Source organism: Eucyclogobius newberryi, unplaced genomic scaffold, assembly GCF_026437365.1.
Source record: "Eucyclogobius newberryi isolate DKJ021-1_F unplaced genomic scaffold, fEucNew1.0.hap1 SCAF_8, whole genome shotgun sequence".
Lineage (NCBI taxonomy): Eukaryota > Metazoa > Chordata > Actinopteri > Gobiiformes > Gobiidae > Eucyclogobius > Eucyclogobius newberryi.
In genome coordinates, this window is record NW_027316500.1 from 4,348,469 (window position 1) to 4,411,861 (window position 63,393).

General features: G+C 41.3%; 2 protein-coding genes across 3 annotated transcripts; both read left to right on the forward strand.

Annotated features, from left to right (window-relative positions):
- Window positions 1-14,134: 14,134 nt before the first annotated feature.
- Window positions 14,135-21,453, forward strand: LOC140350997 (phosphoglycerate mutase 1). The gene is made up of 4 exons (XM_072436628.1): window positions 14,135-14,368; window positions 16,305-16,579; window positions 17,706-17,886; window positions 20,660-21,453. Exons 1-4 carry the CDS (start codon window positions 14,230-14,232, stop codon window positions 20,827-20,829), a joined length of 765 nt encoding a protein of 254 aa, XP_072292729.1. The 5' UTR covers window positions 14,135-14,229; the 3' UTR covers window positions 20,830-21,453.
- Window positions 21,454-33,210: 11,757 nt separating this feature from the next.
- slf2 (SMC5-SMC6 complex localization factor 2) lies at window positions 33,211-57,448 on the forward strand. 2 transcript variants are annotated; one of them, XM_072436804.1, is made up of 22 exons: window positions 33,211-33,417; window positions 34,395-34,429; window positions 36,316-36,767; window positions 38,773-38,991; window positions 39,055-39,097; window positions 40,591-41,693; window positions 42,155-42,237; window positions 42,310-42,423; window positions 42,501-42,668; window positions 44,912-45,014; window positions 45,098-45,185; window positions 45,801-45,939; window positions 46,555-46,639; window positions 47,287-47,463; window positions 49,908-50,002; window positions 51,214-51,301; window positions 51,382-51,504; window positions 52,657-52,734; window positions 52,820-52,906; window positions 55,551-55,619; window positions 55,691-56,035; window positions 56,874-57,448. In XM_072436804.1, the coding sequence occupies exons 1-22, from the start codon at window positions 33,383-33,385 to the stop codon at window positions 57,309-57,311; spliced, it is 4,167 nt and encodes a 1,388-aa protein (XP_072292905.1). In that variant the 5' UTR covers window positions 33,211-33,382; the 3' UTR covers window positions 57,312-57,448. The 2 variants fall into 2 exon arrangements, with proteins under 2 accessions (XP_072292905.1, XP_072292906.1); XM_072436805.1 differs by having other exon boundaries at window positions 38,773-38,982; window positions 56,874-57,447.
- Window positions 57,449-63,393: the final 5,945 nt, after the last annotated feature.

Genomic DNA, 63,393 nt, shown 5'->3' on the forward strand with positions numbered 1-63,393 from the left:
TCCAGAAGTGGACAGAAATCTACCGGAGACGAGCGATGAGATGCGATCCGTTGCGCTAATAAACAAACGCACGTGTGTGTTGTATCAGTCCGCACGGGGGAGTGGCATTCGCACTTCCGCCTGCGTTCTCAAATCGCCGAAAAATCGTCCATACCGCCTTTAATAGGGTCGAAAGTGACCCTCTGTAAGCTAGTACATAATACTTTTGAATCACACACAGTTGAACTCATTGCCTTTCTTTCCTTAGCTGAGATGTTTCAAAAGAGTTTGTTAAGAGTGGCGAGTTGAAGTGTCCTTTATCTCCCTGTCGTTTGTGCAGAGCTTAGCTAACTTTTTTCCAGTCGGAAACAACATGGACTAACTACAGTCCACTTCCATTTTACCGTAAGTTGATTTGAGCAAACCAGCTCCAAGAACAAAAATGTAAATGCAAAGAATTTTTTTTTTTACCTTTATTTAACCAGGATAAGACACTTATTGAGATTAAAAATCACTTTTGCAACAACTCATGACATTACACATACACTCACAGGCAATCAGCATCAAGTAACTCTCAAATAAAACACTTGCAGATTGAAAGCTTTATTTCTTGTTCATTTAAAAGTATTTTAAATTCAAACTTATCCGTTTTGCTGCCCATAATTCAGTCTCAGTCGAAATGTTGAGGGGCGTTTTGCGAATCAAAATCATGTCATGTTTATGTATCAGAAATTAGAAGATGTTGATCAAAATGTAGGATTCAGTCAATCTTGAACCCGTGGAAGGGCATCCAGAGGAAAACCATGGTCCAGATGTTTAACTAGCTTTCCTAGACACAGCTCAGTCATAGTTAAGTCATGCTGCTGCACTCTGAGTGACTCTCCCGCTCCGGAGCAGCAGTGCTGGGGTTAATGTGAAACAGCTGTGGTGAATCCTGCCCCAGACTTGAAGAGGAACAGACCCACCCAAAGACACTGACCCGAACTGCACACATGGGGTCAGTACGGGTCAGTGTCTTTGGGTGGGTCCTGTCCACGTGTCAGTGCGGTGCAGGGGGCTGAGCTAAACAGTGACACAAACAGCGCTGCTCTAGTTCTGCACAGAGGAAGAGAAAGCTTCAATTTATATGTAAAACACACACACACACACAAAATAAAATATACAACAAAAACAGTGAGGTTTAAAATGCAAATAATTAAAAGCCAGATGTAGACCAAAATAAACAAAAACAATCCCATCGGTTCATCCCACACACGTCACTTCAAACCAGGGGTTCAGTTTTCCTCCGAGGACCATATTCGAATCCAGGCAAGTGTTGGAGAGCGGACCACGATGATTGGTTTAACAAATTATTAATTCAATAATTATAAGAACTTTTCTGTAAAATATAGGCCACTGACTGTATTATTTCATCCATTTCATGCCATCTTTATTAAGGACACAATTGTAGACATTGCTAAGACAGTTAAAAAGTGGAAACTAAAATCTTGCGGGAGGCCGCATTAAAGCAGACCCCAGGCATAGGATCTAGTCACAATTGAAACTGAAAACTCGGCACAAATTTCTCAAATATCAGAACAACCCCAATCTTTACTGTCAGCTGTGATACTGATATTTATAGACGTTACATCTCACAAAAACGCACTCATTTGGCCATGCAAAAGCTGATTGAAAGATCCAGTATGGTAAACAGAAGTTGATGTTAATATAGAAATTGGAATAGAAAAAGCGCCATGGGCTTGTGACAAACATTTTGTCACAGTGCATTTGACTGATCCATAAATTAGTTGGGTTTTATCATTAGCTCCGGGATTTTGCCTATTGTTCATGTTTTTGGATTGATGGGGGAAACCAGAGCCCGGAGGAAACCCAGACACAGGAAGAACATGGGACTTTCTTGTAGTGAAGCAACATAAACATCATGCTGCTGGTCATATGAAAAAAAGAGTTGCTGTATGAATAATGAAATCCACTACATTTACTCCCTAACGCAGTGGTTCCCAACCTGTTTTAACTACGAACCCCATTTTACCCGTGGATATACATGAGAGTCGCCAAACATCCTTCAATTACCTGAAAAGCTATAAATGTATATTATTTATATTATTTATTTTTTTAATCTAGTTTAATAAAGATCTGTTTTCATGAAGAATGTTCAGAAGTGTGGTTTTAACGTTCTATTTCCATGGAATCATATGCTACTTACAGTGGCAGCAATAATTCCTCACTTTCTACAGTCAAATCCAGGAGTGCTCCATCTCAGCTGCAGCTGTTTGTCTGACCCGTGTCCCAGCTCTGCAGAAGTGGCTCCCAGCTCTGCAGAAGTGGCTCCCAGCTCTGCAGAAGTGGCTCCCAGCTCTGCAGATGTGGCTCCCAGCTCTGCAGGTGTGGCTCCCTCTGCTCCAAAGGCTTCACTCAGCACTTCAGACTCTGCTCTCTCTGCTTTAGTCCTACACACGAGTGCTTGGTCTTGGCTCCTCTTCCTGGTCCTATTTAGAGAGAGGATACAAGGGTAGAACATGAGGGACCATGCAGACGGAGCAGAGGCAGCAGATCGTGGCCCGGCGTTAACCACTCTTTAAGAGACTGCTGAGGTGGACATTCCAGAAGAACATGAGAGGAGCAGGTCTCATTATGCAAGAGATTGAAGTTTTAACCATGGCTGGAGTTGGGTTTGTTTTGTTTCAGTTACTCATTTTTGAGGGATCCTGCTTGTGTTCTTCAGAGCTCAAACACAATTCTGGAGTTAAACAAAAAAGTGTTAAAGTGCTATATTTTGGGAATTTATTCTCTACATTCAACTACGGCTTGTGTTCAGGATGACTCTTTGGCGGAGTCATATTTTGGTGTTCATTCATTGAGTGTTGAGGAGCCTGAGTTCATGTGCTCCACTCAGTCGTCTTCACGTGGACTTCACCGAGACTCTTGAGCCTGGTAAAAGTGTGTTTTTACTCCTCAAACTTACGTTATATCAAACTGTCCAGGGCTTTAAGACGACAATAACCCGTATAATAATATTAATTTGTATATTTTGTCTTAGACTTTGATGGCCGAACTTTCTAGCAGCTAACGTTAGCTGCTGAAGTTTGCCCCAAACTTGTCGGGATGCATGAGGCAGGTAAAAGTGCCATTTTACTAACGTTACAGTAGGCCTCCATCAGTATAATAACAGCACATTTGTATGTTTTGTCATGGACTGATTTTGCGAGGCCAGACTCACTTTCTAGCGGGTTAGCGTTTGGAGTTAAATTCAACATCTAACTTGGCTAGCTGCTGAAGCTAACGCCGCACATGTTGGACCATGCTTTGGCTCTGCTTTTTTGTCATTAGGCCCGAGCGCCACAAGCTGGCGAGAGGCCTATTAGTCTCGTAAGGCCGTGCGAAGCACGGCTGCGAAAGTGCGCACGTAGTGCGCACGAAATCGAGCGCGAAGCGCTCGCCCACTTCCAAACACTCACTAACGCACTCCTTCACTCATGCACGCCCCGTGCATACTAATTAGTTGTAGGAAAATGGAACATTACCGTTGTAAACGGGCGAAGCCCGTGCAAAAGTTCGCACTAAACGAGCACTTTACATGGGGATGACGACCGCAAAGCGGTCGTCATCCCCATGTAAAGCACTGATTTGCGCTAAGTAGCTCACGAATACATTCCCCATCTCTTGCATGTTCCGTGCATATAAGCATGTAACGCAAAAATTGAACATTATTACTGTATAGAGGGCCAAAAACACAAAGTGGGCGGAGCCCACTCAAAATTATCGAAAGTACCCGTCAGTGACCAGGGACCCACACCATGAGGTAGGAAAGCGCAAGCGCTTTCCGAAAATGTATAGTTTATGATATTTGAAAAATGGGAAACATTGTTTTCGCATCGGAATATTATTCTTTCTTTCTTCTTCTTCTTCTTCTTCTTCTTCTCGGGACCAACCCCCCTATTTTTCACCCAGTGAACATTGACGAAAAGTCACAAAAATTAGCACAGCTCTAAAAATCGTGCCTCTCTACATTCTGGCTATTTCCCTTTTCTAAAATTAAAAAAATTGGCGCGTCAGCGCCCCCAAATGTACCAAAAATGCATTGAGAGATGGGAAATGACCCCAAAAAAATCTGATCGTAGAATCATGAAATTTGGCGCAGAGGTAGATGGTGACAAGAGAAGTAAAAAATATTATTATGGCAACGCCGTCCGCCCAACCAAATGTCGGCCATATTGCTTCAAAAATGGCTAAACATGACTTCGGAGTTTTTCCAAACGTCGTACTTTTACCAACTCCTCCCAGGGCGGTGGCCCTAAAAAGATGAACTTTGGTGAAAATGCTACTGAGGAGTGGGACATCAAAAGTTCTCTCACGGTCTCTGTGCGGCGAAGCCGCAAACTGTAGCAAGAATTTCAGAAATCTCCCAAATTTAACATTTCTGCCGTTTGCGCAGATAAAAGTCCGAATTGCGTCAAATTAGAATCAGTTGTTAAACTCTTTGCCCTAAACCTACTTGAGGTGAAATAAATTAATTTGGAGCCACAGCGCCCCCTACAGATTTTATATGGAGGTTAAATATTTAGTTTTGCGAAATTATATGAAATTTGACACACAACTCAATTTTAGCATCCCCATCAAAAAAGTCAATGAGAGCCATGTCATAATTGTTATGGCGTTGCCGTAACGATGACCGAAACCTTCCATGTTATTCCAATGGGGAAATCGCCAGAACATGTTTACACTTTAGACTTTCACGAACTCTTCTTAGACATATTAACCTGAAATTTGGTGAGACTCATCTTCAGGGGTGGACCATCAAAAGTTATCCACATTTTTATTCTAAGAGTCACGGTGTCTGTGCGGCAAAGCCGCACATTTTGCCAAGAATTCAAAATAAAATTGCTTTTTGATGGTAAAACAAAGGGGAGAAGATGTGACAGCGTCACAGATTCAGCAGTAGATGTAATAAAAGGACAATTGGGGCGCGTTAGCGCCCCCTCCTCTTGCGGCGTGGCGGCGGCGTGGCGAGGGCCGATCATTGCCGCTTGCGGCTATATTTTTTGTTATTTTTGTTATTTGCTCTCCACAGAGCAAACAAATACACTGACGACCGGTAGATTTCTCTTTCATTTGAACAAAGCGTATCAAACAAAACCACACACGTGCTAGTCAGCGGTGAAGGGGCCGTAGTTTGTCACCTCCGTTGATCTAAATCGAGTGAGTACACATGCAAACACATGTCTAATATTTCCGTGGCTGATTCTTACCACGTGTAGTTGGACGCCACGCCCACGTCTTCATCAGACTGCACTGTCTACGTGCTTCTGATTACGGACTAGAAGAGTTCGGGACCATTGGTGCCTAGTGGTTTTGGGAGAATGGAACCACAGCATCTCAGTCGACTTGCACAGATTTATATGCACTTTGGACAATCGATTTAAATTAGACGAGGTAAACGTAATGACTGTCACTCAAAGGTGTTGTTAGCTGTGGTTGGAGATGGAGATACACGGCAGGTATATAACTTTGACAATTTGACTGCGTTTAGCAAGTTTTCATGGCCAGTCTCTGTTGATGCTTTTTATATACAGTCCTAAATCTATTGGTTTTCATTGCAGTGTAGCAGTGTGCCCATCACACCGGCAGATGGCGCACATCTGCACTATAAAAACTCCCTAGCTCTTGCGTCCCATGTCTGCCACTTCCGCATTCTGGTTGGTCGCGAGGGTTGTCTCCTGAAGGCCAGGTGAACATCTTTCTCAATGTCCCGCAAAATCAGTGTATTTCAGTACTTTTAAGATTAGCGATTGTGGACTTTAGTGCCGTTGGATGCAGGACGCTGCACGCCGCATGTCGCCACCCTCCATTGCGCCCCATTTCAAGTGTGGTCCGGCTGGCGGTACCGGGGTCCTCCGTGTAGCTGGCTGCAAGGTGGTCATGTCCCCAGCTGGAGTCCTCGGTGTAGCTGGTACCGGGCGGGTCGGGCAGGAATGTAATGGCTCGTTGTGGGGGGCCCTAACGTGGTGCGTCTTGGACTGTGAAGATCCAACGGAACTAGCCCTTTAACTCCCCTTTTACTCGCCTTTCACTGGCCCTTTTACTCGCCCTTATACTGTCCCTTTCACTCGTCTTTTAATCACCCCGTTAATCACCGTTTTCTGTGTACTATTCTGTTTTCCTTTTGTTTTACATTTGGAACATATTGTGTACTGTACGTAATGTGACTAGAGATGATCACAGACTGTAAATACCACCAGTTAAACTGCTAACTGAAAATAAATTATGTAACTTAGTCTTTTGTCCTGAGGGTTATTACTCTCCTCCTGCAGAGACAAAAAGGCAACTGGGAAGCTCAGTGAATTTGTTTCTGCAGCTGAACTTGAATTTCAGTCTATTTATTTAACTGTATTCTGAAATACCATGGCAAAGGTGTCCAGACTTCAAACTCGCATGATCAGAATAATTCGTACAAAAATATTTGTAAAAGTGATTGACCAATAAAATCAAAAATTGCTAACCACTAAAACTGCTGTCTGCATAAAATGATGGGGTCTCTGTTCAAGGTAAGAGAAGGTGCAGCAGATGAACCACCAAGCTTCCTGCAGTACTGCTCTGCGGCCTGTAGAGGCCACTAAAAGATACTGTGACTTCAGCCAAGCTTCAGCAGCAGAAATTAGGGGGAAACGGGCTTATTTGGATATATTTCAAAAGAATTTAAATGTAGTTGTGAGACAGTATTTATATCACTCACTTGCCTTGATTGCCCTGACCGCATGCTACATACTAATCGTGACAAGTCGACCATTACAAATACGTTTGTTAATCGTTCTCTGGACTATACAGGCAAAAACAGATACAAAAATATATTTTATAACAAAGTAAAGTAAAGTTTTAAAAATATATTTCAGATTTTTGTCAATAATTTACTTTATTTGTAAATTGTCTCAATCTAAAAGCTTCCAATTAGCATATTCCAACCTATATTTGGTTGATAATGTATTTCAGTCTCAGTGTACAACAGAACTAATAGTTAGTGACAGCCCTAAAAAACAGAAGGAACCCCTCTTTTTTTGGGTTGCCAGAGTGTACACGTAAAATCAGTAACAGCTCTTACAGTCAAGCACATATGGAACTAGTCTTCATATAACTTAAAATCACAAATAAGTGTTCACAAATGAGTTTACGGTACATATTTGTCTCCCTGATGCACACAGGACACATCCATAATCACTGGTGGATATGGTCTTGTTGCTTACAAAGGCTGGCCTTCCACATGTGCACTGGGCAGCCACAATGGTGCAGTGTTTGGTGTGAAAGCAGTGCACTAAAGCCGACGGTGGGAAAGGGGCTATTTCTGGATTTGTGAAAATACCACACAACTTCCTTGTTTCTGGGTGAGAAGAGAGAGGGAAAAAGTTGCAGAAGGAAAGACATGGGCGGGGCAGACAGTAACTGGCATAGAGCATGTTTACACCACCTACATTTATTATTCTTACTTCAAATGTAAAGTTGGTAAAGGAAAACGTAGGTTTTATTATTCAATTGCTAATTAATTCGTGTTTTAATGTTGTTTCTTGATCAAAAACATTCTTTAGGTTGTGCGTGTGTTTATAAAAGTTTCTACAGTTACAACTGAACTTGAGATTTTTAATCTCAAAAACAAGAAAAACAGAACTAGCACAATCATTGCAGCAGTTCAAAGATTGTCGAATGTACATATGTTGAGCTTTCAAATTATTCACTGTGATGAGTTTTTGCTCAAATTTATGGGGGGAAAAAGGGTAGTATTTTACTTGCAGTATATGGAAAGGCCATGGCTCATGTTCAGCTCCTTCTCTTCCTGAATATCAGATCTGCAGAGGCAGCTCTAGTGAGACTGAGCCATAAGATGAGTGTAATAAAGTCTTGTAGTGGACAGGCCAGCTCTCTCCTCCCTGCCACACTTTACTGAAAGTTGAACAGCTGAAGAAGAGAACGCAATAGCAGGAACCACACTATGGGGTGTAACAGTTCAGGGGGTACAGCACCTCTCACCCCTTTTTTTATTACAGTTTTTTACGATTGAATAAACACTCAAATCTAAAGTTTTGCCCAATTATCAAAATCTTACACTCGGCCTCAGATTTGCACCACTGTAAACACAATAAGTCAGTTCACACTTTGTGCAAAACAATACACACAGTGATTTACAACACTCAACACACTTGTATGTATTTAGACACAGAAGTTTATCAAAATGTCACTTTCTTGCAATTCTAAAGCACTGACTTTCAAATGACCACACCTATGTGCCAATTGATTGAACACTGTCATCAGGCACGCAAACACAAGATTGCTTAATTGTAGACACACCGATCAGATTTGCAGCATGTGAGTTCACCAAACTTAACCAAAATGGAAGGAAGAGGAAGAGTGAGGATGAGAGGGGGAATCAGAGGAGGAGAAGGAGGCAGAGGCTGTGCCAGAGGTCGAGGTGGAGGTGGAGGTAGAAGAAGAGGAAGAGGAAGACTTCAAGCAGGAGGAGGGGGAGGAGTTTGGGGGGGTATTTTTTGTACTGAATAAAATGTTATGTTCATGAAAACTGGGATTTTTTATTTTTATTTTGCCATGTTGGCTTGAGTATATAGAAAAAAAACATGACATTGTCAACAGCATTAGTCTTGTGTCCTGTGTGGTGTCTACAGTGATGCATACAAGTGTGTCTAGTGTTCACTGTGTGTGTTGTTTTGCACAAAGTGTGAGCAGACATTGCTCACGTGTTTCCAGTTGTGCAAATCCGAGCGATGTTTTGCAAATTCACTGTGTACTTCACCCATACGACTCTGTGCACTTAGAAGCAGAATTAGCCAAAAGTGTTTAAGGTTTTCAACAGAAGTGTGTAACTGCTGTGTAACTGCTGTGTAACTGCTGTGTAACTGCTGTGTAACTGGTGCAAACATAGTTAAGTCATATGCAACGTGTGTGTTTCATATAGTAAAAAGATATGGTTTTGATAAGTTAGTGTATAGTTTTTACTATGAGTGTTTCATTTTGCAAAGGAGCTAAGGTGTTTTGCTAATTGGGTTTGTGGTTGTGCTAATTGTGTGTAGGGTTTTGCTAATTAAAACAAAACAATCAAAATTGTCTTTATTCAATCGTAAAAAACTGTAAAGTCCTCCCCCTCTCATTTCTCATCAAGTGTCTCAGGAGCACACATCCACCAACAACGCTCAGGTGTTTTCCTTGTGCAGATGACTGACCTTGTAGTTTGGGTAAAAGTGTCTCTCTCTTCAGGTCGCCTCAGGACCAATGATTCAAACCTGTTTTGTCCTGATAAAGTTGTAGAAAGTTTTCTGCCATCCAGGATTTGATTGAATTTAAACATCTATTAAAAAGAGCATCCATTGGCCTGGTGTCATCAAGTGGCATGGAGAACCAAGCCAAAACACCAAATTTGTTTTTACAATTAATAAATATCCACCAGGGCCAGGCTGGTGCCCATGCTGGTCCCTAATGCTATAGATACATAATGATTGTAAGTACTGCTTCAGGGGTGTTGCATAGAATAAATTGTTGTGACTATTTTTGCTGAATGTTTATGTTTAACGTTTATAGAGTGTGTGTGTGTGTGTGTGTGTGTATTTGTGTACTTATGTATGTTTGTCTCCCTCTAGTGGCTATATACAGTAGTGGTTTGTATTTTTTGCTTTACTGACCCAATTATATTATGTATTTTTACATCAATGTAGCCCTCATGTATCTATATTTGTTTCGATATTAGTTTAAATATATTTTTTTCTTTAATGATAACTCTTTATACTATTCATCTTAAAAACATCCGTGGCATTCCTGTTAAAAAATACAGTTACTTACTTTATGAATAAAATGTGTGAAGAGCACAAAAACCTGACAAATACACCTGGAGTTGGGATGGGCGGGCGTTACAAAGGATTGTGGGACATGAAGTTCTATTGTTCTATCAAACACAAGATCGCTTAATTGTAGACACACCAATCAGATTTAAGCACTATAAAAATGCAGCAGGTGAGTTCACCAAACTGAAGCAAAATGGAAGGAAGAGGAAGAGGAAGAGTGAGGATGAGAGGGGGAAGAGGAGGAGGAGGAGGAGGAGGTAGGGGTGGAGGTAGAGATGGAGGTGGAAGAAGAGGAAGACTTCAAGCTGGAGGAGGAGGGGGAGGAGTTTGGGAGGGTTATTTTTTGTACTGGATAAAATGTAATGTTCATGAAAACTAGGAAATGTTTTTTTTTGCCATGTTGGCTTGAGTATATGAAAAATAATTAATGACATTGTCAACAGCATTAGTCTTGTTTCCTGTGTGGTGTCTACAGTAACACACACAAGTGTGTTTAGTGTTCACTGTGTGTGATGTTTTACAAAAAGTGTGAGCAGACATTGTGTTTCCAGTTGTGCAAATCCGAGCGATGTTTTGCAAATTCACTGTGTACTTCACCCACACGACTCTGTGCACTTAGAAGCAGAATTAGCCAAAAGTGTTTAAGGTTTTCAACAGCAGTGTGTAACTGATGTGTAACTGGTGTGTAACTGGTGTGTAACTGGTGCAAACATAGTTAAGTCATATGCAACGTGTGTGTTTCATATGGTAAAAATATATGGTTTTGATAAATTAGTGTAGAGATTTTACAAGAGTGTTTCATTTTGCAAAGGAGCTAAGGTGTTTTGCTAATTGGGTTTGTGGTTGTGCTAATTGTGTGTAGGGTTTTGCTAAATAAAACAAAACCATCAAAATTGTGTTTATTCAATCATAAAAAATTGTAATAAAGGCAATACCACAAGGTATAAGGTCTTTGGTGCAAAATATATATGTAGCTCCCATGGGAGGAACTACAAATATGTAAGAAATAATTCTGTTGACATTTCAAATCCTGAGCTTGTAAAAAACTAAATAAATGTTTATTACCCTATAAATATGTAATAACAAAAAAGACAAAATAATCTTTATTTAAAATAGTACATAGATATAACCCAGCTAATGATAATATTTGTCCTTTTCTCCCAAATGTATGTTAAAAATGTTCTTTTTGTCAGTGTGAAAGTATCGCACATGTCTTTGTGGAATGCTCTCTGGTTTTGGTCTGACGTACAATAATACTTTACAGGAATATTTTTTCAAAAATGTTACCATAACGAAGCTTCAAAAATTACTTACATTTGATAGTTCTACATTTTCTTCAAATTACATTTATACTATAAATGTAATCATAATTTTAGCAATGAGTGAGTGAGTGAAAATAACAGATTAAAAACATATTTAGCCTCTATTGAAAATTTCAAATTAAACAATAAAAAACACAACAATAATTACTCTGCTTGAAAAATTTGAAATTACGGTTACTTAGCAAACCCCTTTTGTATTTTTGTTTTGTTGTGTGTATGTCGGTGTAATCCCTCATTCGTCCAGGCGTGTTCCATTGTAGAAAAGGCTTCAGTTGTAGTCATCTGGACTCAGTTAGAAAAAATAGACGTTTCGACTCTCATCCAAGATTCATTGTCAATAAAAGAATTTAGGTCGAGAACTCCGATATTTATACTATTCTGTGGTAAGTCCAGCCCATTGGGAGGAGCCTTCCTGAAGTGGAAAGAGTTGTTTGTTTCAACAGAAACTTACCCTCTTTGTATCTACCGAGCCTATTCACCCTTTAATGGGCTATTAGTCTCCCCTTTGTCTTTGTGAGACCCTGGCTCACTCACCCTGAGTACCTGGTTAGCATCTAAATGTCCTGGTCCTGGTCCTCTACCTTTTCAGGGGTTCAGTATACCATTGTAGATTACAGGAAGATTAAATCTTAGCCCTCCATTTCTGTTTAAAGAAGGTCTTTCTTTTTTAACAAAAATAGCTTCCTTGACTCCTCTTTCAAACCATCTTTTCTCCCTGCTTAAAACCTTCACCTCACCGTCTTCAAACGAGTGATTAGAGGCTTCAAGATGGAGATGCACGGCACTCTGAGGTCCTGAACTTGTATTTCTTCTGTGCTGATAGAGCCTCTTGTGTAAAGGCTGTTTCGTCTCACCTATGTAACGTTCTTTACAACTTTCCTCACTGCATTGGACAGAATAAACTACATTGCTCTGTTTTTGAGTCGGCAACTTGTCCTTAGGATGAACCAGTTTTTGTCTTAAAGTGTTTCCTGGTTTAAAATAAACAGGGACTTTGTGTTGTCTAAAAATTCTCTGCAGTTTTTCCGACAGGCCAGACACATAAGGGATAGAAACACCCTTCCTTCTCTGTTCAGTTTCCCTTTTGTCCTGCTTCTTGGTTCTCTTCACTCTGTTGAGAGCCCAAGCGGGGTAACCACAGGCTGAGAGGGCATTTCGGACATGTTTTTCCTCTTTCTTCTTGCCCTCTGAGCTGGTGGGCACACCTTGAGCTCTGTGTTGTAAGGTTCTGATCACCCCCAGCTTGTGCTGTAGTGGGTGGTTGGAACCAAAGAGCAGATACTGGTCCGTGTGTGTAGGTTTCCTATATACTTCTATTTGGAGCTTCCCGTCCTCTCCTCTGATCGTGGAACAATCAAGAAAGGCCAAGCGATTCTCATTAGCGTCTTCTCTTGTAAACCTGATATGTGGGTCCACAGCATTGATGTGATCAGAGAAGGTTTCCAGCTCTTGTTTCTTAATTGTTACAAAAGTATCATCGACATAGCGGAGCCACAGTTTTGGGGCTATGCCTGAGAATGAGGACAGTGCCTTCTTCTCAAAGTGCTCCATGTACAGGTTGGCCACTATGGGAGAGACGGGCGAGCCCATGGCACAGCCATGAATCTGTCTGTAAAATTGTCCCCGGAATTGAAAGTAAGTGGTGTTCAGACAGATGTCCAACAGTTTGCATATGTGTTCAGGTGTCAGTTTGGTCCTTTCCTGTAGGGTGGTGTCTTCCTGCAGTCTGATCCTCACTGCTGCTACTGCATCAGTGGTTGGGATGCAGGTGAACAGGGACACAACATCATATGAAACCATGAGGTCATCTGGGTCCAGTTGGAGATGTTTCACTTTATCCACAAAGTTGTGCGTGTTTTCCACATGATGTTCCGAATTCCCCACAAGCGGAGCCAATATAGTTGTTAAATGCTTGGCCACATTGTAAGTGATGGAATCTGTGCTGCACACTATGGGTCTGAGTGGAACCTCCTTTTTGTGTATTTTTGGAAGGCCATAAATGCAGGGTATGGCTTCACCAGGATACAGTCTGTAGTACAGAGGCCGGTCTATCGCTTCCTCTTTTTCCAGCCTTTGTAAACAGTCTATCACTTTCTTCTTGTAGCCACTGGTCGGATCTCTTTTCAAGCGCTCGTATGTGGTCGTGTCCTCGAGGAGGGTGTGGACTTTGGCTTCGTAATCAGCTGCGTTGAGAATCACAGTGCAACGTCCCTTGTCTGCTGGGAGGATGTTGATGCTATGATCTTTTTCCAGTGCTGAAAGTGCTTTTCTCTCTTCAGATGTGATATTTGAAGGCGGTGGTTTGGCACTCTTCAGGGTCGCTGTGACACCTAACCTCAGGTTGTGTGTATGTTTAACATTGTTGAGGACTTGAGCTATGTTGTTATGTTGTACTATATATATATGCAAACCACTCCTTTTTGCACTATCACTATGTATTGTAAAGTGCACATTGAATTAAAAAAGTGCACATTGAATTAAAAAAGACAGGTGACACACCTCTATTTTTAACTTAAAAATAGTAGAAAAAGCTTCAGTTGTAGTCATCTGGACTCATTTTTTCAAACTGAGTCCAGATGACTACAACTGAAGCTTTTTCTACTATGGAACACGCCTGGACGAATGAGGGATTACACCGACCTAAGAGCATAATGTTTTGTTGGTCCTACTGGACATTATATGTGGCGGTGGGTACCGCCATAAAACAACAACAACAACAACAGCAACAGCAACAACAATGTGCGGTATGAACTGTAAGTTACCACGTGACTCTTCGGGTTAAAAAGATGGAACTTGCTCAATACAACAGTTCCACAGTTCCACTGGACAAAGTACAGAATGAAGGTCAAAGCACGGGCCCACTGCGACCGCCCACTGCGACCGCCCACGGCTCTCATTGGCCAGTTCCATCATCAAAGGGAGCAAGGCGGCGTCTGATTGGCCGCCACAACCCGGAAATGGAAGCGGACCCAATGCGCTCGTAGGGCTCAGTGAATCCGTCTGCTGCTCCGTGCTTCACATCCCGGGGCTCCTCTCAGCCGTGCTCTACATCATTCCGCTTTAGAACTACATCAGTCTTAACCCAAACCACAATGGCCGCGTACAAGCTCGTCCTCATCCGCCACGGAGAGAGCAACTGGAACCAGGAGAATCGCTTCTGCGGATGGTTCGATGCGGACCTGAGCGAAACCGGAGAGAAGGAGGCGAGGAGAGGCGGACAGGCCCTGAAAGGTGAAGTCTACTGCCGGCTTTGTGCTCCAGGAGCCGTTGTAACGCGTTTGGCGAGCACTGTAACGTGGCTGATGGTGATGATGAAGAAGATGACGTTACAAAACCCCCGTTAGTACCGGGTTGAGTCACGTCAGGATGTGGGGCGTGTGAACGTGCAGAGAGGATGCTCCACTGTGGCTGCTGCTCTGTGACTGCGCCAGGCTCAGATTATGTAACTTGGATCGCATTTGTTTTAACACATTCAAATCGGGCAAATCAAAAGCATAAAATGGCATGCAATAAGTAAATGACACACGGATTGACTGACGTGTGTACACCATCAGTTGTGTTAAATTGACCTTCAGTTGTTGAACTCATTACATGGCTGTTGTCCTGACTCAACAGGGACTGGAGCTTTAGCATCATCAGGTAAAATAAGTGTAATGTATTTAGTTATTGTCAATTCAATTTAGAAATATTATTTCAGAATTGTGATGTCACTTTCAGGCCACAGTGATTTTAAAAGCAAAGAGGATTAGATTAGTTATATAGTTTGTCAGTTTTATCTTCAACAGCATATACAATACCTCTGCAGATGGTGAAAGAATGTTTTTTTTTAATTGAATCATATTTGTACATGTACCATCATGTCAGATGATTCCACTGCTCAAAAATAGAGACGGGCTTTATACCGATCACCAAAGCAAGTTTCTAGAGTTTTGTTCTCTGGCAATGGCCTTAAACCTTTTCTGAGTCTGATTCCATTTGTGACTGTGCTATACTAACATGTTCAATGCCAAGGAAAAAGAGCCCCTTTACCAGCTCCATATTATGTTCACACACAAGTCAGTTCAAACACAATAATAATAATGGTTTCTTTGATTTTACCATGTGTTGTTCATGCTAGAGTGCATCAGAAAAAGTCAGTCTGCTCACAGTATTAATGGTTAAATCAGTATTTAATTGTGGAATCATTTAGTATCTGGTTTAGCGATCGACCAGTATGAGGTATTTCATGGCCGAAGCCAATACTAATAGCTGAAAAAATCAGATGCCAATCGATATTCAAACTAGTATTGTAACTTGATACTCATTTGAGCATGTATCGATACTAATTCAATGGCAAAAACAGGACAAAATGATCTTGAACTTTACCACTAGTATGACATCAATGTTTGGTAGCGTTACTTTTAAAATTAACTTCTTACGTTACCTTGTTACTGCCCTGGAAAACTAACGCCTTACTTTACTGCACTACTTTGTTATAAATGTAAAGCATTGGAGTTAGAGTACTCTTGTGTTACCAATAATTAACATTATTGTATAACTAATATCGTTTGCCAACAATCCCTTTGCGTCGCTGAACACGGTAACATAATCATTAAAATATCAAATAAACAAGCAAAGTAACTGCGTTTGACTGAGCTTTATTTCTCTTTTATGTGACAGATTACCACTATATAATGCCTCAAGAAATGAATAACGTTGCTAAAACAAAATGCGTAGTTTGGCAAGAGCACCGACGCACACATTTTAGCTCTAGTTTATTTAACTCTAACTCATCTCATCACTGTTACACTATATTTACTCCTCAGCTACAAAAATGTGTTTATAACGAAGGAGAAGGAGTTTTTCAAAACGTGCCTTTAACATGTTTATTTCTCTTTGGTGGCACAATGGGCATCCTCACAAACGTTGAGACAAGTGTTTGGTGCTGGATCTCTCTCACTCTCTACTCTGCGGCTGGGAAACAAACCTTACGTTCCTTGTCACGCAAGTAATTTGCACGCATTAAAAAAACGCATTACCAGCTAACACGCTTCCTCCAACTCTGTATAAGACCACATTATAACAAAGTACCATTATTTTCTGTCTAGTATCAAGCCTATTTCTTCGTATCGAAATCGAGTTTGAAATGTTAGTATTTTCTCTGACTTTTTCCTCCTTTTCCCCTCAGATGCTAACTTCGAGTTCGACCTCTGCTACACCTCGGTGCTGAAGCGTGCCATCCGGACGCTGTGGCACGTCCTGGACGGCATAGACCAGATGTGGGTCCCAGTGCACCGTACGTGGAGGCTGAACGAGCGCCACTACGGCGGGCTCACCGGGCTGAACAAGGCGGAGACGGCCGCCAAGCACGGAGAGGCCCAGGTCAAAATCTGGAGGCGCTCTTTTGACACCCCCCCTCCCCCCATGGGCCCTGATCATGACTACTACAGTGTCATCAGCAAGGTGAGACCACGCTATCGGCAGAACGTGTACGCCCGGCACGGTGGGGAAATGAGCGCAGCGCTGCGTGCTACGCAAATATGCCTATTGAGCAGCAGCAGATAATAGTTTTCACAATCTAGAGTAAAGTCTGCAAAAAGTGGCACACTTCTTGCTTCATTTTAAGTGCGATATATTGCTCCACAAAAAGATGACTGCTACTTTATTTAGTAAAAAGATCGTTTTCAAGCGGTCCAAAAACTAAAACGCATAACACAAAGACATTGTTATACATACAATACAATAGACAGTATGCAGTATTCAAACAGTTTACAATACACAGACAGGACAAACTTGCTCCCATAAATGCCTCTCCTCCTGCCAGAGTACTTTTTATGTCAGAGTTTATGAGTCAGAGTTACATAAGCTGAAGTAGTTGTAGACCTTCAATAGTCCAAGAATGATCAATTGCAGAAAAAAAAGAGCACAGACACACAGGCACGCACACTCACGCAGACAGACAGACAGACAGACAGAGCAAAGAGATATTTACTTCCCAATACTGGCCATAAATCTAGTAAACCCCTAAATGTACAATATTGTTCAAACATGGGGTACAATATATAAATACAGTTGAATGAAATGCTTAAATAGTTGGTTATTGTTTGTAATGACTTGAAGAAGGTACTTATTCGACCTGCAACAGCTCAGATAAGCTCATGATATTACACATTAATCGTGTATGTCCCCATTTTTTGAACAGAAGGTAAACGTGTGACTCTTTCTGTATTGTACATGTTTAGCTTGTTCTGTCTTTTCATGAATCAAACAGCAATTAAACATCAATAAGAGAGCAAAAATGTAGGTTTTGAAAAATCTGCCCACATTTAATGCTCTGATATTTCTACAGCATGTGGACCCTATGTTTCCCCCCATTGTGTTGGAGAGCAGTTAATAAATGACAGGAGAGGACCAGGTTTATGCTATTCAAGTTCAAAAGTTCAACAAACATGTACAAAGACCATACGACACCGTACGATTTTATAAATACAGACCAAAAATTAAGCAAAGCGATAAAAATGGACAAGATCTACTTGTGACTTTGCTTGTTTTGCATTGAATCCTTTACATTTTGGACTTTCCCGTGCAGGACCGTCGCTATGCAGATCTGACAGAGGACCAGCTGCCCTCCTGTGAGAGCCTGAAGGACACAATTGCCCGAGCTCTGCCCTACTGGAACGACGTGATCGCCCCTCAGATCAAGCAGGGCAAGAGAGTGCTCATCGCAGCGCACGGCAACAGTCTGCGAGGCATCGTCAAACATCTGGAGGGTCAGTAGCAACACCTGCATTTATAGTCCTCTCAATGGCTAAAACGCTACACAGTATTAAATAAATTGGAAACTATTAAAACATTATTTTATACCCTTTTACTATAGAATAAATTCGGCCATGTTCCCAACTTCACAATTCATCCTGAATCCCTGCTGAAACCTTTTGAATTGTATGTATACAAATAAATGTATCTTAATATACTCAGGACACATATCATCTCAAAAGCCACGTTTCCACTGGCCCAGTCCGCTTCCCTTTTAGAGCGCTTTGGAAGGTCCTGGCTCACAGACTAACCCTAACCCTGAGCTGCTGACGTGACTCAGACAAAACAAAGTGAGAGTAAACGGGAAACTGCCTCCGGTTTGTAGTCAGCATTTATGCTTTTAAATGTCTCTTTATGTAATACATTGGGTTTAGCTGTTGTTGATGATGCTAGCATATGTTTGTCTGTTTGCTCAACATCACTGAAAATACTGTACCACAGGTTCAAGAGAGTGTTTGGTGAGAAATTATTAATATTTTCTGCTTATATCTGCTTTTTTCCGATCGAGACAAAAGCAAACCAAACTGCTTTAGAAGTTACTGCACCGCAAGCGCCGGTTTGCAACGCTTGAATGGGCCGGCACAGTGTACTTGCGACAGGGAGACACTTTCAGACTGTACCAATCCGCTCCATAGTGGACCAGTTGAACAGTGGCTATAGAGCAGGGCTGGTGCCCGCGGGCCCCCAGGTGCACTTTGGGCCTCCCTCAGGCACCCACATGGTCCTGTTCTACATGTACAACTCTTCATCCAAAGCTTGTTTCGCTGAAATCTCCACATGGCCTTTTTATTTGCACTGGGGCATGTAGAGGCATGTCACTTTTTATTTTTTCAAATTGCACCTTAATTACGGAGTTACAAGCCGCTAAAGAAGCAGCACAAACTGTGTTTTAGAACGTGACAACAATGTTTTAATTTGAAGTCAAATGGAGACAAATAATGTTCATTACTTTAGTAATAGGATGTTTGAGCAGTGCGCTGAGGACACACACAGCACTCTATCAGACCAGGACCAACCCAGAACTAAACCAGGTCTAACTCTGGCAGGACTTGACAAGTTTTAAATCAGGACTCGGCTTAAATGAATACTGAAACATAAAGCTACAGGGAGAGAAAGTGTTGAGTAGAAAAGGTTGGATCCTAAAATTTCAATGAAGATTTTTTAGTTGTTTTTGCTTTGCACTTTTTGCATGTATTTTGAATTACATTGGTTTACTCAAATGATTTGGTGCTAAATGTAATACGATAATATTACTGATTTCCTAATATTGTTTTAACCCTTGTGCTACCCAAGAGGTGTGCGGGTTAAAAATATGTTTTTTTTTTTTGTTTGTTTGTGTTTTTTATGTTTTAAACATTTAAAAAAGTGTAAAGTGTTCATATTGTGTAGGGAGGATGGAGGTGTTCTACTACATACACACAGATGCCCAACACATGCACATCTATCAAATAATATCTTATATAATTTGGTTATGATTAAATAATATAAATAGAGGCCCCTTTTAAGTGGTGAGTTCATTTACCGTATTTTGCGCACGAAAAGGCGCACCGGATTATTAAACGCACCATTCGCTATCTGTGTACCATGTGTACTGGTCCATACATAAAGCGCACCGGACGATAAAGCGCATAAGATAAACAAAACAGACGGATAAGTCAGAGTCAGTTGAGCTTTAAAACGCACTCCGCTACCGCTAACAGACACGTTAGCATATCCAAATCAATTCTCAGTCAAGATCACTTGTAAACATGTAAAATACAACACATTACACTCACTTTTTCAGTTCATTCCTCGTCATCAAATCCTTCAAATGCGCCGAAGTACATCCCACATAGCTATGACCAGATGTCCCGATTTACCTGGGACAGCCCCGATTGTTTACGTCCCGTGTCCCGGTTTAATGTCTGCTGGGGCGCATAATGGTAAAAGCAGCCAAAGCGCCGATAGTGCTCCGTGCATCTCTTTGGTCATGTGATCCCGCATCTCGGACCCACGCGGCAGTTCAGTGATGATTCCGGCCTTTTGATTCCCACAGTCGACTGATAATTTAGCCCGTAAGCGCATTTCTAATAATATAAGAGTTCCAATGGTCTCTTGGCCCAAGATGGCTCCTGCCAAGTTTCTTGGGTCCTTCATTTACCGGTAGGTGTCTGCGGTAGGTGTCTATAAGTGATCTGTTCTTCTGTATCTACCTCTCTATCTACCTGCGTTGCACCAATGAAATTTCCCCATATGGGACAATAAAGGAATATCTTATCTTATCTTTTGCCTGACTGAAAATGTTGTTTACGTTTTGAAGTGTTGCGTATGCCGCGTCCAGGTAGACTACTGTTCCCAGAATGCTTTGCAAACATGTTGGGACTTCCGGTTCCGGAGTACTGTAAATATAGTCGCGCATCGGCTCCTCGTGTCTCGTATTTTGTATTTGGTACACAAAATATCTTCGCGGTCAGTAAGCACAACCAGAAATATTAAGCGCACTGGACTATTAAGCGCACGGACGGCTTTAGAGGACGTTAAAGACTTTAACGTGCGCTTTATAGTGTGGAAAATACGGTAGCTTTCTGATTGGACTAATTGGGTTAAGACTCAAAATACAAAAATGTAAACCTTAACAACCTTTCCATCATAGTACAAATCTTTGAAATGGTCAACTGTAATGTTTATGAAATATCTTTAAAAACCTACACAGCCTTTTTATAATGTATCCATTTCTGTGCCCTACAGGGATGTCCGACGAGGCCATTATGGAGCTGAACCTTCCAACAGGAATCCCCATCCTGTACGAGCTGGACAAAAACCTCAAGCCTGTGAAGCCTATGCAGTTCCTGGGAGACGAGGAGACCGTGCGTAAAGCCATGGAGGCCGTGGCTGCTCAAGGGAAGGCTAAAAAGTAAAGTAGTTCTGTAGGAATGTACTCCGCTAAGACACATCACAACAGAGTAGGCTAGAGAGAGACCAGCTCTTGAGAGAATGTGAAAACTTTAACATTAGAGCACTAAAGTCTTCATGTACATTTTGTTTAGTCAAATCTAGCTAATTTATTTTTATCTAGAGTATATACTAAAGTTATATGGAAGAACGTAAATTGATAAATAATTGTTACCATGCACTGTATTTTTGATTTCTACTGATTGGTTATTTCTATACAATATTTATTTGATGTTCTCGTCATCAATAAGAAAACACAGAATTCTCATCCAAATGTGATGCTTTTTGCAATCTCTTGAGAGCCAGATGGGACCAAAGGGTCAGTTCATGTCTTAAATCATATTTTGAGGTTGAGCAGTCCATCACTTTTCCTTTGTATTGGCACTGTCGATTGTTGAAAGTCTGCGCTGCTGTGTGTTGTGAACTGTAGTTGGGGCTTTGGCATATGGTCTCATGATGTATTCTATTGTACGTGGACCTGGGGAACAACATCTTAAACTTGAAAATATTTAAAATGGTTTATGTCAAAGTTACCTGTTGGCTGTGCTTGCCTTCTTGTCCCATTGTGCAATAAACATTATTACATGGCATGTGTGTTTTTTACTTTGAATTTGTTCATTAGATATAAGATTGTTGTTTTTTTTTTTTTTTTTTTAACTAAGGGGTCCAGTACTGCAAAATTGTACTAAAGTAAAAGTAGTTACATGCTTAAACATACAATTTACCTCATTACAAGTACTGCTGCCTGATTTGAACTTGGTTCTCCTGTTTTTTCTAATTATGACTGAGTTTGGTGGGATAGCACTTGTGGTAAATATTGATAATAGTTTTACTTCTGCAGTTTGTAAAGACATTTAAAAGTTTAAAATGACCGGAAGTAGTGCTGAGTTCTAAAACAGAATTCCTCTTTGATGTCATGCAACGTCATTTAAAACAGACAATTCACACACAACTGACTCAATTTACAATTTAAATTATTCCACAAAATAAAGGTGTTATATGAGATTGTTTGTCAAATCATAACTATTGTGTAATTCATATGGACTTAGGCTCTTGTTTTCACTCTAGTTGCTAGGTAACCTACCTATGCCAAATTCGCTGCTCATATCCAACCAGGAAGTATTATACATTTTTCAAAAATGGTCAAACTGGGGACAAAAAGAGATAATCCAATTGTGTCCAAACGTTTTAAATATGTAGTCAGACCTGTAATATTGACGGGTCATAACCCGTCTAGTGTGGGGCGCGCCTGTTTGGGGGGTGCAGAGCTGTGCCAAGGGGGGCACGAGACATTTATAGAAATGTGCACACATTACACGTGTTTTGAGCAACAGAAAAACACCCAGTGTCAACACAGGGTTAAACTCTATAAGAGAGCACATGTTTGCCTCTGTCCCTCCACTGTCCCCCCCTGTCCCTCCACTGTGCTCTCCTGTCCCTCCACTGTCCCCCCCTGTCCCTCCACTGTGCTCTCCTGTCCCTCCACTGTCCCCCCCTGTCCCTCCACTGTGCTCTCCTGTCCCTCCACTGTCCCCCCCTGTCCCTCCACTGTGCCCCCCTGTCCCTCCACTGTGCTCTCCTGTCCCTCCACTGTCCCCCCCTGTCCCTCCACTGTGCCCCCCTGTCCCTCCACTGTCCCCCCCTGTCCCTCCACTGTGCCCCACTGTCCCTCCACTGTCCCCCCCTGTCCCTCCACTGTGCCCCACTGTCCCTCCACTGTCCCCCCCTGTCCCTCCACTGTGCCCCCCTGTCCCTCCACTGTCCCCCCCTGTCCCTCCACTGTGCCCCCCTGTCCCTCCACTGTCCCCCCGTCCCTCCACTGTGCACCCCTGTCCCTCCACTGTCCCCCCCTGTCCCTCCACTGTCCCCCCCTGTCCCTCCACTGTCCCCCCCTGTCCCTCCACTGTGCCTCACTGTCCCCCCCTGTCCCTCCTCTGTAAATTTAAAGGTTTCGCTTTTATTTTTGGTAACTTCCTGTGTCATTGGAAGTTACAGTGAAATGAAATCTACTTGAGAGTCAAAGAAAAGACGCTCTTGGATGTAAGCTTGGTACGTTCTTTATTTATTCAATTTTGTCCACGATCTTATAAAAGGGCTCTCTCTTCTTTGGTGTTTTATGGCGGTTTCTATCCAAGTGTTACATTACCGCTTCCGACTGTAGTTATACATCTTGGACTTTATTCTTACGGTTTATTCTTTAGACTCTATTCTTTAGACTCTATTCTTTAGACTTTATTTTTAGACTTTCTTCTTCTTTGGTGTTTTATGGCAGCTGGTATCCAAGTGTTACATTACCGCCACTTACTGTAGTTGTACATCTGGATGTTAACCGAAGCGTCCAGTTTCCATTCAAAGTCTATGTAAACGCGCGTCGAGCGCGTAGTGCGTTATCCGCGGCGCGATCTGGTGCGTTTTTTACGCTCTGGACGCTTTGGGCGCGGCTGGCGCGAGGTGTCACATAATAATTATGCTCATGTCTCTGCAGCAGACGCGCAGTAGCCGCCACAGCAGCCAATCACGTCACTCGCATTTCCGGTATTCCCCGTGGAAGCTCTGCTCCGCGCACAATATGTCTGAATGAAAGATAACAAGCTTAACATTGACACCAGCCCGGGAGTGTGAGCTGCAGGTGAGGCCGGTGAGGGGCGTCTATGTCCCGGGTCACTAAGAGGCGGAGATCCGGTCCAGACGAGCGCCGTCTCGTCCAGAACCTCTGATGTGAGACTTTAGAGTGAACAGTAAGGTCCATCAGCCAATCACATCGCAGCATTGTTTCATGCAGGAGTCCAGTGTGTGACGTTCTGATCAGAACATTTATATTGTAATTCACTTTTAATAGAGCAATAAAACATTTCAATTTATTTAAAAAGCATCATTAGACTATTTGTTATAAATTATAATAAATTGATAGTGAAAAATAACCAGACATATTATGATTACGTCTGTTATAGAATAATACTATATATTTTTATATAAAAGTGGCAAAGTTGCAGAAACACAGTCTCTTCACTATAGCTAGGTTTGGATCTTCACTTCTAGTTCTGTTCATTCTCTGGGAATGACATGTTTGCACTGTTTTATCAGTGTTAATTGTTAATCAAGCAATGCTTATGCCATTTGTTTAATTTAATATAACTTGTTTTGTCACTTTGGCAAGAAGGAACAGTTGGGAGCAGTAAAAGATAAATTAGTAAGGATAACTATTAATTTTACATTTTCAGTTAAAATTAATCAATTTGACCATAATATTTTTTCATAGCCAATATTGTATTGAGTAATTAAGTACACTAATGTATTAATAACTAGCTTTAGTAATTTTCTCCTGGCACAGTTTCATCACATCATCATTTTATAGCATTACAACCTGAACATTTTACTCTTACTTTAGCCGGCTGGACCACATTAAAATGCACCAGAATACATGAAAAAGGTCTGAAAATCTCTGGGGGAGGGCCCCCAGACCCCCCCGTTCATTAATTTAAACTGCTAATGTGCTAATGTGGCTGTAGACCCTTAACGCCCACAAATACGCCCAAAAACATATCTGGGATGTGTGTTATTTGTACAGGGAGTAGAGGTGATGTCAGCGGAATACCAAGTTGCATTGTGGGATTTAAGTTATCAATATTTGAGCTTGTGAGGTGCTGAGAATAAGATAAGATAAGATAAGATATTCCTTTATTGTCCCACATGGGGAAATTTCATTGGTGCAACGCAGGTAAATACAGAGGTAGATACAGAAGAACAGATCACTTATAGGAAGTCTGAAAAACACTTTCAGTAGAAGATCTCCTATAAATAAAAACTCCCATAGACAAATAAATAAATAAATACCATTGCATGTGATCCCGACATTAATTGCACATGAATATGTGTCACGACAGCACATAGATTGCACATGAATTTCACAGTAATTGCACATGAATTGCACATGAATTCCAACAGCAATTGCACATAGGACAGAATTGCACATCAGTATTAGGTTAGGTCAGTATTGCGACGGGATAACGTGACGATCTCCGGGTAAGACGACTGTTCTCCGCAGTTTCATGAGTTCCTCCTTTGTGGAAACGCGGTACGGCACCGGGCGGGGGGCCGGAGCCGGGGGGCGGGGCCGGGGGGCGGGGCCGGAGCCGGGGGACTCAGAGCCAAAACACATCGCAACGACACGACGAAAACACTCAATCCAGCCGAATAAAGTCAAAACAAGTTAATTTAAAGCGATTCCAGTGCGTGTCCCGATCGTTCGTGAAGTTCCTCTTTCATATAAACGTGTATATAAACGTGTACCGACGACACGCCGTACTTTAGCGCGGCCGGAGGGCGCGGGGAGGGGGCTGGTGGGCTAGTTCGGAGCTAGCTCACGTCACAACAACACAACGAAAAACGCTCAAATCCAGCCAAAAAAAAGTCAAAAACAGTTGAATTAAAAAACTATTCCAGCGCGTGTCCCTATCGTACAGTAAAATAGAAAAAATATACTAACTATATTTACAAAATATAGGAGATAAAGCACAATAAGTGTGAGAAAGAAGAGAGAGCGTTTACACCGGGCTGCCAGCTGTACCAGCGCCTTATAAACTAACTGGCAAACGGATGCCCTGGAGTTTTGGTGCTCTTTGTTTGCGTTGAAGAAAGTTCCCATATGTGAATTGTTTACTGACAATGGCAATAAAACTGATTCTGATGACGTGGTGAGGGGCCCCCAAAAATGTTTTCGCTTAGGGCCCCCTGAAGGCTTGGGCCGGCCCTGCCTCCAGCCTGAGCGAACTAACGTGACAGAATCGTGTTGTTTCAAACAGCAGCATTAACCGTCTCTTTGTAAGAGAAGTTCAATACCTGGAGAGTGTTCTTGAGTTTGCAGTTTCTTTACATCGTCAAGAAGTTTCTTCTTTCGTTTTTCGGCACCAGGAGATATATTCTTCTGGACATGATGACCACGTTCTGTTGTGTTTATGTTTTGCTCTCGTTCACAATGTTTGCACAATGAAGTTGCCCAATCAGCGCAGGTTTGGTGCCTTGGTTGCCAGATTGTCATTACAAATAAATGCGGTTTGTGCGTTATGTTACCGCTGTGTGCCCTGCCACGCCTGCAGCGCTACTACACTAGTGGCACACACTGCGCTTGCACTTCGCATAAGACGGGTTGCCAGATTGGGGGCCCTATTAACGCCTCGGGGCCCTACGCGGCTGCTTAGTTTGCTTATAGGCTAGGCCAGCCCTGCTGGCGCTGGCATATATGTACAAGACAAAATGAATATTCATGACGGTAGAATCTGGTCATGCCTCTGGCTCCATCCACTTTTAAGACAGGAAACGGCGCCTGTAACACTTATTTATAGAAGTGACATTTACCTTCTGCTAATGCATGATTAATTTCAGCAGAAACGCGTCTTGTGGTTTGACCATTAGACCAATGCAGACTGTTTATTTCCTGTTCAATCAATAAATGCACAAACAGGATTAAATCTTTATTTCCAACACCAGTCCATTTTTCTCAGAATGTGATTGGCTAGAGTTTCCCATTGCTTTTCTATGGGACTCAGGGGTGCTTTTCAAACCGTTGTACGTTGAAAAGAGACGCAAGCAGCAGACCGCGCAGACAAAGTATCCATATATATATATATATATATATATATATATATATATATATATATACATATATATATATATATATATATATATATATATATACACACACGCACATACTGTATATATGTATGGATATATTATTTTTTTTACACATTTTAAGTAATAATGATATAATTCTGAACAAATTATATTGTTTTTAGACAAAACGATTATTGAATACCGTTTGACATAATTAGCTGATTGCCTGTAGGGGCGGCACCCCACCGCCCATAATGGACCTGCTGCCACTGGCTAGACTTAAGACCGCTAGAATTCTGGCACTGTGACTTGTTTGCTTTGCAACACCCTCGTCACTATGGCTTTGTGACACTTTATGGCGAAAGAAGGATCAGCTCTGTGCAAAAAGCAGTCTGGAAGGACAATAGAGTGAATTGATGGTCGGTAGGGATTGAGAGAGCGGGGAGGAGCTACCTTTTGTTGCTGTTGAGGCTTCAAGTGATAGCCGGAAGCGTAGGAAGATCTCAAGAAGAAAGGAGGCGGCGGCCTGGCTGTGTTTGTGAACGAGAAGTGGTGCAAACCTGGACACTGTACAGTGAGGGAGCAGCTGTGTAACAAAGACATTGAACTATTGGCTATTGGCATGAGGCCATATTATCTGCCCCGAGAGTTCTCACATGTGATTGTGATTGCTGTGTATGTGGTAACCCCCTCTGCTAATGCTGAAAATGCTTGTGAAGCACTGCTCTCCTGCACCAGCAGGTTACTGACACAGCACCCACAGGCCCTCTTCCTTGTCTCTGGTGACTTCAACCATGCTTCTCCCTCATCTGTTCTGCCAACATACACCCAGTATGTTACCTGTCCCACCAGAGACAACAAAACACTGGACTTGTTATTTGCCAACACCAAGGAGGCCTATTCTTCCCCCCTCCCTCCCCTGGGCAGCTCGGACCACAATCTTGTACATCTGAGGCCTGTGTATGAACCCATCGTGCGCAGGCAGCCTGTGGTGCCCCGTGTGGTGAAGAGGTGGTCTGCTGAGAGCGAGAAGGCTCTGAGAGACTGCTTCAGCACCACTGTCTGGACTGAGTTTTATGACCCACATGGGGAGGACATCAACACCATCACAGAGTGGATCACAGACTACATAGACTTCTATTTGGAGAACACTGTTCCCTCCCGGACGGTGCAGTGTTTTCCAAACAACAAGCCGTGGATTAACCGTGAACTGAAGGTTCTTGTTGGATTTATTTTAATTGTTATCTTTACTAATGTAATAATGTGTTGTGCTGTTTAACCTTTTTTCCTCTTAAACTTTTGCCCAGAGAAAGACACGCTGTGCTGCTGTCGGTGCAAAAGGAGGGGGTCAAAAGGGGAACCTTGATATGTTGTAAATCATGACTGCTAGAAGTAACAGATTCCCTTGGAAAGCAGAAATAGGCCCTCTGAGCGCCAGAAAGGCGACAGGGGGGCCTCTGAGAAAAGCAGAAATACCTCTCGACGACAGTCTGAACCAGCGACAGCGATGTGCATGTAATTTACTGTGATCCTTCTGGGCTGTCCACATATTTAGGGGCGGTCCAGATTATGTATGCATAGCATTTTACTCAATAAAGGGAGAAGGGTGATCAGAGGAAGTCAGAGAGTTTGGCTCAGTCGGAATGTGACGGTCATAAAGATTGTAACTGGCATTTTTCCCTCTGTCTCTCATTATAATCAACTTGCTGTTTCACTGTTTCTTCTTCTCTCTTGTGTGTTTTAATGATTGGGTTTGTGTAACATTAGATCCATCAGTTCTGCTGAAGGATAAGAAGAGAGGTTTCAGGTCGGGGAACAAGGAGGAGCTGAGGACTGTGCAAAAGGAGCTGAGGAGGAAGATCAGGCAGGCGGAAGCCAGCTACAAGAGGAAGCTGGAGGATCAGCTGCAGCAGCAGAACATGCATGGAGTGTGGAGGAGCCTGAAAACCATCTCGGGCTTCAAAGTCCCCCCTGTCCAGACGGAGGGGAACCTACAGTGGGTGAACAAACTAAATTCTCACTTCCTGAGATTCGCTCACCCACCCCTGTGCTGTGCAGGGGGATGCTCACACCTCTGCGCCGGCCCATCAGCTCACCACTCCACCCGGACTCACCCAGAGCTGAAGAGGATTAAAACAAGGAAGGCAGCAGTTCCTGACGGCATCACCTCCAGGCTCCTTAAGTCTTGCGCAGATGAACTGTGTGAAGACATGGAGCATGTCTTCAACATGAGCCTGAAGCTGAGGGTGGTACCACAGGTCTGGAAGACCTCCTGTGTGGTACCAGTGCCTAGGCTCTCACTTCCCATCTGATGAAGACACTGGAGAGGCTGGTCCTGGACCATCTCCGCTCCACCAAGAGCTCAGCCATGGACCCGCTGCAGTTTGCATACAGGCCTGGCATCTCCCTGCTGTACCGCTCTCTCTCTCACCTGGAAAAGCCTGGCAGCTCTGTGAGGATCCTGTTCTTTGATCTCTCCAGCGCCTTCAACACCATCCAGCCGCTGCTCCTGAGGGACAAGCTGGAGACAGCTGGTGTGGAGTACGACCTGGCAGAGTGGATCCTGGACTACCTCACAGACCGACCCCAGTTTGTGAGAGCCCGGAACTGTGTGTCTGACACTCGGACCTGCAGTGTGGGGGCGCCCCAGGGCACTGTCCTCGCGCCCTTTCTCTTCACCCTTTACACTGCAGACTTCAGACATGACACGGACAGCTGTGTCCTGCAGAAGCACTGTACAGGAAGAGCCAGAGTCGGCTCTACCTCCAAGGAGACTCAGGTCTTTTGGAGTGACAGGGCCACTCCTGAAGACCTTCTACGACTCTGTGGTGGCATCAGCTCCTGTACGGTGTGGCCTGCTGGAGCAGGAGCGTCACAGAGAAGGACAGGAAGAAGCTGGACAAAGTCATTAAGAAGTCCAGCTCCGTCCTGGGCTGTGCTCTAGACTCGGTGCCGGAGGTGGGGGACAGAAGGGTCCTGGCTAAACTCACATCTATGCTGGACCATGAGTCTCACCCCCTGCAGGACACTCTGTCCGCTCTGGAGAGCAGCTTCAGTGACAGAATGATCCACCCTTGCTGTGTGAAGGAAAGGTTTCGCAGATCTTTCCTTCTGCTGCTGTCAGACTTCATAACAAACACTGTTAGCCCTGAACATGTGTCATTCATCTTCATATTCATGTGTAATACTTTGACATAATGTCAATCATCTTGGTGCAACATTCTCTGTCCATATAACAGCTGTAAATAAGAGTGTCACTATTGTTATTATTATATAGTATAAGAGGTATAAGAGTGTTTTTTTTAATACGTTTTTTATAAGTTATCTGTTTTTTTATTATTTACTTCTGTACCTATTTTGTGTTGCAACACTGGAATTTCCCTATTGTTGGGACGAATAAAGGCTTATCTTATCTTATCTTAGGCCCATCTGAGTCGGAAGGTTCTGGCTGTGAGAGGCAGGAGGAAACTTCTAATGTTGGGAATGAGAGCAGAGAGTGTAAGGTGATCATAAAACTTGCGCAGGAAAATGCGTCCTTTGAGGATTGGAGTCCAGTGGCATTGACGTTGAGCCTAAGTGAGGCAATACGAGGGATCAAAGATGCGCGAGCTCTTAAAAATGGCTCGCTGCTGGTTGTGTGCAAACAAGGCAAAGGAAAGCGATCAAGGTTATAAGTCTGTGTGGGATGGAGGTTGACGTTTCAGACGCTGAAAGAAACATGGTTAGAGGAGTTATCAAGGCGTGCGTCCCTACGATGGTGACTGTGGATGAAATAAAGGAGAATTTAACTGGAGCTAAGGTTGAGGATGCCAGGAGATTGAAAACAACCCGTTTTGGAGAAAGATGTGACAGCCTAGTAAGGTGTTCATTGGATACATGAGCTTTGGCGTCAGGCCATATGTTCCACGCCCCTACGCCGCTTCAAGTGCCATAGCTCTGCCTACAAGGGATGTGAAGTTAGCAAAAGGGCTGCTGAAGTGCAAAAAAGTCTCTTAAGGTATATCCTATGCGGATGCAGTCAAGAAAGTGTCAGGTAAAGAGGTGAAAGTAGATACATTTTTATTTTATTCTATTATCATTATTTTATTATCTTATTTTTATCTTTTTATTCTTATTTATCTATTTTATTTTATTTCCCCCCTCCATTCCCTATTAAGATAGGAGAGGAGTTTTTGTTAATAAGAGTTTTTTTGTTTTTGTTCATAAGAGTTCTATTAAGAGTGTGTTTTGAAACTTCTTATAATCTGTCCTTTCCTCCTGTTTCTACTGGGTTGTAACAATGAAATTTCCCCTTGTGTGGATATTAAAGGATTATCTTATCTTATCTTCCAGAATTACTGAGAATACTTTGGCTGTGGACAGAAAGGATCTTGTTCTCTTTATGGTGGATGTTATAAACTGTGCTGCTCAAATTCAAATGAGAACTGAAAGAATCAGGATCATTGTTAAAGCTACAGGAAGATTTCTTGGCACAAAAGAACTTGAATGGGCAGAAATAGAAAACGCGCCAAAGGCACTAAATGGGAGTCAGTGTAAAGAAAGTCTCCATTTGGAGAATCAGAGTAATCAGAGTAAAGAAATGGAGGTAGGGGCGTTGCTGGTCTCAATCCAGTAGATGCACGGCTGCCGGCCACAATTGAAAGCAATGACAACAACGGAAGTAACTCCAGGAATCACAATTACAGTGGGTGACAGTGGTGTGACACTGTGGATGCCGGCCACCGTGGAGCACCGGGGAGGAAGAAGAAGAAAGAAGAAGAGGGGCGAGAGGAAGCGGAGAAGAATAAAGTCTAAAGAATAAAGTCTGAAGTATAAAGTCTCTCCCCATCTCTCTATCTCTCTCTCTTTCTCTCTTTTCTCTTTTCTATCTCCTTTTTTCTTTTTATCCTTTTTTGTGGTGTGGAGTGGAGTGGAACACATACTTTGAAGAGTTACAACTACATAAGACATAAAAATACAGTAGGAGAGGGTAAATGCACCTGTTCAGATGGTTGCCAACCGCCATTAAAGTCTAAAGAATAAAGAATCTTCTTCTTCTTCTTTGGTGTTTTTTGGTGGCTGGTATCCAAGTGTTACATTACCGCCAGACTTCATTCTTTAGGCAAGAGTTTTTTATTAAGTTGTTTCACGGACTTTCTTTGGCATTTTTTAAGAGGGGAATAAAAAATAAAAATATATAAATATTTTCACGTTTATCAAATCACATCGCTACCATCCAGAAGTCGGAGTTGAATTTAAAAATAAAATTGTATTCTAAATAAATGTCTTGGATTCTTAGGATATAGGCCCTACTACCACCTCTCTACATTATCTACATAATTATAGTTATTCTTAAATAATGATTATTCTTTGAGAACTTTTCATTAAACAGGTTTATTTCAACAAAAACTGGTCATATTAGACAGAGCAACATCGGATGTCTAACAAATTGTCAAGCTTATTAGGGATATTAAGCTGCCTTTAATGATCATAAACATTTATGAAAGTTATACCAAAAGAGTTGGGCTCAGGTCATATCTGTCGAAACAAGACGCTTGTCTTGTGTGGAACCATCGTGATGACACACGGAAAACCAACTCATGGCCGCCGCCATGTTTTGACAGTGTAATGTCCTACTCTCTGACCAATAATCTCCACCCAGGATTCATTGCGTTTGGCAAAATGGAGGCCCCTCGATCTAGGAAGCCGTGAGTTGCGAGAATTTTAAAGCTCTCTGACATTCTGAAGCAAGTGATCTAACTCGATGTCGGAGTTGCTGGTGCGGAATACTTTTTTATTGAGGTTGTGGCCAAAATAACTGCAAAATATATGTTGCACCAATGAAATTTCCCCATGTGGGACAATAAAGGAATATCTTATCTTATATATTTTTGAATCTCCGTTTTTTTCACGTCGACGGGCCCACCTTAGACTTCATTTAGACCGCCTATACTTCAGACTTTATTCTTCAGACTTTATTTTTCAGGCTTTATTCTTTAGACTTTATTACCACGTCTCACCCCCCATCCAACCCCCTTCAAAGAATAAAGAATAAAGTCAAAAGAATACAGTCAAAAGAATACAGTCTAAAGAATAAAAGAATAAAACACCAAAGAAGAAGAAGATGTCACAAAGAAATAGGGACGGTGATGTCACAAAACAAACAAGCCACAATGCCAGAATTCTCGCAGTCTAACGTACATAAAACACCAAAGAAGAAGAAGAGGTACAACTACAGAATAAAGTCTGGCGGTAATGTAACACCTGGATAACAACCGCCATAAAACACCAAAAAAGAAGAAGAAGAAGAAGAAGAAGAAGAAGAAGAAGAAGAAGAAGAAGAAGAAGAAGAAGAAGAAGAAGAAGAAGAAGAAGAAGGTAGTTTTCAGATTCTAGAATGTGTTGATGTCCTTTGCACGAGCCAGGTTTCTCTAGCAATTACATTGTACTTTGTCATAAATATCTAAAAGGCACAAATGTTTCATCTGATTATTGAGTGATTGTGTATGTCACTATTAGTTACTGTAGATCTTTATGCTTATATTTTATTTTCATACCAACACGTTTTTTGTAAGTCTACGACTTTAGACTTTATTCTTTAGACATCATTCATAAAGAATAAAGTCTATATAAAGTCAAACCATAGGTTAAGTTGCACACACTACATCAAAATTGTCTCTATATTTATATTAAAATGTATTTTAAATCTGAAAAGACTGTGTGTAGGCGTTGTCAACTCAGCCTTAACTCCAACTCCCACAATGCCTTTCTCTTTAGTACGGGCGTACAATGGGCGGGAGAGATGTTTGTCTTCCTGTGGTGTTTTAGTCATGGCTCTAACCAAAAATCTTATTTTACCACCGTTAGCACTGTATCCTTGCACGTTTACATGCATTAACTGACCTTTGTGTTCATTTCTTTACCACCAAAATGAGTAAATCATCTGAAAACGAAAGCAACAATGGGTAAGAGCGATACATCCTAGGCTGTCACATTTTACCTACTTAAGCTAACCGGCTAACGCTAGCTAACGTGACCACTTCCTGAAAATGCTTTATTATTATTATTATTATTATCATGTGCATGTAACAATAATGATTCTATGTCATGTTTTAGCTCGTGTACAAGCGTTACCACTTGCATAACATAAATGCACAGTAGTAATTGCCATTTATAACATAATTTAGCATTATTTTCAATTGCTTTTTCAATTATTTGTTTACCGGCTAGTTTAATTTTAACACAACACTGGCTTGTTTCTAAAGTGTTTTGAAACATGTTGTGTCTCTAGGATAGTGCGACCTGACGCCCCATTTCGGGACAGTCCCAGTTTTGAGCCGTGTGATCAGTCCCAGTTTTACTCAAGACATGCCCCAGTTTTTAACCATGTTGAGAGACCCACCAACAGTAAAGAGGGGAATATATTGTCGTTTCTTTGGCCAAACTAGAGAAAATCTGACTTTAGAATAACCAAAACACAAAAGATGCAACCACTTCCACTGATAAAAGCTTCTCCGGATATAAACCGACTCGGTGATCTGCGAAAGAGCCGAGTGCATAAAAATGTATTTAATTACCTGCGGTTTTTTAACACTTTTATTCTTCTCCCAGTTTTTAAATGTGTAAAATCTGGTCACTCTAGGAGCACTTGTGATCCATTGCATACTTGTCTTAGACACCTCTATAATTGACAGACGTGTAATAGAAGACCATAACCTGCCGCAGACACAGACAGAAGAGGCGCTGTCAGGCTGTGATTGGTCTGTTTAGGAGCGTTGAACACATGTAAACCATAAGCTCACGCGCCTGCCTCACTTTCACTGCTGTTGCCATGGATCCCAGATATAATTTTATGGATTATCATCATTATTATGGTCATCCGGGATACAGAGATGTATTTGTAACAAACACACGTGTTTTTGACCATGCTTTTTCATTGCAGGATACTGTCTGAATATTTCTCTCCAGGGAGTAAAGGTGAGTAAAGGCTGTTGGAAGAGTTATTCTTAACAATAATGATATGGTTTGAAGGCGTTTTTGTTGTTGCACGTCTCAAAGGGTGTGTTAAGTTTGAAGTTGAGTTTGTTTAAGTCCAAATGAGTTTACACATGCATTGAAATGCAATTTAACACGTTAATCCAATGTGATTAATTTAAGTTCCTGTTTTCAAAAATAAAATCCACTTTATAAGTTTATTTTGAATGTTGAACATGGCTATAACCACAACAGCAATGCCTTTTAAAATTAATACATTTCTTTCGTGATCGGTGTAGATGATCTATTTTGTAATCAGTTTGATTTTAAATCAAAACCTTCCACAAACAAATGCAGTTGGCTTCACCACAAAATGCAATTCATACAATCATTGTTGAGAGTAGCGTGAAATGGAGAGAGTGTGGATTATACCTGAGCCCAATCTCATGTTGCTATAGCGTCTCAAGCCTAAGGAGAAAAATGTATGCTTTAAACTTATCATTGGGACATGTCTGTCATCTGTTCATGTACAAGTATAAAATAAGTTATTTTAAAATTTCTCAGTCAAACAAAATTTTGTCTAAAACACATTTATATACACTCATAAAAACAGAAACTTCTTTTTTTTTCCTCCACCAAAACACACATTTTCTGGCAATATTGAAATTGAATAATGGGAAGATGGATACTGTGAAACTTTACAAGCACGAGAAAAGGAGACGAACCCTCCACTTACTTAAAAATCACTGTACTACAAAATGCCCAGCCAATGATATCACGAACTGCATTTATTTGCTGGATCTGAATTAAATTGATCTCAAAATGAATTTCCCAGCCCTACATTACAGTAACCCTGTAAGCCTATTATGTTTCTGAAAATTAACTTTATATTTTTTCCTATAGGCAAATAGATGAAAACAAAGCATTTTTCTCACTCATTCCTGTGTTTAGTGTGTGTAGTGTAACATTTCATTTTACTGGCTGTTTCACAGAGTGGTCTGACCTGTCGTTCTGGATTTTTCCACGTTTGCACCATCAATCACATTTCAGATATTTGAATACTAACTGCTATTTTGTTTTGTTCTCCTGAGGTTGAGGGGGCAACGGTTGGCAAAAGTATCGGAAAAAAGATACAAATTGATACTAAAAAGAGTATCGAAGCTACAAAAACACAAACGTGCAAAATGTGTGTGAAAGTGTTCCTTTCCATAATAGTTTTAAAATGGTCTTGAGCGTTATCAGAACTAGTATAAAACCAACATAAAGAAAGTACTATTGTTACTGTATTGTATTTGTAAAAAAATAAAATAAAGTCTATTTTATCTGAGCCACAGGGAGCTAGACCTGAGCACAGGACTAATGTGATGGTACTTCCTTTATGTCTTTAACGGTTTTAGGTTTTAGTTGCAATTAACAACCAAAACAGGATATTAAAACCCATGAATAGTTGATCAACTCTTTGCTTGGGCTGGGCAATATTGACAAAAATAAATGCATCTATATTTTATTTGCAGTACTGTATCTTGAATGCGTCAATGCTTCAGAAAAACTCTTAAAGGGCCTTCAAATGTCTTTTTGAAGCTCAGGTCCAGCACAAAATTTTAATAAACCATAAATTGAGCCACAAAAGTGCATATATATAATTTTACACTCTAATTCTGTCTCTTTGAGGTCATTTTCAATATTATGTAGAAAAATATTCAGTTGTCATCTGGACTCTTGTTTTTCTAAAAACATAGTCGAAATGACTACAACTGAATCTTTTTCTACAATGGGACACTGCTGGACAAATGAGGGATTACACCAACATTTCAATATAGTCAACATTTTAATTTGCCAAAACAACAATTGTGAGATTGGCAATTTTTCTCTTCTTTCCTCTTTTCCAGGGAAGGACTTTTACATTCCGTACCACCACCCCACCTTTGCTCTGGAGTCTCCAATGAAGCCTTCACAGATCCCCAACCGCTTCCCCCACAGACCGCAATGTAGGTCTCTGCCTTTCACGAGCCCGGAGCAGCAGCACCGACACATGTCGTTCTACCGGCACCCTCCGCCCCCTCCAGACCGTCTAGAAGGGCACTTTCACCACGGCTTCAGTCCAGCCAGCTGGAGGGACGGTGAAAACTACACTCAGCCCCAGCAGCACTATCCCAGAGTGCAGGCAACACACAAACCTGTTCACCACCGTAGCCCAGTGACCCCACCTCCTCATCCACACCCAGCTGTCACTCACATTAACCACAGGAGCAGGGACGTCATGTTACCTGAGAGAGATCCTCCAGAGAAGTCCATTCACGCTGTATCGAGGCTGGAACTTAAAGACAAACCCCAGGGCAAGGTATATTTTACACTTATCGTGATCACTGTCAGCGCTATCGCTATCACTTGGCAACTGCCTGTGCATAACTTGAGAGGAACTCAAAGCCAGTCCCCGTTAATTTTCCTATAACTGTTAGCATTAGTCAACATAGAACGCAAGATACGAAGAATCAAGACGGTTTGGGCGGGTACCAACCCATCGACCACATTTAGGTGATGTCAAATATAAGAAAATAGACATGTTGAATACTTTATTTAAGGAGATTGACTTCAAAAATGTTTTGTGAAGAAACAGGCGATTTGACTTAACAACTGTGACTAACTGAAAGCAGCTGACTAATGCTAGCTTCTGACTTATTTCAGAAATACTTTTAAGGTATATGCGCATAAATAAGTCTGCTCTTTATGGTCAGAGATTTTTTATTTTTTTATTTTTTTATTTTTTTTAAAGCCCCCTGATATTCAGCCTCCCTGAGTAGAACCGCCTTTCCCTGAAATTACAGCTGAAAGTTTCTACAGCTTCTTCTTCTTTGGTGTTTTATGGCGGTTGGTATCCAAGTGTTACATACTTTAGGACTTTATTCTCCAGACTTTACTCTTGGTAATTCGTCTCCCCATCCGACTTTATACTCCGAGGGTCCGACTTTTAGGCTTTATTCTTTAAAGCTTTATTCTTTAGACTTTATTCCCCCCTTGCAATCCTGCAGACTGAAACTATTTGCCCATTCTTCTTTGCAAAACAGCTCAAGCTCAGTCGGATATGACGGAGAGCGTTAGTAAACAGCAGTTTCCAGATCTTGCCACAGATTATGTCCCAGCCGATATTATCACCTGATACACACTTGAAGAAATATCAACTATCGGCTGGGCGATATTCCATCTGTGCATGTTAAACGTCGACTCTAGAATGCAACCGTTTTATCCAATTTACAGACAAATTATTTCCCCAAGATGTTGCACAGCTCCATGTTTCTGTGCAGTAGTTGTGTGTCTGAGATGCAGTAGTGTAGCTGAATGCAGCTCCAGAATGACGCTCCTGTTTGTGTGTTCTGACCATTCATGGCTCTGACTGATGTTTGTGTGTTCTGACCATTCATGGCTCTGACTGATGTTTGTGTGTTCTGACCATTCATGGCTCTGACCTTGAGGCAGCACTGGATTTCTGTAGTAGTACTATTAGTGAAAGTACTCCCACCGATGAAAGAGGTTAACGTTCAAAGTTGATCTTGATTCAAGAATTTGCTCAAAATTTCAAGTGTGACACTGCATTAGTGCAAGTATGGTGTTTATAATAATATTTAAAGAGTTATGTGGGGCATCAGCCATTTTAAGCATTAACAACTCTAAATGAATGAAACATTTATAATCTGAAGGTTATGAGAATGTAGCCCCTTTTCTGGAACAGAATGAACACTACCAAATGTGTTTTATGAAGATTTATTGACCAAATAATTAACTAAATGTGCTTTATTTCTTTCGTTCACTTTAGTGGGCGCTTAGCACAAGTGAAGTGCTTCACACAACAGCTGCATTTACACTGGGATTAGATCACACACACGGACGCTATTGAATTCAATCTTTAATCAGGCAACGTCTGACAGCCACTGCACTCAAGGAAAAGAGTTGAATACTTTTTCACGCTGCACTTTTTAGTTTTTAATTAAAAGAAAATCAACAAATCATGTAACATTTCCTTTGACTTCACACTTGTCTGCCACTTTGTGTTGCTCTCTCACACAAAATGCCAATTCAATTTATTTAAGTTTGTGATTTTGACGTGATAAAATGTGGAAAAGTTCCAGGTACGAATATTTTGAAAGCCACTGTAGGTGATCCGATCTAAATGCTTCTTCACTGCGTAGAAGTGTAAGATATGTGGACTAAAAACTTTATTGAAGTTGATTGATGTCCCAATGTATTTTCTCTGAATGTGTGAGCAGCAGGACACATGCTACATTAAAGGCCTTCAGTGCAAACAAAAAGCTCTTTAGACATGAATTCATCTTGCTAAACTCTTGTGTCAGGTTGAGTCCCGTCATGTGGTGGCCTTGCTCATGATGGAGCAGAACAAACCCGGTGGACGAGCTTTCCTGAGCGGGCCACAGAGGGATGGTGTTCTCCGACAGCGCTGTGAATCCTGGAGCTCGAGCAGAGATGGTCTGTCTCTGTGTCCCGTCACTGACCAAGGCAGGAGGGCCAGCTTCCCTCAGTCGCACACACACACTTCCACTGAGGTGACAAAGGTTTGACAACATATTTACTGGACATACAAAGGCGTGTAACTAATACTGTACTTTCCCCCCTAGAACCAACCCCAGGAAGGGACTGCCTCACATACATCAAATACAAGTAAGAACCTTTTACTTACTATTATGTTCTGACGGCAAGATATTATGCTTCAAGGCATGACACTACAGGCAAACCCTTTTTAAATTAAAATTTTACTTTTTTTTTTTTTGAATTTTTTGTTTTTTGGTCAGTTGGTGCTTCCAATTCAATCCACTCACATCCATACATTTACTTGAGTTATTGTCACTTCAAAAGCCGTTTTCTTCTAATTAAATCATCACATTGGGACATAAAGATCACCCCTTGAAGAACCTACACACACTAAACCTTCCAAACTTGTACTTAACAACATGCGATTAAGTTTTATGTCTAAAAATGTAGGCAAACAAAACAAACATCCAAAATTGTTTGTATCTTAATATGTCAACAATATGAACCAAGTAAAAGTCAACCTAGCTTCGTCCCAAATTTTTGTATTTTTTTCCTTTTTATTTATGTGAGTGAACTACATTCGAATCTTCAAATGGATAACTTTAAATTCGAGGTGTTTTTCCTATTCACCTATAGTGTCTCACCTTACCAATATAAATTTTATAAACATCTTCAGAAAATCATGGCATGTTTAAACTTTTAAAGGGTTCAAATGCAGAGAAGTAATTTCACTGCAACAAAGTATACAGTTATAGGCCCTTTCAGAGGACAAGGTCTTAACTTGTGACTTTAAACCCGCAATATTGTTTCTACTTTGCTTTTTCACACAAAAAAGGTTCATGTTGTGTAAAAAATGTCAGGACAGTCGGTGCAGATAGTGAGGCTTTCCAAAGGCTTTTCTATAACTTTACACAATCATCAATATAGGCACTATAAGCTCTCAATCACTTAAAATTGATTCATATTTAGGGCAGCACTAGTATCATACACACAGAAAGTGTGTCATGTTACAATCGTTAGAAGACCATGCTTGACCTGGATTCTAATCATAAATTTACTATTTTATCAAAACCCGCGGCAACAAAGTCATTTTTTTTTTTAAATGCAGCTTTTCTGTTTTGAATGAAATTTGTTGTATAAATGTCAGAACCACAGCTGACAGTAAAGATTAGGAAACTTTGGAGTTTACGTTTGTTTACAGTAGGAGGAGAGTCAGCTGATGATATGTTCATATGGCATAAGCCCATATGTAAACTTGCTCTACTTCATTGCAAAGTTCAAGCCTCATCTCTGACTGGTGCTTGGAGTTGAGTGGGAGTGTTGGCGTCATAGAGGCTCAAACTGATTGCACAGTGCAAACTTAAGCAACGTTTAACAATTATTAATTTGTTTTGGTTAATCATGATTACAACTGTGAGTAAAATAAATCTTTCACTTGACATGTATAAGTGATGTTTGTGGAAATTCTGTCTCTTTTAATTCAAATTATTCGAAGTAATAGAATCAAATGCTTCTAACGCCCCAAAAGATACATGCATACATTTGACCACCACAGGGACTTACACAGACATTTAAAAGTGAAATAAAGTTCAGCTTTTAATGGTGTTCTACTTCTTCCCCAGGGGACACTTCTCAGAAAAGGTGCAGGGAGTCTGGCAGTGACTGCAACAATGTCAAGAAACCGCGTCTCAACTCTGAGCACACTGATAAAACTGTCAAACCTCCCTCTACTGATGTCGTCAGCCCACACAGGCTATTATCAGGCTTAGACCGGTCCCCTAAAATACCTGAAAACTCTCCAAGGACAGAATCACTACATGGGAAATCAGTTAAGCCTGTTCACTCGCTCTCACACGGACCTAAACTTCATGTTAAACAAGCTTGTATTAAATCCACAAATGACAATGTGCTGATTCTAACATCGCCGTCAAGGAATAGTGGAATTCCGACCAAAACGCCCGAAAAATCTAAAAAGGACATTCCAAGTACGCCGCCGTCACACAAGAAGCATGTCTCTTTTAATATTCACAGAGTGCCAAATGACTCCAAAAGCCTACCCACGGTCACTCAGGTACGTGACAACAAAACGGACTTGAATTGCAACAAGCCAGTCGTGAAACCGAGCATTGGATCGTCGACCGGTCACAAACGTCACCGCCCCAAAAAATCGCCTGTATTTGAGGTTTTGACTGACCTTTTCACGCCAGATCCCATTTGCATAATCCGCTCTGTGCAAAAAACTCCCAAAGTACAGCCAGATGACAAAGCTAAAACTGTTAACCATAGTTCATCTTCCATTTCAAGCCAAGCAGAAACTCCAGTGTCCAAGGCGCTCCACCAAGAGAAGATGCCCACGCCTAGTATTTCCTCTAACACTAATGTAACCTATCCAGATACAATACAGATTTCACTGCCGACAGTCAGCGTAATACGTTTGGACCTCACTGATATAAAAAAGGACAAAAGGTTCTGCACTCCTGGAAGGGTTAGACAAAAGGAGGAGGAGAAACCGCCGGTTCTTGAAGATTCTCTAGACTTGGACCTGGACCTGGACCTGGACTTGGACTTGGACATGGAAGCTCAGAGTCTCCAGAGCAGTGACAGCGAGGATGAGCCGTTGGTGTCCTTCCAGGAGATCATGAGGAAGACGAAGCCTCCCAACACGCCGGAGAAAGCAGCGTTCTCTGAGCCCAGCACGCCCAGCCACGACAACCACAAGAGACAGGTCAGGCTCAGATCGGACTTATGTTTAAAAGCTCAACACCGCAACACCTGCTCAAGGGGTTTATGAAATACACTTTCATAACCATGTTTACTTTCACGAACTAACCCGCAACATTTAGTAGTATTGTAGTGCTGTCTAGGCTGTAACGATTAGGGCTGGGAATCACCGGGTCCCTCACGATTCCATGCGATACACGGCTCACAATACGATAATATCACAATTTTGCGATACATCTAATTTCTGTTACAATTACAATGTCCAAAATGTAAAATTATGATCCAATGATGTCATTACTATTACATAATTGCAATAATAAAATAAAGGCACGATATCTTCTTTAAACTCCTCCTTCTATAAACTTAAAATGTGTCTGAACAGATGTTTTAAATGCTTATTCCTCCAAATAATGCTCATACTGATCATGCAAGTATACCTAAAAAACACTTCCATTCTTTCTTCAGCACCACACGCCGATTACCTCCAAGACGACCAACTACAAGAATAACTTGGACCAAATGCTCAAGGAGATCACCACCAGTAAAAAGTGAGTGTTGGAGAAATCTTCTTGCATTTGTTTTTAGGTTTGAACAGTAATTATTTATGTTTTCTACTTCAGAGCAAAAGAAATGGAGACAGAACTCTTAACAGCCTGTGAGGAGGATCTGCTGAGGATCGCAGAGTTTGAGGAGGCAGAGCTGAACAAAGAGGAGCCCCTCTCCGCTGAACACCAGTAAGGAGACGTTCACTTGTAAAATAAATACTCTTGTAGGGTGGACTCGTGTGTGAAACCGTGTGTGTTGTTGCCAGAGAGATCCTCCAGCGGTATTCCTTGTTTTCCAATGCAATCCGAGAAGTGCCTCCTGGACATGAAGTCTTTCATTTGGAGAAGTTCGGCTGCATCTTCAACCAAAACACACTGCAGCTCCGCCAGTGCACGCTCAACCCACAAGAGACGGCACAGAAGACGCTTTTATGGTCTGGATTTAACTGTTGTGTTCTCACTGATCTAATCTTAACCTATTTTATTTTCAAATGGCTTCACATTATTTTGCAATTTGTATGATACTAAGATTCACATTTAGACATCCCTTTAAGATGTTGATTATTCCCAAACTCACACTGTGACTCAATATCACACGAGATTGTCACAATACTGAACTTTCGAAATTAACTTTTATCTTTTTTGATACCAACATTGAATTTTTAATTTTTTTTGACCATAGAATTTTTTTGACCACTCACATTTAGTGTTTGGACAAAATATGCTCTTCTGGCTTTAATCAGATTTTTTTTGTCCATAATATATATGTCCAAGTATTCAGTTTTGGGGGCGGCGCTTATACAGCTCTTGTTTCCTTGTTTATTTCTCTGCTTTCCTCCATTTTAAGATGAAACTTTTGACCATTACGATGAATTAATAATATCTAAAAGTACAATTTCTGGCGGTTTTGGGGAAGAGACATGTCGTTTGTCATTGGATTATTTACAGTGGGGTTGATGATTGCCTTTTAATATAAAAAACAAATTAGTTTCTAAGACCTACATGTCAGGTTTCTCTGAAAAGTTTCAAGGCTAGAGACACGAAATAAAGACTGACAAACACTCTGCTGCTCAGGTACGCAAGAACAGGTCGATAGTGAAATCATCTGTCCGCTACATTGTCTGAAAGGTGACTGTCTGATAGAACAGTGACAGAGTTGAAGGGGCCAGGATCAATACTCATTCAAACGAGTATCTTGTTTTTGGTAGTTTACTTTCTAGTGCGCACTATACTGATTGGTGGAGGGATACTCTGACCTGCTCACACTGTACGAGGGGCGAGAGCCAGAGTAGTGTGTGCTGTGGACATGTTTGTGGTGCCACTTTCTTCTCATACAGTCTGTTTTAAGGCTCAAAACATGGCACTGTTACCTTTAGCATGACTTTGTCAGAGGCTCTGCCATAAAACCATTCTGACAGAAAACGCTGTCAATTCACAAATTCAGTTCCTTTCTGCTTCTAGCCCCTCAGAGCGGTGTTTACTGCTGTCAGTTACTGTAATTTACAGCGTACGCGCTGTTCTTGAATCAGCTTCAGCAGCGTTCTAACTCTCCCACTCAACACAAATATCTGAGTACGAATCTGCGTCACTGCTTTTTTGTGACAAACCTGTCCCGACATGAACTCATTTAGCCCTCATGACTCACTTGTTGTTTAGTTGGTTTGTATTTTCACAATTGACATAACGGAGGTGGCTTTAAGCCTCAGGTGCTGCGACACAGAGATTACAGAATGGAACATCATTTCTTGTTACATTCTGAAGTTGTAGAAAAAGCTTCAGTTGTAGTCATCTGATAGAAACACCCTTCCTTCTCAGGGTGTTTCTATCCCTTATGTGTCTGGCCTGTCGGAAAAACTGCAGAGAATTTTTAGACAACACGAAGTCCCTGTTTATTTTAAACCGGGCAACACTTTAAGACAAAAACTGGTTCACCCAAAGGACAAATTGCCGACTCAAAAACAGAGCAATGTAGTTTATTCGATCCAATGCAGTGAAGAAAGTTGTAAAGAACGTTACATAGGTGAGACGAAACAGCCTCTACACAAGAGGCTTTATCAGCACAGAAGAAATACTAGTTCAGGTCCACAGAGTGCCGTGCATCTCCATCTTGAAGCCTCTAATCACTCGTTTGAAGACGGTGAGGTAAAGATTCTAAGCAGGGAGAAAATATGGTTTGAAAGAGGAGTCAAGGAAGCTATTTTTGTTAAAAAAGAAAGACCTTCTTTAAACAGAAATGGAGGGCTTAGGTTTAATCTTCCTGTTATCTATAATGGGATACTGAACCCCTGGAAAGGTAAAGGACCAGGGAATTCAAATGCTAATCAGGTACTCAGGGTGGTTGAGCCAGGGTCTCACTAAGACAAAGAGGTTTTAACAGCCCATTAAGATTCTGAATAGGCTAGCTCGGTAGATACAAGGGGGGAGTTTCTGTTGAAACCAACAACTCTTTCTACTTCAGGAAGGCTCCTCCCAATGGGCGGGTCTTACCACAGAACAGTATTAATATCGGAGTTCTCGACCTAAATTCTTTTATTGACAATGACTCTTGGATGAGAGTCGAAACGTCTACTTTTTCAAACTGAGTCCAGATGACTACAACTGAAGCTTTTTCTACTATGGAACACGCCTGGACGAATGAGGGATTACACCGACATTCTGAAGTTGTGTCTTTTTTCAGGTCCAGTCACGCTCAGTTCAAACTGTACGTGAACATTGGACTGTTCCAAGAGGCCTACGAGGGTTCGCCCTGCCCTTCTCAGATCACACGCCTTCTCTTCAAGGTAGAACCCCCATAAACCCTCACTCTGGCGGTTTCTCTGTGTTTTACTAATAACGTTTCAATCTGTTTTCCCTTTGCTCTCAGATGTTGTGCGTTCACAGTGACAGAATGTTGTCAGTGAAGATACTCCAGGCTCTCACTGATATCGCGTACACCGCTGCTACTCAAAGATGTAAGTGCTTCGTTTATTCTTAGATTCAGCCTCTGGACATGGACTTCCATACGAGCATTTACAACCGGCTTAGGTTTTATTGATTCATTAATTCATTTACATTATATTAAAAGCATGAAAAGATTTAATTATCTAAAATCTACTTCAAATCTGAGATTTATGAATTCATCTAAAAACGTTATTGCCTATAATATATTTACACCAGATTTAAGTATTACTTTTAAGTAAGTTATCTGTTTTTATCATTCCTCTACTGTTCCTAATCTCTGTTTCTGTGCCTAATCTGTGTTGCAATTGGAATTTCCCCATTGTGGGAGAAAAAAAAAGGTTCTCTTATCTTATATTATAATATATACCGGTAATAAACATACGGGCTAAAATATAAACATGCACTTTTATTGAACTAAAAGTAAAAACTGTGTCCTACTGTGAGCGGGACCACCCAAACTTGACTCGTACTTGGCCTGGAAGAGCCTCCACCTGCTTTTTGTCCGTGGAGATGTTCCTTTGGCAATAATCCACAGTATGGCATGAATCGTATCGATCTTCTAACATGTATGTGTACAGATCTGCCCCGTCTGTATACAAAAGCGTTCTTCCTGTGTGTTTTTGAAGTGAGTGGGAGTCGGACGTTCCTGGTGTGGGTGCCCTCTATAGCAGACGTGACCCTGGTGCTCATGAACATGGGGGTGCCTTTTGTGTCACTGTTCCCCCTGGAGACTCTGCAGCCGCACTTCTCTGATGGAGATCTACTGTGAGTACTCTTATTCATAGAGATAATCCCAAAAATAATTGTTTACGGCTGATATGCATGACTTGCTGTTACGGCCGATAATTGATATTTGCCAGTATCAATATTTTAATACCTATGGCATGGCCTACAAATTGAACTGGTTGTATTCAACTTCTCACAATAATATCTGGATTTTTTGTTTTCTCATATAATACATTTTGTTTGTACTGCTAATGATGATTAGGGCTGCAATGATTAAACAATTAATCATGACCAGTTGACAATTAAAAAATGCTATTTTTGATTATTGCAAGCATTCTTACTATACAGACTCTGAAACGCATGAAAACCCCTTTTATAACAAAGACCGTGCCATTATTTAATCAAAATGTCTAAAATGTATTATTGTTTTATGATTTACAACAATAACACATTTTCATAATTTAATTGGTAAAAAATGTATTTAAAAGTCTAAATGCACAATAGAAATAGTCGACTACTTAAATACTTACCTAGTTCCAGCCCTAAATTTGTCCAGTGTTATCAGAAAACCACTGATTCTCAGCTCTATTTTTTGCTTGTAAAGAAAATGTACTGAATGTCACTATATGTAGCCTAAATGTTTTATTTTTTTAGTGAAAAGGTCTACATTAAGAGTGAGAGTCCTTCCAACCAAACACCGAGCACTTTTCCGGAACACAACTGTAAAAACATGTTCAAGGTGAGTACCAACTAACCAGTGACGTGCGGTGAGGTTCAAGGCGGGTGAGGTTCAAGGCGAGTGAGGAGTGCGTGTGCTCCAGAGGCTGAGCAGCTGCAGCCTCCTCCCTGTATCTGAACGGCAAACATCTGAACATTTTGACATTCTTATTTGACAAAATATTGTTCGATATTGGATTCAAACGGAAAGTGGGTTTATAATATATACCAGATAACAAAATATTAATATTTTTTTAGATTTTATTTAAAAAAAAAAAAAAAAAATTCCCCCAAGATTGACAGGTGAGACCCTGCCTCCCCTGCCTCCCCTGAATGCACGTCCCTGCAAATAACCCTTAGAATGCTTTAAAAACAAACATTTGTTCAGTAAAACCTTAAAAAAAACAGGATTTTGCCTTCATCAAATAAATTATCACCTTTTTAAATAAACCAAAATGTAAAATACAATATACAAGGTGTTTGAACCAGACTTTGATGTATCTGAGCTATTTTCATTTGCCAAAACCACCTACACTTTTCATATTTTGTTATATTAAAAGGTTAATTCCAGTGTCTCACTTTGTCCTCCAGTTGTGTCCATTTCAGAATTCAGAAGGTTTTGTTTACAGATGTTTATTCCTTGTAAACGTGTGTGTAATTTGTGTGCAGTACGTTGACTGCTGCTTGGGACTGTGTCCGCGGGCCTACTCTGACCGTGAGCTGCTGCTGCTCCTGACCATGCTCTGTACGGTCAGCCTGGAGACGCGCCTCGTCCTGCAGACCAGCGTGGAGCTCGAGCCTCTCCTTTACAAGCTCCTCAACAACATCCGCCACTGGGACGACACGGTACCAGAGTCCAGGGGGGACATATTATTTATTAACCTTGTTACAACTGTGTTTCCTCCTCGTTAGTTTACTCAGAGGTGTGTTTGGATTGATTCCTGCATGTTTGAGTAATCCCGATTTGTCCTTCAACTGAGACTCCAGTGCTCAGAAAAGTCCTGTTTTCACCCACCCCATATCCCCGCCCACATCCCCGTACCAATATTGACAAATTAAGACTGAGTGACAAACATAGCGTTCTAAAATGTCACGTAGCCACTAAAATAAAAACCTGTAAATGACAATCTGCTGCTTGTTACGGTGACTATGAAGAGGCTTATCAGTTTTAAATGAAGCTGTTTCTATTATTCAAGTCGTTTAAATATCAATATTACAGTTTGCAATGAACACAATGTAAAAAAAATGATTTGTTCTTGTTATAGTTCAATACTAAGAGCCTGAGAAAAGCATAATGTCTCCTTAAAATTTTATTTGGATTAAAATATATATCGTAGATTAATCAGGGTTCAGAATAAGTGGTATCGCATCGCAAAATGCGACGCAATTTCTCTCAAATGCGATGCGTTTGTCAGAAAAAAGTGTTTTTGTATTGCAGCTTTTGCGATACAAAAAAATTGTGTTCAATTGTATAACCAAAGCGCATAAAAAAGCACTGATCACTCGTCAATCGATTGTCAACAACAGCATGACACACTTGACAGGTCCCGCTGCTGTCACAGATAACGCATGTGAAAACTGGAGAGCGGGAGGGGCCACCGGGAGCGCGCGCGGAGGCGGCGAGGGGCTTTATGAGCACCGCGTCTCGCTGATCTCACATAGTTATGTGTAACACATAGTTATTGTGTAACACATAGTTATTGTCGTGAGATCAGAGAGACACAGCGCTCATCAAACCCCTCGTCGCCTCCGCGCGCGCTCCCGTTTCACCCAGAGAACCCCGAAGATGTGGAAGTCAAAGGGGTCAAACTCACTCATGTCCAGGACAAAACCAAGACGTGTTTTGGGTGTAAGAAGTTACAAACAGCTCATCGTCATGACGACTCTGGTGGTGATATGTAACTAGTGAGTGTAAAGACAATTCATATGTAAATGAGACTCATGCAAATAGTCATCTGATGATTATGATATGGAAGAAAGTTGTAAATAAGGCCATGTGACTTGGTGTTCATTAATTTGTTCAACAAATAATTTTATTTGCAAGTTTTCTATTTTATTTAGAAAAAAATTAAGTGTTTAAAAGTTAATTTGTTAAGAGTTTAAAATAAATAAATAGAATATTTACAAATACATTTGAAATAAATAATACATCAATGGGAAATATTGATTGTTAGTCACTTTTGTGTTTTGCTATGCAATTATCAAATTGCTATACAAATTTGAAAACATTTACGGATTGTGTAGCAGCACCGCTATACAAGTGAAAATCCTTAATCTGAGCCCTCTTAATGAACATAGATCAAATTGACAACACAATCTAAATACTTTTCCAGTTTTTTTTCCAGCCTCAGGATTGGCTCTAGACCTATTGATTACACTGCTGAGTTGAAAAATGCACATATCAGAAAAACGACTCAGGAACTGGTCTAAAGCCGCTTCCTGATGCTACTATTCACACGTCATCTTTAAGTTATGCTAAACATTTGGCTCTTTGGCCAAACGTTACTACATTTAGGGGTTTACTGTCATTTGTTAAAGTGTTTTATCAGTCCTCAACATAACGATAGCTTGTTAAAGTAAAAATGTTAAGATGTTTTCCAAAACAAACAAAGTACATTTTTGGAGAAGGCTAATGACAGCAAATCTTTCTGGCTAGCTCTGTTAAACGCTGTCAAGGACTTGGTGGTTGTATCGTTGGTTACTGTTGTTCTCATCTCCAAATCCCGAGCACTTTGACCACATGGATGCAGCATAGTCCCAAGCTGGTCATCGCAAACCGCCAACTATTTGAATAATATTTAATTATTGGCGGCCCTTATTCCAGAAGGCCGTCTGGTGATGTAATCCTCCTTCTGGTTGTAGTAGTGAACACAGGGCTGTGACCTCCAGAGAAAATAAGTTCTACACGGACTAAAAAGCCATTTTGAGGCCGCCCAGGAGGGAATCGGTGCATTGTTGACTTGTTAGTCATAAGAACATTGGATATTTTACACACATCAAACTATTTTATAGCATATATTAGTGGCCAGACTTTTGAAGGGAAGTGAATGAAGTTCCTGCTCGACTGGAAGTGCCATTACAACGGAAGTGCTAATCTGTGGTAAAGAGGGAGAAGCTGGCGGGGCAAAATAAGGTCAATAAACATAATGGGTATTATAGTGTCCTACAGAGAACAAAACATCCAGTCTCATGGCATGGGGGTGAACTGAATCCTGGTTTTAAAAAATGTATGACTAAAAGCTTCATTTGTGTCTATCGTTTATTAAACTGTTGCGTTTACATTTTCCCAGATGCCTAAAATCTGCATGGCTGTGACTGACCTCACAGACGACCACCACAACATGTGTCATCTGGTTCAACTGCTGCCTGAACATGCCCGTGGAAAGTACGGTTATTCTACAGTTTCTGTATTTGTTCAAATTACCAGTTCACAGGCGGGCTACAAAAACGTTCCTCCTGACAAACTACTGTCTAAAATACTTTGCTTTAAGGTTAATTAACATGTCATAGAACAGTAACCGCCATAGGCCCTTCCAGTGTTTGCAAACAGACTCCTAAAGTCTGGTGCTGTTCCATACATTAGCTCCAATGCATTTTCAATGGGAGAGTTGGCGTTTGCCTCCAAGGAAGAAGACCAGAGGAAGAAGACCAGAGGAAGAAGACCAGAGGAAGAAGACCAGAGGAAGAAGACCAGAGGAAGAAGACCAGAGGAAGAAGACCAGAGGAAGAAGACCAGAGGAAGAAGACCAGAGGAAGAAGACCAGAGGAAGAAGACCAGAGGAAGAAGACCAGAGGAAGAAGACCAGAGGAAGAAGACCAGAGGAAGAAGACCAGAGGAAGAAGACCAGAGGAAGAAGACCAGAAGAATATGCATAAATCCTACAAGCCATGTAATAAACATGTCTTAAATCCAAAGTTCTACTGGAAAAAAGACATCAAAAATAAAGCAGCCAAATACAGCTTTACAATGAAATGTTTTATCTTAAACCTTCCTTTTTAGTAAACGTAATTGACATTGTAGCTGAAAGTTGGCATTGGTAAATATGCACAAAATGTATGTTCTTATTTTGCTACCTCCAATTGAAGTAAATGATTTAGAACGTTTCTCAGTCCCAGGCTGTGTCTGTCCTGGAAAGGTCTAGAATACTAATGCGCAATAATAAGCCGTTAACGTTCTATCCCTTCATTATAATTCAAGCTAGTCTTATTGGGAATCCCTTGGAGACTCAAATTTAGGTCCACAAATTTGGGACCACAAATACTAAATGTCGACCAGTTCATGGAAAAGTAACAAAATGCACACTAAAGGTATTTTTACTGGAAAATCTGCAACAGCAAATCATTTTTCCAATAGACAGACTACAGTTGATTTATTTTGTCTTTGCTCTTGAAACTTTAATTTCAGTAAACGCTGCTTAATACTGCAGATAATGGGAAATTAGTACATCCAATCAAAATAAAGTTTAAGCTTATTTGCAAGAAATAACAGTGGAACAAAAGCAATAATGTAAGAATAAAGCAAAAGTACAACACGTAAAAATGCAGATACAGAATCTATATTTACCGTTCTAATGTACATTTTTCTCTCCCGTTTAGGAATCTCCGTCACCATCTGAGCCTCTCCATGATTTCCAAACTGTTGGACGGGAGGTGCAAGTACAAACCCAGAGCCAAAGACCTGCAGGTGACTTTCTGAGCCTCTCCTAGAACAGGTTCAATGTCCAGCAGAACACTAAGACTCAGGACTGTTGTTGTCTCCTTCAGCTGTGTGACCTGAGGCTGTACGTGTGGAGGATGAGGCCGTCCTCTCTGCTCCCCTCTGTCCTGCGCTTGTCCCACCACAGCCACACAGAGGACAGCGAGGACACGGCGCTCCTCGACCAGCAGGTACCACCCACTGCACTTTTCACACACTAATCACATTTCAATCATCGTTTGCCTTATGTTATTAGAAGGCGACACATGCAGAGGTCGGGGCGCCGGTTAGAGCCTGGGCTTCCATACATTTAACAGCACTATTTGGATGATGTTAAAACTAGGGCTGCACAATATATCGCAAAGGTCTCAATATCGCAAAACTGGATGCCGCAATCGCAGCAATTTTCCGTATGTCCATTATTGTATCGGTCCTGTCTTTAATCGTTGGCACAGTTTGTGTCTTCCATTTTTGTACATGTATTGGGTCCATGACAGGGGTTTTGAGGCCCAAACACATAGTTCTGAAATTGAGTGGGATGGTGGTGTAAAAAACAGTGCAATGCTTTTTTTAATTTCTGTCCAATATTTGTGTGCAACAGGACAGTCCCAGAACACATAATAATGGTGTGCCTTTCTCCCACATTCAGCCCCTCCCTGTGAATAATGTGCACTTTGACATGGGGTTATCACATTCTTCCAACAGAATTCCTTCCACACATGGGACTTTGCACATATATCTTCCCACTCCTCGTCCGCCAAAACAAAATCACCCTCTTTCCCATTTATTTTGAATATATTTAGTACATTAGCTGTCCAGGTCATTAATGCATTTATATACTTTATGTACTATTCCCCTTGAAAGGTCTGATTTGTATGCTTTAATAAAGATTTCGGTCGTAGGGTTATTATAATCGAAAGTTTAAAAAAATATATATATATATTTATAATAAATAACATAAATATCAAAGCTCTCATTTGATTTTGTTTTACAATCTGGTAAAAATATCTAATGCTTTTTGTTAACCAAATCTTAAATCTCAGGTCGATGCTTCACTGCCTGTCCAAAAAAAAAGTTGCCACAGAAAAAAGAGGCTCTAATATTTGGTGGGACCGTCTTTAGTTTTGATTACTGCACAGATTTACTGTGGCATAGTTTCAATATGCCTCTGCAGATTCATTTTCATCCAGTGTTGCATTATTTTTCACCAATTGATCTCGTCTTGATGATGGGAGAGAGTGACTGCACAAAGCCTTCATACTTTGAACTGAAGCAACTGAAGTTGCGCTCCCCCCTCTGTATTCCTTATCATAACATTGCTGTTGTTTTTTGCATTTTTTCAGGCGTACTACCTCTGCTACAGCCTTTTGACTTTGACAAATGAAGCTACCAATGTGCAGTTCTTCCCACCTCACCAGAAGGTTTGTCCCCGTTTTGTCAAAGGACTTGAACTTATCTTTGTTTTTTATCTTTGTGTATAATGTATATTTTTGTTTTGTCACATAGGAGCATCTGCTGCGTCTGTGTTCCGAGCTGGAGCGCCATGTGAAGTGTCACATCAGAGAGAGTGAGAAGTGTCTTTATCGGAGTAAGGTGAGTTATTCACTTAGAATTTATCTCACATTTTAATCGAGGATAGGCAAGTGAGTTTAGTGCTGATGGAACTCCCCAAATGCACCTAATGGCTCCTCTATTAGTTTTTTTCTGCTTCATATTATGCAGCGATTGACAAAAGTCTTCATAATATGTTTTATGCCACTTTCCTGCCTGGAGTGGTTCTAGTCTGAGCCCAGTTAAGTCTTGATGTTACTATCGTCATGTCTTGTACAAGTTTAGTTCTTTTAGTCCAGTCTCCAATTATATTTTAAAGGAGGCCAGATTTTTCAGAGCGCTAAGCAGGCTTTTAGCTAGAGGGCCGTCTTCCCGTTTTTTGGACGGGGTCTCTCGACATGTGGACAGACATTTTCGAGGGCAAGGACGGTGTAATTTTTATTAATACATTTTAGAAAAGGGAATATCATTAAATCGGGCTGGGAAGCGTTTGACGATAGTCCGCCGTGGTCCGCGCCATGACAGTTGAGTGTTTACAAGTGAAAATTTGCATTCTGCACGCTGATTGGTCGGCAAAGTTTGTGTGCTTGGCTCTGATTGGCTGCCGAGCCGTGGTCTGGAAAATGCCGAAGCTCCACGTTTGCCAAATACCATGTCAAATACGGCGCGATACGCCGCTCCTAAGTGGCGGAGTGTGATCTGCACGGGCGAAAGGCAATATGATACAAGAGGTGTGCGGACGCCGCTCTAGATCGCTGTGTAGTCGCGTCCGCGTTAAAAGCGCCGCTTTATTTTGTAAAAGCATAGAAAAAAGCTTGTGATACACATATTTGCGTTCCATAGCCTTCTTCGGCGCGAGCGAAAACAATTTAAGTCCCCGGTTGGACGAGGTGTTTTCAAATCCTAGCTAAAAGCCTGGCGCTAAGGTCCGGGGGCCTCTATAATATCCACAAACAACTCACAGTGGCACAATTCAACATCAGAAATCAACATAGGACTTTACTTTCAGAGAAGTCAAAATATCATAACAATATTGTATGACTAAAAACAGGACAAAAGCACATAAATCCCAGACAACGCAAACCCAGTATATATCAGAAACCTGACTCGACTAAAAGACCAGGGTCAAACCATATTTACCAGAAAAACAAACTATAAAGCGGGACTTAAGCGGGACTTTAGTGCATGAGAACAAATGCAGCTGTCACCAGGCCAAATGCACAGTATCATGAATGTTTTTTGAGTTCTCTGAGCCGCAGCAGCCCCAGACCACGACCTATTATTTCAATTCGCTTCACGTCTATTAAAAATAGCCCATACTGAGTCAAATTAAATCATAAATTTTTAATGATGGGAAACTGGGCCAGACCAAATTACTTGGGGGTCCAGAGTCAGACCTATTTGATACTCCTGCTTTAGTCCAAGATAAATCCATATTCTGAGTGTGTATAAGTGTAAACGCAGCTGCTTTACACAAACGTACTCGCATTGTAACCACCAATAGCAAATGCGGGTTAGCTCATACTCTATTTGATTTGAAATTGTTACTATTTTGCAACCAATTTTTGCAGTCTCAAACTATTCACTGTGTTTAGTCGAGGGAGGGAGGGTGAGAGGTGCCGCGGAGACTGTTGCTCCACGCGTGTATGCGGAAGAGCCACCGCGGTTAGTTTCACGTTGCACAGGAGAGCCTGCGAATCTTTGGACTTGTGTTGTGGAACTTACAACAAAGTTACATTTAAGTGCTGGCACAGACGATGGAGCGCCAGAGCTGTATATGCTGTGTCTCCACGCTGAGACTACATCACAGGGTGGGTGGGGCACACACGCTCTCGCTGAGACTACATCACGGGGTGGGCGGGGTCGCACGCTCTCGCTGAGACTACATCACGGGGTGGGCGTGGTCGCACGCTCTCGCTGAGACTACATCACGGGGTGGGCGGGGTCGCACGCTCTCGCTGAGACTACATCACGGGGTGGGCGGGGTCGCACGCTCTCGCTGAGACTACATCACGGGGTGGGCGTGGTCGCACGCTCTCGCTGAGACTACATCACGGGGTGGGCGGGGTCGCACGCTCTCGCTGAGACTACATCACGGGGTGGGCGGGGTCGCACGCTCTCGCTGAGACTACATCACGGGGTGGGCGTGGTCGCACGCTCTCGCTGAGACTACATCACGGGGTGGGCGGGGTCGCACGCTCTCGCTGAGACTACATCACGGGGTGGGCGTGGTCGCACGCTCTCGCTGAGACTACATCACGGGGTGGGCGTGGTCGCACGCTCTCGCTGAGACTACATCACGGGGTGGGCGGGGTCGCACGCTCTCGCTGAGACTACATCACGGGGTGGGCGGGGGAGGCAGATCGCTCTTCGCAAGGGTGGGGGCGAATCTCAAACCAAGCCGTGGGCTTTTCCGGGTTTGTGAGAGGGGTCCAAGGTCTGGGTGATATTTCATAACTATTATGTTATGGGTGTTGCACAACACTTATTATTATCAAATATACCCTTAGGGTAGACTACGAAACAGGAAAAATAGCATGATATGGGATCTTTAAACTTTGCAGCATTAACAATACACAATTTATGATGCATAAAAGCTAAGCTTATAAACTCATTGCAACATTGTTACTAAAGCAACTTCAGATATGTTACAACATCAGTGTTCACACCATTTCTTCTCTTTCAGGTGAAGGACCTTGTGGCACGGATCTACACAAAATGGCAGAGGCTACTTCGGAAAACAAGACCTCTAAATGTACACCAGCCTATTTGCCATTTTACGCACCAAAAAAAAAAAAAACTAAAACCGTTTCATTTTTCCATAAGGGCCAACTGTATGACTACTGGCAGCCATTGCAAGGAGACTGTGGAGGAAGCCAAGACATCGAAGAGATTGAGTCAAGTCAGGAAGTCAAAGAAAAAGACGGTGTTTCGGGCAAAGAGGAGGACGCAGAGGAGAAGATGGAAGATGGAGCCAAGATGGAGGAGGAGGAGGAGGACGACGACGACGATGACGATGATGTGGTGGTTGTGACACAAAATGAAGAGACTGAGAGCACAGTAGAGAAGACGAGCCTTACAAGTGCAACTGCAGAAGTAGTGGACGAGCTCACGGAGGAGACGAGGAGGCGAGCTGAAGGAATGGACTGCCAAAACGGAGAGCTTGACCAGGTCAGAATCTTGAGACGAATAGTTTAGTGTTCAAAATATTTGTATTCTAAAATACTGAATGTATAGTTGTATGTCATAGTTGCATCAGAACTAAACCAAGACTAATTCTGGTCTATATCGGGGACAAAATATTCTTCTGTCACTTTTAATGGCGGTTGGCAGCCAACTGAAAAGATGATTTACCGCCACCTACTGTAGTTTTACCTCTTCAAAGTATGTGTTTTACGCTGTACCGTTAGAAAAAAGGAGAGGGAGAAAGAGGGAGAGAAAGAGGGCGGCCAAAACATTGGGACAACCTGAATTTGATGACGGGAAACATTTACCTAAATTGCATAAGACAGGTCCAACTTCTCATTTTACTAAAACATAGATAAGATAATTATAGTAAAGATTTAGCTAAAAAGCCTAGTTCTGCAGCAGATGCGACGTATGTAGAGGTAAATCCACAACTGTTTCCTAGCAACTGTACTGTAAACACAGGCCAAAGCTCGTCTAGTTTACACAATAGTTATGATTTCACAAATATCATCTTTTAATTTGTTCAGTAAATGTTTAAACATGCTTTAAAATATGTTTCGTGCAGTTTTGGATGGAATTTTGTGTATTGACGATGGCGTGGATGGATTCCTTTTGAACGCTGCATTACTTCTTGTATTATTTTTATTTTTTAATTATTTCCTTCAAATTTTCTTCAATAACTGTCAATAAAACACTGATTAATATTTACTAAATTTACAATCCCACCAAACAAATTGATAATTAGGAAAATATATACTTTCAATTATGATTAATTGTAAAATATTTGCTTTTAATTGAAATGCTTGTTTTTTTTTCATAGTTTGTTGCGAAAAACAATGACGAAGGAAGTGTCAAGAAGATGTCCAAATGCACTGAAGAAGCCTGTGAGATGGACATGGAGACAGAGCTGTCCTCTGAGGGGCCCCGATCCTCTGAGGGGCCCCCGTCCTCTGAGGGGCCCCCGTCCTCTGAGGGGCCCCCCTCCTCTGAGGGGCACCCGTCCTCTGAGGGGCACCCGTCCTCAGATGGGCACCCGTCCTCAGATGGGCACCCGTCTTTAGATGGGCACCCGACCTTAGATGGGCACCCGACCTTAGATGGGCACCCGTCCTTAGATGGGCACCCGTCCTTAGATGGGCCCCCGTCTTTAGATGGGCCCCCGTCCTCAGAGGAGCCCCTGTCCCCTGAGTCTCGGTGCGGGGACATGCAGAGACACACAGGGGCCACGGCTCTGCTCACACTGGTCCAAACAAGCTGACTCCAGAGTACACACATTATGCACATATTTCAGGGATTTATTCTGACTTTTGCACTATATTCTATTGTTTGTTTTTGTCTAACAAATAAATTTCAAATATTTTCCAAAATGTTCTGCCTTGAAGCACACAGAAAGACTGCTCTTGTTGCAGTCTTCATCTTTATAGGTATTTAATTATTTGATAAATAATTAGCTAATTGATTAAGTAATTTATTGCATCTGTTCCCATATTGTATATGCTGTTTCTGTGTTTTTACATAGTTTTCTACTGTTTTCTACCAGTGTTTTTTATATCAGTGAACCAGTGTTTTTTATATCAGTGAAAAAGGTTGTTTGTGAATTAAAAGTTTTCGTTTGAACAGACTTTCATTTATAGAATCACATTTCTTTGAGTTCTTTGCCCAGAGACGCTGTTGAAAATACATATTCTATCAAAGGCAAGCCTGGATTTCTAAAGTATTTTTCATTGCATAACAACTTTTACTGGGTTATTTTAAAAAACAATATTAGGCTTAGGTCATTTTAGCCCTGACCTGTCGCTTTATTTACTCAGGTTGTTGGGATTGTGTTTTCAATAGAGTAGAATGTCTCTCCAAAGCAGCACATTTCCTCCAACAAACCCTAAGTGAGAAGAAACTGTGATTTCATGATTGTTAACGTAATATATCACTATTCCTTTACGTGACCAGCTTTATGAACTTAAAACCTCTGAATGAAAGTGAACGTGGCCTATAAAAGCTCTTGACATTCAGTTTTACTTTTATACACTAGAAGATTGAATTGAAGTAACCTCATTTGAAAATTGTCTCAATTATTTTTTAGTTCGTATGATTATAGTGTATTGAGTCATTTTAATGAGACAGCAGTTTACGGCATACATTTACCAGCATTTATTTGCAAGGCTCTGGATATCATAATCCTACATTAGCAGAGTACATTTACAGACATGTGTGTTCACAGAGTACATTTACAGACATGTGTGTTCACAGAGTACATTTACAGACATGTGTGTTCACAGAGTACATTTACAGACATGTGTGTTCACAGAGTACATTTACAGACATGTGGGTTCACAGAGTACATTTACAGACATGTGTGTTCACAGAGTACATCACAGACGTGTGTTCACAGAGTACATTTACAGACATGTGTGTTCACAGAGTACATTTACAGACATGTGGGTTCACAGAGTACATTTACAGACATGTGTGTTCACAGAGTACATTTACAGACATGTGTGTTCACAGAGTACATCACAGACGTGTGTGTTCACAGAGTACATTTACAGACATGTGTGTTCACAGAGTACATCACAGACGTGTGTTCACAGAGTACATTTACAGACATGTGTGTTCACAGAGTACATTTACAGACATGTGGGTTCACAGAGTACATTTACAGACATGTGTGTTCACAGAGTACATTTACAGACATGTGTGTTCACAGAGTACATTTACAGACATGTGTGTTCACAGAGTACATTTACAGACATGTGTGTTCACAGAGTACATTCACAGACATGTGTGTTCACAGAGTACATTCACAGACATGTGTGTTCACAGAGTACATTCACAGACATGTGTGTTCACAGAGTACATTTACAGACATGTGTGTTCACAGAGTACATTCACAGACATGTGTGTTCACAGAGTACATTCACAGACATGTGTGTTCACAGAGTACATTTACAGACATGTGTGTTCACAGAGTACATTTACAGACATGTGTGTTCACAGAGTACATCACAGACATGTGTGTTCACAGAGTACATTTACAGACATGTGTGTTCACAGAGTACATTTACAGACATGTGTGTTCACAGAGTACATTCACAGACATGTGTGTTCACAGAGTACATTACAGACATGTGTGTTCACAGAGTACATCACAGACATGTGTGTTCACAGAGTACATTTACAGACATGTGTGTTCACAGAGTACATCACAGACATGTGTGTTCACAGAGTACATTTACAGACGTGTGTTCACAGAGTACATTACAGACATGTGTGTTCACAGAGTACATTTACAGACATGTGTTTCACAGAGTACATTTACAGACATGTGTGTTCACAGAGTACATTCACAGACATGTGTGTTCACAGAGTACATTTACAGACATGTGTGTTCACAGAGTCCATCACAGACATGTGTGTTCACAGAGTACATTTACAGATGTGTGTTCACAGAGTACATTTACAGACATGTGTGTTCACAGAGTACATTTACAGACATGTGTGTTCACAGAGTACATTTACAGACATGTGTGTTCACAGAGTACATTTACAGACATGTGTGTTCACAGAGTACATTTACAGACGTGTGTTCACAGAGTACATTTACAGACATGTGTGTTCACAGAGTACATTTACAGACGTGTGTTCACAGAGTACATTACAGACATGTGTGTTCACAGAGTACATTTACAGACATGTGTGTTCACAGAGTACATTTACAGACGTGTGTTCACAGAGTACATTTACAGACATGTGTGTTCACAGAGTACATTTACAGACATGTGTGTTCACAGAGTACATTTACAGACATGTGTGTTCACAGAGTACATTTACAGACATGTGTGTTCACAGAGTACATTTACAGACATGTGTGTTCACAGAGTACATCACAGACGTGTGTGTTCACAGAGTACATTTACAGACGTGTGTGTTCACAGAGTACATTTACAGACGTGTGTTCACAGAGTACATTTACAGACATGTGTGTTCACAGAGTACATTTACAGACATGTGTGTTCACAGAGTACATTTACAGACATGTGTGTTCACAGAGTACATTTACAGACATGTGTGTTCACAGAGTACATTTACAGACATGTGTGTTCACAGAGTACATTTACAGACATGTGTGTTCACAGAGTACATTTACAGACGTGTGTTCACAGAGTACATTTACAGACATGTGTGTTCACAGAGTACATTTACAGACGTGTGTTCACAGAGTACATTTACAGACATGTGTGTTCACAGAGTACATTTACAGACATGTGTTCACAGAGTACATTTACAGACATGTGTGTTCACAGAGTACATTTACAGACATGTGTGTTCACAGAGTACATTTACAGACGTGTGTTCACAGAGTACATTTACAGACATGTGTGTTCACAGAGTACATCACAGACATGTGTGTTCACAGAGTACATTTACAGACGTGTGTGTTCACAGAGTACATTTACCAGACATGTGTGTTCACAGAGTACATTTACAGACATGTGTGTTCACAGAGTACATCACAGACATGTGTGTTCACAGAGTACATTTACAGACATGTGTTCACAGAGTACATTTACAGACATGTGTGTTCACAGAGTACATTTACAGACATGTGTGTTCACAGAGTACATTTACAGACGTGTGTTCACAGAGTACATTTACAGACATGTGTGTTCACAGAGTACATTTACAGACATGTGTGTTCACAGAGTACATTTACAGACATGTGTGTTCACAGAGTACATTTACAGACGTGTGTTCACAGAGTACATTTACAGACATGTGTTTCACAGATACATTACAGACATGTGTGTTCACAGAGTACATTTACAGACATGTGTGTTCACAGAGTACATTTACAGACATGTGTGTTCACAGAGTACATTTACAGACATGTGTGTTCACAGAGTACATCACAGACATGTGTGTTCACAGAGTACATCACAGACATGTGTGTTCACAGAGTACATTTACAGACATGGTGTTCACAGAGTACATTTACAGACGTGTGTGTTCACAGAGTACATTTACAGACGTGTGTTCACAGAGTACATCACAGACGTGTGTGTTCACAGAGTACATTTACAGACATGTGTGTTCACAGAGTACATTTACAGACATGTGTGTTCACAGAGTACATTTACAGACGTGTGTGTTCACAGAGTACATTTACAGACGTGTGTGTTCACAGAGTACATTTACAGACGTGTGTGTTCACAGAGTACATTTACAGACGTGTGTGTTCACAGAGTACATTTACAGACGTCGTGTGTTCACAGAGTACATTTACAGACATGTGTGTTCACAGAGTACATTTACAGACATGTGTGTTCACAGAGTACATTTACAGACGTGTGTTCACAGAGTACATTTACAGACATGTGTGTTCACAGAGTACATCACAGACATGTGTGTTCACAGAGTAACATTTACAGACATGTGTGTTCACAGAGTACATCACAGACATGTGTGTTCACAGAGTACATTTACAGACATGTGTGTTCACAGAGTACATTTACAGACATGTGTGTTCACAGAGTACATCACAGACATGTGTGTTCACAGAGTACATTTACAGACATGTGTGTTCACAGAGTACATCACAGACATGTGTGTTCACAGAGTACATTTACAGACGTGTGTTCACAGAGTACATTTACAGACGTGTGTTCACAGAGTACATTTACAGACGTGTGTTCACAGAGTACATTTACAGACGTGTGTTCACAGAGTACATTTACAGACGTGTGTTCACAGAGTACATTTACAGACGTGTGTTCACAGAGTACATTTACAGACGTGTGTTCACAGAGTACATTTACAGACGTGTGTTCACAGAGTACATTTACAGACATGTGTGTTCACAGAGTACATTTACAGACATGTGTTTCACAGAGTACATTTACAGACGTGTGTTCACAGAGTACATTTACAGACGTGTGTTCACAGAGTACATTTACAGACGTGTGTTCACAGAGTACATTTACAGACGTGTGTTCACAGAGTACATTTACAGACGTGTGTTCACAGAGTACATTTACAGACATGTGTGTTCACAGAGTACATTTACAGACGTGTGTTCACAGAGTACATTTACAGACGTGTGTTCACAGAGTACATTTACAGACGTGTGTTCACAGAGTACATTTACAGACGTGTGTTCACAGAGTACATTTACAGACATGTGTGTTCACAGAGTACATTTACAGACATGTGTGTTCACAGAGTACATTTACAGACGTGTGTTCACAGAGTACATCACAGACATGTGTGTTCACAGAGTACACAGACTGCAGTGCATCAGAGGATCCACGGTACAGACGCATCAGTGTTATCGAGCTGCCCTCAGCTCCAACGCTCCACTTTCCCTGCGTTGCTAGGCGACCGCAGTCAGGTGACTGTCTGCAGACAGAACATGGCTGACCTGTCAGAAGACCAATGAGAAAAGGGCCACATTTCACATTATCGATCTAGTTTTCCACTGCCTTTAGGACCTCGGCCTTTCCCTCCGAAAACAGTTTGAAAGTAGCGCTAAAGGTAAGGACACGTTTACGTCTGTTTACGTCGCACTCAAGAGGCTGTAACTAACGTTGTTTGTAGCTAACTAGCTAAGTTGAGCTAACTGCTAACAGCAGAAGAAAGTCCGCTTTTAGGCGTTTAGACTGTCACAAAGTTAGTGCACTGTGCAGGTGGTATTATAACGAGTCCTGACGGTGTTACACTGACCGTAGACGTAGCACTGACCGTAGCACTGACCTGGTGAGTTTGATCTAATGAGGCTATAGCTGCAGCTAAAGCTCAGTGTGAGCTGAGGGAAATAAACTGATTCACAAAGCTAACTTCAACTGAAGAATCAAAGTCTATGCGCTCTAGCATCTTAGTCTAGGCCCGGCTGCTTCATAATCTCAACTGTTCTTGTTAATACAAAACTAGCTAATTAAACACTTTTAGCAAGTTTGACCAATGTTTGAATCCCTTACCGCAGTAACTACCTCACCTGACCTTGTTCCTCTGCTGAATAATACACATATACTAACACAACTATTTAGATGTTTTTATTATTTTAATGTCAGTTAAAATAGGTCACTTTGATACTGTCTTGGCCATGGACAGTGAGCTCACTGTCACAGAATATGCATTATACATTTACAACCGTCACATGAGGAAGTGGCTCAGTGTAGTAATCAAAGGAATGTTTACGGTATACAAGAGGCAGATGCATTTCCGCTTTATCCTCCACTTTCCCTACTTTATATATATATATATATATATATATAATATATATATATATATATATATATATATATATATATTATATATATATATATATATATATATATATATATATA

Bases quoted from the DNA above. Each gene is read 5' to 3' on its own strand.
- LOC140350997 (XM_072436628.1), top strand. From the start codon at position 14,230: ATGGCCGCGTACAAGCTCGTCCTCATCCGCCACGGAGAGAGCAACTGG. The intron at 14,369-16,304 runs GTGAAGTCTACT...TTTTCCCCTCAG, and splicing joins AGGCGGACAGGCCCTGAAAG to ATGCTAACTTCGAGTTCGAC. The intron at 16,580-17,705 runs GTGAGACCACGC...TTTCCCGTGCAG, and splicing joins ACTACAGTGTCATCAGCAAG to GACCGTCGCTATGCAGATCT.
- slf2 (XM_072436804.1), top strand. From the start codon at position 33,383: ATGAGTAAATCATCTGAAAACGAAAGCAACAATGG. The intron at 33,418-34,394 runs GTAAGAGCGATA...TTTTCATTGCAG, and splicing joins GAAAACGAAAGCAACAATGG to GATACTGTCTGAATATTTCT. The intron at 39,098-40,590 runs GTAAGAACCTTT...CTTCTTCCCCAG, and splicing joins CTCACATACATCAAATACAA to GGGACACTTCTCAGAAAAGG.